The sequence below is a fragment of the Quercus suber genome, unplaced genomic scaffold, assembly GCF_002906115.3.
Source record: "Quercus suber isolate HL8 unplaced genomic scaffold, Cork oak 2.0 scaffold_356, whole genome shotgun sequence".
NCBI lineage: Eukaryota > Viridiplantae > Streptophyta > Magnoliopsida > Fagales > Fagaceae > Quercus > Quercus suber.
This window is the reverse complement of record NW_027069808.1, coordinates 153,512-216,846: the sequence shown is the minus strand read 5'-3', so window position 1 is coordinate 216,846 and position 63,335 is coordinate 153,512. Positions and strand designations below refer to the sequence as shown.

At 35.5% G+C, this 63,335-nt stretch overlaps 1 protein-coding gene and 2 long non-coding RNA genes across 8 annotated transcripts; all 3 read left to right on the top strand.

The window, feature by feature from the left end:
• Window positions 1-28,870: 28,870 nt before the first annotated feature.
• LOC112012560 (zinc finger CCCH domain-containing protein ZFN-like) lies at window positions 28,871-45,660 on the top strand. 3 transcript variants are annotated; one of them, XM_024044936.2, is made up of 8 exons: window positions 29,165-29,279; window positions 30,000-30,082; window positions 31,611-31,768; window positions 32,537-32,599; window positions 40,441-40,560; window positions 40,882-41,169; window positions 43,681-44,010; window positions 45,008-45,660. In XM_024044936.2, exons 3-8 carry the CDS (start codon window positions 31,616-31,618, stop codon window positions 45,287-45,289), a joined length of 1,236 nt encoding a protein of 411 aa, XP_023900704.1. In that variant the 5' UTR covers window positions 29,165-29,279; window positions 30,000-30,082; window positions 31,611-31,615; the 3' UTR covers window positions 45,290-45,660. The 3 variants fall into 3 exon arrangements, with proteins under 3 accessions (XP_023900703.1, XP_023900704.1, XP_023900705.1); XM_024044935.2 differs by lacking the exon at window positions 30,000-30,082 and having other exon boundaries at window positions 28,871-29,279; XM_024044937.2 differs by lacking the exons at window positions 29,165-29,279; window positions 30,000-30,082 and adding an exon at window positions 30,665-30,787.
• Window positions 41,176-42,690, top strand: LOC136061837 (uncharacterized). Its single transcript, XR_010623701.1, has 2 exons — window positions 41,176-42,151; window positions 42,287-42,690. It is a non-coding gene; the product is annotated as an uncharacterized LOC136061837 (long non-coding RNA).
• Window positions 45,661-49,227: 3,567 nt separating the features above from the next.
• Window positions 49,228-52,886, top strand: LOC112012571 (uncharacterized). Of its 4 annotated transcripts, none has more exons than XR_010623695.1 (7): window positions 49,228-49,686; window positions 50,399-50,470; window positions 50,922-51,056; window positions 51,188-51,309; window positions 52,283-52,327; window positions 52,471-52,564; window positions 52,732-52,886. It is a non-coding gene; the product is annotated as an uncharacterized LOC112012571 (long non-coding RNA). The 4 variants fall into 4 exon arrangements; XR_010623694.1 differs by having other exon boundaries at window positions 52,278-52,327; XR_002882997.2 differs by lacking the exons at window positions 52,283-52,327; window positions 52,471-52,564; window positions 52,732-52,886 and adding an exon at window positions 51,396-51,780 and having other exon boundaries at window positions 49,241-49,686; window positions 50,947-51,056.
• Window positions 52,887-63,335: the final 10,449 nt, after the last annotated feature.

The window sequence follows — 63,335 nt, the reverse complement described above, 5'->3', positions numbered from 1 at the left end:
CACTCTTGTGCCCGTGTAGGATTGTTCCTAGATGCATATACGTTCTATGCATTGGTTGAGTGATGAACACTCTTGTGCCCGTGTAGAATTGTTCCTAGATGCATATACGTTCTATGCATTGGTTGAGCGATGAACACTCTTGTGCCCTAGTAGGATTGTTCCTAGATGCAAATTCCTCAAGTATTTTGCATTGGTTGAGTGTTGGATGTGCAAATGGTACTCTTCATATGAGCTTATCATCTTGCATATCCGGATGTTCATTCCTTGTGTGAATGAGCATAGTAATTGCTTGTGTATAGTGATTACTCGTTTGATCTTGCCATGATTTAGTGTTTCTATTTCATTCTGCTTGATCATGTGCTTATTGCTCCATATGCTTTTCAAGTTTTCTGCATACAATGATAATATTTTGTTGTTGTGTTTCAGGAGTTACTTGTTCATATGTTTCAAGAGCTTATCAGAATCTAGAATTAGGTGTGAGTGAGTTTTGTCTGTGTTCCCAAACTCACGTTTAAGTCTAGAGTCTGTTTTAGGGTTTTGTCACGGAATAGCCAAAGGGGGAGATTGTAAAGTTGTGATTTACAACTATGTGTTTTGTTGGCTTTTATTCCGTGCCAAATTTGATTGTAATTACTATCAATTGTTTATACCCTGTATTTGTTGTGGGAATTGTTGTAAGGGGTGTGTGATAGAGGGTGTGTGAAGACTCAAGCAATTTGGAAGCTGATGGAATCTCGCGGGTATCTCGTGACTAAGCTTCCCGCGAAGTGAAGCATGTGTCCTGCAATGCTGGAATGCGAAGAGTCATGACAGATGGAGACAGCTGTCTCTCGCGAGTATCTCGCGGGTAAGGCCTTCCCGCGAGACACCCGCGAGACATGCTGTTCTGCCAACCTGTACTGATTGACTCACACATTTTGTACCTATCCTATATAAACCCCCATTACCCACAAATGTTGAGGAATGCTTCAGAGAGAAAACCCTATCCAAACACATTTGTAATTAGAGATTGTCATCCCCACCTTTTTCTATACACTTGCTTGTGGTATCTCCTCAACCCTTCCCTCTCCATTTCCACACCATTGAGAGGTTGATAGCCCAAACACTTACCACACCTTTTGAGAGTGTTGTGTGACATTTTGGTGCTGCTGGGAAGCATTGGAAGAAGCCTGGAATGGCAAATGCAACATGGAGCTTGTTGCGGGATCCGGAGAACTAAGACAAGACACGGTTCCGAGAAGCCTTGTTGGAGTAGGAGCTTGGAGGGCTTAGGTACATCGGGTAGATTAGGCTTGGAGGGTCTCTTGCTTACTCATGTATCCCAACTGATTATCTAGTGGATCGATTTCCGCTTGGAGGGCGGCGGAGAGGTTTTTCGCCGAGTTCTTCGGTTTCCTCTTCGAAAACACGTCTTGGTGTTTTCTGTGTTTGCATCTCTCTTCCCTACTCTTTTATATTCCATTACACTGCTGTGTTGTTTAGTTTATGGATTAAAGTAGCTATATTGTTCATCCGCTCGCTTTTACACTATTCCGCACTTTATATTAAAGTTGTGTAAAATCTATCGAGCCGTAATTTTAATCGGGGGTCTAAATAGCTCTTGTGTTTTTCAACACGTTTTCGAGCTTTCAAATTCAGAAACAGAATGAAGTATATAGCTAAAGCATTGCTTTTTAGTTATGAGGGATATAACATTTTTTGTTTCTTAGAATATATTGAATTCCTTGGCAGAAAGATTTGCTTGTGTGGCCCCTTACCCATGATTCGTTGCCTAAAAGAATTCTATGTATCATGGTAAGTTTTTTATGAACGTAGGTGCACTATATTTTTCTTAACAATGATTTATGAACAATATGTGTCATGTTAAGTTTATGTTGCAAGATACTTTTCAAAATATGCAAATTGATTATTTTTGAAGTACTATTAAGTGCTCATGTCTCTTAACAAATACTTTTGAAGTAGACATCATATTCAAGGGGAGTCACTGTCCAATGTAGAAACGAAAGGAGAGCTAGGCCTTCCATTGTGCATTTGAGCAATGGAAAAGGCAAGTTCTTCAAGGTGTTGTTTTGAAATAGTAGAACTACTAAATGAATAGATAAGAAATAACTAAATGAAAGGAGTTGCAAAAATTGGATTGTCTTATAACCTCAGTTATTTCTTTGAGATTTGATAGAAGTTTGCGTGCCGAATGCTATGTATATGCTCTAACTTGATTTCAATATTATAAAACTAGGAATGCTATATATATGCTTTGTCTTTTATTTGAGAATGGAAATTGATTTGACATAAATAGCTCTAATAATCTAATACAAGAAACTTAGCTTTTGACGTAACTATTTCTTAGATTGTGAAAGTTAGTTGGATGTGTGGATTTAGATGGATGTGTTTGGCAAATTGTCACTTAAATATATAATTTATATATAAAAAAAAAATCATAATACCAATTATTCTTTAATTTTATGCAGGCTTTAAGGTTAACTAAATATGCAGTGGGAAAATCTGGTGTGAAGTTCATGAGAAATGCAAGGACATTCAGTGGCCATTTGCCAATTATTTCACTATAAGGGACATTTGGATCCTCTGGAAAGGGGTGCACTTAATAAGGCTGTGTAGGACACTGCCCAAGAAAATGTCTCTACTATTGTTTTGAGATTTGTTATTGCATTTACATAGCTGCCAAATATGTGTTGATGGACTTAATGGTTGTGTCTTTAATTTATTTTACAAGAGATTTAAAATATGGATTAATAACAATTTACCGAATTCAATGTTTTATGTTGATTAAATATATGATGTACTCTTCTACGTAATGCAGATGTGTTGTATTATGTTTTCTACTCTTTTGAGTCATTGCAAAAGATTTTGACATTGGTAATTATATTCTATTTATTTATTATGAAAATAAGGTTGTGATCATTATTGCGATTTGTTTATTCACAGTATATATGTAACTAAGAAAATAATTTCATTGTCAATGGACCTATGGTAGTGGTATTAATCTTTTCGACATGTATGTATTTTTATGGAGCTGATATACAAGATTTCTTTATCCCTTATTTGTCTTTAATATTATTGATTGGGCACAAGCACATTGTGTACTAGGTTTGACAATGTTTAATATTTGAATTAGTGAATTTTATGTTATGCTTGGGCCTTCTTTGTTTAGTTGTATTATTTGATTAGTGAGTCTTGAGACATTTTGATTTAGTGCAACAATTGATAATTGCAGTATTTTTTTTTTTTTAATAAATCTCATGCATTGCACAGGTTAATGACTAGTATACACTATAAAACGGAATTCTTTGACTTTTTATTGACTTCTCTAGAGCTTGCCATATAAGCTTTGGAGGTCTCACAATTTTTCACATCATTTTTTAAAACATAATTATTTAACTTTTTTTTTAACTACATAAGCATAACACACATTCCCTAAAAAAATTTCTCAAAAAAAAAAAAAAAAAAAAAACTACATAACACACGAAATCTTTGAAAAACAAAAACCCGACTAGCTAGGCTTCTCCTCTCGAGCGATGGTTTCAGCCATTCATACTTTCTCTTTCTTTAGCACTCCTCCAATTGCTACATCTGAGAAATCAAATCAAGGTTAGGCTTTTTCTATTTGCTATTTTTTTTTTTTTTTTATTCCTAGGGTTTAGTTTGATAAACCTTAGCAATTTACGTATCTGTGTAACTGGCAATACATATTTATATATGGTGCAAGTGTTGAATAATATTAGATTGGAAATTGAATTCGGTTGGACATGCTTCAATGATATCGTACAGTTCTAAATCTTGCAATCAAGTTTCGATGTTTGTTTACCATGTGCTATATGTTACCTGATTGTATTAATATTGTTATATGATGAAAATTTATGCGATTATAAATCAATTATTCATTTTTTTTAATCATTTATTTTTGCCCTTTGTTATAGATTCAGTTTTGCAAAGTACTATGGATTTCACCAGTCTCTTTTACTATGGATATTCGGCAGCATGGAAGAGGTTTGATATTGTGGGTTTTCAAAGATAGAAGTTCAATAGTTGTTTTGGGCATATGGGGACAACCAAAGCTGCAATGGACATTAATTACGAATCAATCTTATGAGGTGATGTTAACAATTATAACATACTGTGAATCTTGGTACAACTACGCCTCCATGGCAACTTAATAACTTATAATTTTTGTTAATTTGTTAATAATTTTTAATTGGAATTTTGCTTTAATGTAGTGACTATGACTCTCTTGCTTATTTATAAAACTATTTTTGTTTTTGCAATCAAAATCTACAAGTACTTTGATGGATTTGAGGATTACATCTATTGGTAGAAACTTTCAACACCTTCAAAACCCAAATGTGAGATTGTAGCTGCCTCACCCAATGGTTCTTCTTTGGCCACTTTTTTTCATCTAATTCGTTTTACCAGGATTGCTTTTGTTCTGTTAAATTTTCTGTTTTGTTGGATTTAATTTGTGGATTTTTTATATTTGGTGCATAATAAATAAATAAATAAAAGATGCAGTTAGTTTGATTCTACCTTGATTTGGTTCATTTAGGGCAACTGTGGAGGAATTTTGATTACGGGTTTCAAATCCCTTTGGTTTAGAGTCAATAATCTAAAGGCTCCAATTAATTTGACCACCTACTTGAAGGTCCTCCAAACATGGGCTGTTTAGAGGCATCTAAAAAAACCTTTATAATCCATTGTAATTACTATGCTTCAAATCAGGTTATAAGAGCCTAAGAAAATTTAATGTTGTCAATTCTTTCTGAGAGAGTCTTCCCTCTCCCAAGAAAAAGAAAAAGACTTTAGATGGTTTCTAAGATGCAAAAGAGTTTGTGTCACTGATGTGGTTTATTAAACAAGATAATTGATTTTAATTCTAGATTTGTAAATAAGTTGAATGTCTTGGAATGCTTTTCAAGGACGATCATCCCTAAGGCTCCAACCCCACATTTGCAACCAAATAGTCATTTTCCCATTTTTGTAAGATGGATATATTTTTCTCCTAATGAATTTGTCGACGGAAATTTCGAATCCATCTCATTTATTAAATCATCCAAAAAATATGATTTCCAAAAATCCATTATTATTTTTAGAGTTCTTATGGAATTTATATTTATTTTCTCCTTATTCTTTTCATTGAGATGGATTTTCCAAAGCCTAGCTTATGATCAATGTGAAGAACTTCATTTTGAGATTAATGTCATAATATCAGAATGAGTAATTTCATGAGATCATAATCTTTATCCTGCACTTTGAAGCAATTTTTTCAAAAGAATAATTTCATTATTGAGTTGGAAATTTTTACTAATTGTTTGGATATTATATATGACAAATGAAGCGCATTTATTTTTGGTGAAAAGTCAAAGCCACAGCCTATGTCTTCAAAAATAGCCTCACGGATTAATAATTCACTTCATCTGTATTGATATTATTCTTAGTTGAGAAAGAAAAGAAAAAGTTACCCAACATATATAGGTAATCATGTTAAATTTAATTTTACGGGAGGTGCTACTTGATGTAGGACAACCTAGGCTTCCCACCTAGATTAGTCCTACCGAAGAACCTTAGGCTTCCCACCTAAGGTGTTTGGAATCACCACCAAACAAATCAATGCAAACAATCTCAATAATAATAATAATAGTCTGTAAAATACAAAAGGAACCGTCTGGAGTTTTATATACAACTTCCAAGAATCATAATGATAAAGATAAACTCTCCTAAACAAATCCTAAACAATCTTAAATACTAATACGATAATCCTAACAATCTCAAATACTAATACGGTAATCCTAACAATCTCAAATACTAATCCAATACTAAAGATAAACCCAAATAAAGATAACACAAATGATAAAGATAATCTCCACAAATGTGTCATCATTTGGTGTCCGCACCAACTCCCCTGGGGTGGGAGAAACTCGACCCTATAGAGTAAAGCTCATAAAGATCAAGTGACATCAGAATAAACTCCATCAAGCCATAAGCTCACTGAGTCAGCATGGCGCCTTTGTCGACGCTCATATGCGCAGGTGATAGGAGGTAGAGATAAGGTGGTAGCAAGTGTATCCAAGTAAGCCTCCAAAAGAGCGAGATCAAGTTGCTGCAACTCCTTTCTGGTGATACATGTACAATCAGAATCAGGTTGTCCTCGCCAACAAACCAAGAAGCATCGAACTGTTCCATCCCTCGTGAAAAGAGACTACTCATCCAAAATAACATCAATAATATCTTTATGTGCCTTTTGGAAACAAGATGGTGTAGGGCTAGGGACAGGGTTAGCCAAAGAAGAAGAGGGAGGATCATCAAAAGGGTCATAGGGAATAACTGTTAGACCTTTAAAAGCAATTAAATTAGCAATATTAAAAGTAGAACTAATACCATAATCTGAAGGTATATCAATCACATAAGCATTAGGTCCAAGTTTCTTTAATACCTTGAATGGGCCAGCACTGCGAGCCTGTAGTTTCTTAACGGTTCCTGAAGGATACCGTTCAGGCCTGATACAAATCATAACATAATCTCCTACATCAATGTCTAAATGACGTCGATGTAAATTAGCCTGAGTCTTATACTTAAGATTACTAGCATGAATTCGTTTGTTGATCTCTTTATACAGCTCATGCATGTGACTAGCAAACTCTACTGTAGACACAAAAACCTTATCATGTGAGACATTGGGAGAAGGTCTAAAGGTCTCCTAGGTGTATAACCAATAACAACTTCAAATAGGCTCATACCTATGGACCTATGACTGAGTTATTGTATGCAAATTGGGCTACAAGGAGTATAGATTCCCAAGTTTTACCATTCTCACCTATGAGATACCTCAAAAGATTTCCTAGACTCCTATTGACAACCTCAGTTTGACCATCAGTTTAAGGATGGTATGCTGTGGAGAATTTCAACTTTGTTCCCATCATGTGCCAAAGGGTCTTCCAAAAATAGCTCATGAATTTAACATCCCTATCTGACATAATTGTTTTAGGTAACCCATACAACTTAACAATCTTATCAAAGAAAATATTGGCTACCTTGGATGCATTAGAAGTCTTAGAGCAGGGAAGAAAGTGAGCCATCTTAGAGAACCAATCTACCACTACAAGGATGGAATCAAACTTCCTAAGGGTATAGGGGAGACCTAGTATAAAGTCCATGCTAATATCTTCCCAAGGACGATGTGGAACTGGTAGAGGAGTGTAAAGGCCAATATTTTGCTTGCAATGCTTAGCCAGTTGACATTAACGACATTGACTAATTATCTTAGCAACATCTCTCTTAAGACTTGGCCAATAGAACTGCCTCTCTACCTCTTCAATTGTCTTATCATGTCCAAAATGTCCTGAAAGTCCTCCCACATGCACTTCCCAAACCAAAAATTCTCTAACTGATGTGCAGGGAATACAAAGCTTATTGGCTTTAAACAAGTAGCCATCTCGAAGGATAAAATCATCAACAACCTGAAGATGCTCAATCCTAAGTGTAGTGTACACTTCTCCAAAATCTGGGCAAGATCCATACTCCTCTTGCAACTTCTCAAACCCTTTGACTTTTGTGCTCATCACAGAAAGTAAGGTGACTCGGCGACTCAAAGCGTCAACTACCTTATTCTCAACACCAGATTTATGTCTCAAAACAAAAGAGAATCTTTGCAAAAACTCAACCCAAGGGACATGTCGAGCATTTAATTTCTTTTGGGAATTGATGTGGCAGAGAGCATCATGATCAGAATAAATGACAAACTCATGGGGTGTCAAATAATGGCTCCAATATCTAAAAGCTTGTACCACAACATAGAGTTCTTTGTCATATGTTGAATACTTCTTCTTAGCCTCATTTAATTTCTCACTAAAGTAAGCTATAGGGTGACAATCTTGGCTAAGAACTCCTCCTATGCCTACACTAGACGCATTACATTCCACTTCAAAGACCTTATCAAAATATGGTAGGCGCATCATCGGTGCTTCTGTCATCTTCTTCTTGATTTCTTGAAATGCTTTACTAGCAGCATTTGACCATTGGAATTTGCCTTGCTTCATACAATCAGTGATTGGTGCCATGGTTGTACTAAATCTACATATGAAGCGGCGATAGAAAGTTGCAAGCCCATGAAAACTACGAACCTCATGAATATTCTTGGGTTCGGGCCAATCCACTATGGCCTTGACCTTTTGTGGGTCAGCAAAAACTCCTTTGGATGAGACCACAAAACCTAAGAAAATGACACTATTAGTGAAGAAAGAGCATTTCTTTAGGTTGGCATACAAGTTTTCTCTCCTTAAAGTGCAACAAACTTGTTTAAGATGGTCCAAATGTTGCTTCTTTGATTTACTATAAATGAGCATGTCATCAAAGTACACTACCACAAATTTTCCCATGAAAGGCCTTATTACTTGTGTCATCATTCTCATAAAAGTACTAGGAGCATTTGATAAACCAAAGGGCATTACAAGCCACTAATATAAACCATCATTTGTCTTAAAAGAAATCTTCCATTCATCACCTAGGCGAATCCTAATATGATTTTATCCACTTTTCAAATCAATCTTCGAAAATATTGTGGTTCCTGACATCATATCAAACATATCATCTAAACTAGGGATAGGAAAATGATACTTCACAATAATCTTACTGATTGCGCTATTATCCAGGCACATTCTCCAGGATCCATCTTTCTTTAGGGTCAAGAGTGCAAGGACTAAACATTGGCTTAAGCTTTCACACATAAATCCTTTGTGCAAGAGCTCATCCACTTGTCTAGCCATCTCATCATGTTGAGGAGGGCTCATTCTATAGTGGGGAAAATTTAGGAGTGCTGCTCCCGGGATAAGATCTATGGCGTGTTGAATATCACGCAGAGAAGGCAACTGATTTGGGAACTCCTTAGGGAAAACATCTTGGAACTCTCGAAGCACTGGCCGTACTTATTTTCTTGGTTCTTCAAAGCTATCTAATGCACTTCCTTAACAACCAAAGCAAAGATGATGGAGTCTTGATTGATAGCTCTTTCAAGTTCTTTTGGACTGATGAGGTTCATACTTTGCTTTTTGGGCTCTTCTCTAGCCTTACTTGCACTAACAAACTTAGTTTTGGCTGGATTAAGCTTAATCCTTTTTCCATTGTGCATGAAAGAACAAGAGTTCGAGCAACCATAAAGAGTGACATCTAAATCATAGAGCCATGGCCGCCCCAAGATTATGTGTCCTTCATCCATTAGAATCACATCACATGAAATTTGAGCCTTGTATGAGAGGATATGAATAGGAACAAGACACCTATCTTTGATGGTGATAGATGAATCATCTACCCAAAAAACCTTATAAGGCTTAGGATGGGCAACTATCTTCAAATCTAGGAGGGAGACAAGTTTAGAAGAAACTGCATTAATGCAACTTCCACTATCAATGATAACCTTGCAATTTGTGGTTCCACACTTGACAAAGGTTTGGAAGATAGTATTTCTTTTCCAATCATCACTTTCTTTGGACTGTGCTAAAGTACACCTAACAACACTCATTACAAAAGTATCAAGACTACCCTCACTGAGACTATCAAAAGATGGTAGAGCTCTAATGCAAGCTAATTGGGTGGAATCATCCTCTTCTATTTCTACAATGTCTTCAATGTTAGGCTCTTCTATGTGTAAGGGCCTATTGTTGGGATAAGGCCTATTTTAGGTACCTTGAAGGTATCTACCTTGGGGACCATCAAAATTGTTGTGAGGCCACATGCGATTGTCAAATCTCCTTCCACTTTAGGGCCTAGGGATCAGCTTTAAATCTTGCACTAAGATATAAGCATCATCAAGAGTTGAGATCTGTCAGGCCACTAATTCCCTTTGAAGATCATAATTGAGACCTTTCCTAAATCTACTTAATGTAACTAGCTCATCTTTAGTTGCATTGCTACGTATCCTGTACTTTTCAAATTGTTCAACGTACTTAGTAGAAGACCTATTGTCTTGTCTCAAATCATGCCATTGATCCAACAAGTTGCCTTGATGAGAGACTGGGAAGTACTTTTCATTGAGCTTGGCCTTTATTTCTTCCCAAAGAGTTATGGGTGGTTGGCGGGTCTTACGAAGGTTGTTAACAACACTATTCCAATGGAGTTTTGCTCTTCCTACAAGTTTCATTTTGGCAAACCCAACTTTTTTATCCTCAGACAATTCATACCACTCAAAAAAATGCTCCATCTCTCGCACCCAATCATTGTAGACCTGAGTGTTCCTAACACCATCGAAGGTAGGGGCCTCTACTTTGATATGCTTTGTTGAGTTGTCTTCATTGTCTCTATGGTCTTGCCTAGGATGAGGGCCATGTCTATTATTATTTCTTCCATTATGTGCATTATCCTCGTCATACATAGCCTCTAAGTGGCCTAGACGGGCAATAAGCTCTACAATGGCTTGTCTTAATTCATCTTGGGGAGGAGGACCCATGTTCAGGCAGGATTGGGGACTAGAGTGGGATTCAGAATTAGACTCTAATTTGGAATTAGAATGTTCTTTAGAACTAGTTACTAGACGACCACTACGCAAATGCATGCAAAGAGATCAACAAACTAATTCTAGCAAGTGAATAGTAAGGATAATACTCAAGTTAAATTATATGTGAAAAGAAGTCATGAATTCCACAGGTTGTTGCATTCAAGCAGTACTAGCTTCAACAAGAATTAAATTAAAAGGGCCTAATTGTGACAATGTGATTATGCTAGTTCAACTACTAATATTGAGAATTAATTACTTTAAAGGATTTTTTTTTTTGTGTTTTATTTTCTTTTTTCTAAAAAAAAAAAAAAAAAAAAACCGATTTTATTTTCCGATTTTCTTTTAAAACCAGCAACTAAAACAACAAAGTCATGTGGAAGTTTAAGCAAAACAAAGGATAAAAGCAGTAGCATGTGACTGAGATAAAGTTGAGGCACATAGTAGACATATTGATATTAGATTTGAAAGTGCATTTCAATTCATTGAGATAGGAAAGTCCACACCTTGGATGGGCTGACTTAACAACCTGGGCCTCAGAGGACAGTGGGTCACACTAATAACAATGGTGAAAGTGGGCTTGTGGTTCCTCACAGGTAGTGGAAGTGGAGCCTTCTTGAGAATTCTGCCCACTTCGTAGACCTAACTTAACCCTTTTTTTTTCTTTTTTTCTTTTGAAATACAGTAAAGAAAGACCAAAATATAAAACTAAAACCTGCTAGTGCCAAATAATAACACGTTAAACTAAAACATTACACACGGAAGCTAAAGAAACGAGAAACAGAGGAAAACTAAAAAGAGAAGGGATCGGAGCTCGCAAGAGTCAATGGCAAAGAGGCGGCGTGGCTCATCAACGTTCACTATCGGTGGTGTGCAATGGTGGAGATCAGAGCTGGTGAGTCAAATCGTGGGAGTGATGGTGATGGCATGTCAATGGCGGCTGTTGGTGATGATTTCAGCGGCAGGTTGTGCGATGGTGTCATTCTGTTGGTGGGATCGGCGGTTTGGTGTTGGATTTCAACTTTCTTTTGTCTCTGTCTCTTATCTGGTGGATTGAAGTTGTGAATCTTAAAAAAAAAAAAAAAAAAATTCCTTGTGGTGGTCCTAGATTTGAGCATGAATGGGGGTCATAGGCTTAGAGGGAGTATAAGGTTTCTCTGTTGGCTTTGGGATGAAGAATTCATGTGGCCAAAGGGGGTATATGGTACAGATTGGTTCAGGTTCTGGTTTGTAGATCTCATGAGGTAGGAAATTGGGTTGCTTTGGTTTGTAAATCTCGTGGGGAAAGTATTTAAGTAATGGCATGTCTTGCGATTGATTTGTTTTCTGATGGTGCGTATGGATATGGGTTGTCAATCATGAATTTGGGTTGCTAAAAGGGTGATCGGGTTGGGCTCTGATACCAAGTTGATGTAGGACAACCTAGGCTTCCCACCTAGATTAGTCCTACCGGGAACCTTAGGCTTCCCACCTAAAGTGTTTGGAATCACCACCAAACAAATCAATGCAAATAATCTCAATAATAATAATAATAATAATAATAATAATAATAGTCTGTAAAATACAAAAGAAACCATCTGGAGCTTTATATACAACTTCCAGGAATCATAATGATAAAGATAAACTCTCCTAAACAAATCCTAAACAATCTCAAATACTAATACAATAATCGTAACAATCTCAAATACTAATCCAATACTAAAGATAAACTCAAATAAAGATAACATAAATGATAAAGATAATCTCCACAGATGTGTCATCATGTGGTATCTGCACCATTACTATATATTGCTGAAACAGATTTGCATTTGATTTTATTTTTTTATTTTTTTCAACTGTAGTTATTTTGATCAATGTTGAATACTTGCTTGAATTCCAAATGTATTAGGATTATGATTGTCTCAAGTGAGGAGAGACATTTTTCAAAATTTTCATTCAACCACCCCCTTGTTGGTGCATTTTCACATTTTGAATTTATATTGATCTAATTGTTATTCCTATCTTGCATGCTTTCTTTGCAGCATAATTGTTAATCATGATAAGTTTGCATATGTAATATGTGGTCTTATTAATAGTTAAATATGTATATGGGGAAGTATATATCTTAACTTCTTTTTGTAATCTTTACTAAAAACAATTCATGGTAGTGCATTTTTGTTTTTTTTTTTTTTATAATTAATTTAGAACAATTATTGGTATTGCATAATTATTTAACTATTCATGCATCATACAGATTAGCAACTAATACATATATATAGCCTTCTCTGGTTCACTATCAAAATCAAAAGCATGCAGCAACCGCCATCGCTATCGATGTTATGTCTAACTCCTGTGAAGCAACACAAGGAGCCGTTGATAAAAAGAAAGAAGAAGGCCTTGATAATAAGCAAGAAGAAGAACGACAATGACATTGACGAGGAGGAATCTCGGAAACATTTATTAGCTTTCAAAGTATGGAGGGTTATTTGCTTGTCTGGCACCACCGATCTAGTGAATAATATTAGCGGATTTGTTCTTGAGTTCTAGATCAATTTAGCTGATTTATGTGTCAACACACACTCAACTCAAGGTTGGTGCTAACGAGGTGATTGACAAGATCATGTTTCTTTTTAAGTGTTTTTCTGGCATAGAGTTAATGGAAAACCCCCAGATAAAAGTTTTCTCCATTCACTTTTTATCATATTCAACAAATTCGTCTTCAACCTCAAAAATTGATTGTTCATGCAACCAAGAATTCTGATAAGCGCGTCTTTAAAGCAGAACAAGTTGTGAATTGCAAATCACTTCAGATCTACTGTCTTGGCTTGGGCTTATGAAAGAGATTTGGTTAAATTTCTTTAGAGCATTTGCATCGGTCAAATGCAAAATAGAAAAGTATTCAATTTTACATGTTCAAGTGTGCATTTTGCTCCAGCTTAAAAGGTCAACTTATTTTACTTTTCAACTTATTTTTGCTACTATTCATAGGTCTCACTGCACTTTTTGGTACTATTCATAGGTTCTATTATACTATTTCAATTAACTTTTACATTTATTTACAGTACTTTCAACAAAAAGTTTTCAGTTTCAACAAAATAAGCGAATCCCAAACAAACTCTTAAGTCTCAAAATCACCCATATCAGTCAAGTTAAAGATGTGTAAATTTGCAAAATTTCTAAAATAACTATGTAAATTTACACTAACATTATTCATTTTACATTTATTTTTTTATTCTTTCTTTACTTGTTCCAAGGGTGAAGGAAGAAAGTGAATATTCTATGGATGACGGAAGAAAGTGAATAGTGGTTGTTATATGTGAAGAAAAATAAATAATTTAAAAAAATCAAGAAAGATTGATATTTTAATGAAATATAGTATATAATAAATAATCTAATGTAAATGTTTTTGAAAAGTGGTTGTATAAGATAGTACACATAGGCTCTTTTGCTAAAATAAATATGAATTTTTGCACGAAGTAATGTGAATGCTCACTAACGGTCCGTTTGGATTGAGAAGGGGGCAAAGAGAATATAGTAGAATTTGGTCAAAATTAGCTTATTTTCAACCAACTCAACTCTACTTTACTCTCTTCCACTCCCCTTCCCTCTCCACTCAATCCAAACGAGCCATAAGTCTTGATATGGCTTTAATTGCCACAACCCACTACCAACCCCAGCCATGACTAAATACAAAAGGAAAAGGATCTCCTAGCTGCTCGCCCCAAAAAAATAAAAAATAAAATAAAATAAAAACACACACACACACAACCTTAGAGAGGTAGCCTCAACAAGTCAACTCTCGTGAGAGAGAGTTAAAGGTGTAATTGGGGTTTAGGTTTCTTAAAAGTGTTCTTGTACTTGCGCAGTTCATGGATGTAGGCAAACAATTTGCCGTAAATTTTTATGTTCTTGTTATATATTTTAGGCTTTTATTGTTATTGGTTTAAGTCTTGGGTGCTATTTGTACTATAAAGTATTTATAGGGAACCTAGCTAACCCTATTCTATTCTTGTAAGTCCTTATTTACATATAGACTGTTTGTCCTGCTTTACAACATGTTTAGGCCCAAACCCCACGTTTTTTGTTGTTAATGTTTGTTTAAAATATTATTTTGGTCCTCAAATTTTATCAAAAATTTATTTTTCATCTTTAAACTTAAAGAAGTTATTTTAATTTTTTTTTTCATCTCTAAACTATTAAAAATGTTCCACTTTCCGCCCTTAAAGAAATTTATATATATATATATATATATATATATATAATCTTCTATAAACTATTAAAAAAATTTATTTTTCCATCTTTATTCTTGTTTCTAAACTATTGAAAATAACTTCTTTTTTTTTATAAATTTTAGAGATGAAAGAAGAACCTTTTACCAAAAAATTATTTTCATCTTTAAACTTAAAGAAGTTTTTTTTTCACCCCCTAAACTATTAAAAATGTTCCACTTTCCACCCTTAAACTTTAAAATATATTTTTTTTTTCATCTATAAACTATTAAAAAAAAAGTAAATTTTCCATCTTTATTCTTGTTTCTAAACTATTGAAAATAACTTTTTACAAATTTTAGAGACGAAAGAAGAACCTTTAAAAGTTTGGGAGACAAAAAAAAAAAAAATACTTTTGATAAAGTTTAAGGCCTAAAATAATATTTTACCATAAATGCTTTTAATTAAAATCTAGTTTATTTTTATAATAAAGCAATCTACCATTCTTTTTAACAAATTAGAATTAAGGTTCGGTATTTTTATTTTAAGGCTTGTCCTCCGTGATTTTCTTTTTTTTAGTGTTGACTCTAAACAAGTGTAGGTACTCCTTCCTTTAACTCATGCTGTTTAATTTTTCATTGCTTTGTTCTCATTTGTCCAACGTCAATATTCTTATTCTCCTCTCTCGTTTTCATTTTTTTCTATCAATTTTTTTTCCTTGGGTAAAAGGGGAATCGTGAAGATGTCATTTGAATAATGCGAATCTAGAAGATGTATATTTGGTGTTGAGCTTTCTAAATAGAATAATATAAAGATAATCTAATTGACATTTTTATAAGTAACCAAGACCATAAAATGATATGATATGATACTTTAGAAAAGTATAGATTTTTTAAGTAACCCACACACACTCTAGGTGAATAGAAGATATATAATACACAAAGCTCCTACGGACGACCTTATTTGTTACTCCTAAGATCTTTTTATTTTATTTTATTTTTTACGGATACTCATAAAATCTTTTCTTTCTACATAAACAAGCATCATTATTATTATGTTATAATAATTTTTATGTAAGGATTGCACGTGTTAACATTGAGTAGTGGTATTCATCTTTTGCTAAAAATTGTTAGGGTAAAAAGAGTAATACATGATATTTGATGAGTAGCGCATAAATGGTCGTCTGTCACTTGCAAACTGTCCATAATAATGACGAGTAAGAGTATGGATGAGCATAAGTGCATTAACTCTAGACAGCATCCAATGACTAAATGATAAATAAGAACGGAACCGTTATCTCCGGCCAATAATGTGCAGTTAAAGGTCCATTACAAATAGCAAACGTTGAGATTCCATCATTAAGCATTAAATCCTCCAGCTGCAGTGTAACGTTACACTAAGCATTAACTCAGCATAAGGCTATATAAAGCCACAAAAGACAAGTAAGAGGGATATATACACACACAAAATTGCTCTATAGATTACAGATTTCTAAAGAGTGTAAGCTAACTTAAGCATCGGAGGGTTTTTGGTAGGCCTCAAACCGGTACCATTATTCATTTGGTGTTTTCTCTTACACGGGATCTCAGGTCATCTATCATATTGACGAGGCGAAATTGCGCTTCATCAGTTTCGCACTGTCTGTGGGAAATTAACCATAAGCTGTTGAATTCTCTACTAACTAAGTTCCTTAGAACCGATGGACTTAACCACAACTACACCGCCGGACCCGATGGTAATGGCTTAACAAATTCAAGCACTGACAGCTAATGTGCAAGAATTGATGAAACAAAATGAAGAGTTGGAGCAAAAGGCACGTCCCAAGGGCACGAGTATGTTGCAGTCTTGACGTAACCACAATGACAATGATGATGAAGCCCAGAGCCCAGGGAATAGCGGAAGGGAAACTTCAGAACACACTGCGCAATCAACTTGCGATAGTGATTAAATGATGAAGAACATGAGGAAGGAGTTAGATGAAGTCAAAAACACCATGAAGGGTAAGACAGTAGTAAACCTTGATGGCATGATCAAAATGACAGACTCACCCTTCACTATTAGCGTTTTAGAGTGCCCCTTACCTCCCAAATTTCGTCTCCCTCAGCTGGAAGTTTACAATGGCACTAAGGATCCCCTGGGCCACATAGAGACATTCAAAACAATTCTAAGCCTCCAGCAGACCCCAAATGAAGTCATTTACAGGACATTCTGGCAATCCTTAAGAGAGCAGTAAGGTGTGGTTCAGTAAACTGCTAATGGTGTCTATTGCAAATTTTGACCAGTTGAGTGACTCATTTGTCTGTCATTTCATTGGGGGCCAACGCCATTAGAGGCCCACCTTCTATCTGTTAACTGTGAAGCAGCAGGAAGGAGAAACCTTAAGAGAGTATGTGAAACATTTCAACAAAGTAGTTCTAGAAATTGATGAAGCAAGTGATTAGGTGGTAATGACAACCTTCCAAGCAAGGTTGAACAATCCTGACCTTATCTTCTATCTAGGGAAGACTCCTCCAACTGCAATGACAAAGCTATTGTTCAAAGCGCAAAAATACGTGAATGGGGAAGATGCACTAACTGCAAAGGGACTGAAGAGTAAGCGAAAGAAGGAAGAAAGCGTTGAGTCCCGGGGTAATAAAAGGGATCGCAAAGATAATCTCACAAAAGCCAAGGCTAGCAAAAGTGGTCTAGAGACATCATCAAAGAAAAAGCTGAATTTCACACCTTTGCTGATGCCTATGGACAAAATCCTCATGCAAATAAAGGACGACCCAACACTAAATGGCCTAAACCATTAAGCTTGTCCTCAAAACAAAGAGATACAAAGAAATACTACCGCTTCCACAAGGACCATGGTCATTATACTGACGAGTGCCGAGATTTGAGAAAGCAGATAGAGGAGTTGATCCAAAGGGGAAAACTTCAAAAGTTTGTCAAGAAAGATTATCAGGCCCGCCAACGGATAGAAAAGAAGACCACCAATGACCATAAGGAAGAAGACTGGGACAATCCCAAGCAAATCATGTGAGAAATAAGGACAATCATCGGAGGGCCAATTGTTGGGGGATCATACAAGTCCTTAAGAAAGGCAGTCCAAAGGCAAGTAAATAGTGTTCATATCAAACACCTAATAGCAAAACATCATTGTACCAAGAATGACGACATTGTTTTTTCCGAGCGAGATGTAAAGGGGATCAAGTAGCCACATGATAACCCCCTTGTCATTATGCCAACCATTAGTACAACACTCAAAGAGTGTTGGTGGATAGAAAACTTGGCAAATGTAATGTACATGACGGCTTTCCAATAGATGAAGTTGGATCCAAAACGCCTCAGACCCTTTAGATCCCCATTGGTCAATTTTAGTGGAGACCATGTTTATCCAAAAGGCATCATTTCATTGCAAATTACAGCAAGGACTTACCCTGCTCAGGTGAAAAGGGTGGTAGAGTTTCTGGTTGTTGATTGCCCTTCATCTTATAATGTGATTCTTGGACGACCAACCCTTAACCGCCTTAAGGCTGCAACTTCTACATACTGCTTGAAAGTAAAATTCCTGACCCCACTCGGGATTAGAGAAATATGTGATGACCAACTTCTAGCCAAGGAATGTTACCAAGCATTCTTAGCGTCTAGAGAAAATCACACCTGGATGGTAAAGGAGGAACCACCCAAGCCCATGGAGGAAGTGAAAAACATAAAGCTGGTGGAAGGAGACCCATCCAAAACCATCAAGGTAGGAAAGGAGCTCTAGCAGTCCTTAAATGATGAGCTGGTGAAGTTCTTGAAAGAGAACCCGAACATCTTTGCATAGAACCATGAAGATATGTCAGGGATTGACAAACAAGTAATAGAGCACAGTCTTAATGTCAACCCAACAAAAAAAACCCATCCAACAGAAGAGACGAGTACCACCCCAGAACAAAACAAAGCAGTTATGGAAGCGGTGGAAAAGTTCTTAGCTGCTAGATTCATTTGAGAGGTTTATTACCCCGAGTGGCTTGCCAATGTTGTCATGGTAAAAAAGTCCAACAAAAAGTGGAGAATGTGTGTGGACTTCACAAACTTAAATAATGCAAGCCCCAAAGATAGTTTTCCCCTTCCCAGAATTGACCAGCTTGTTGATTCGACAGCTGGTCATGAACTACTAACATTCATGGATGCTTTTTCAGGTTATAACCAAATCCTAATGAAAAAGGAAGATCAAGAGAAAACTACGTTCGTCACTGGCCAGGGCGTGTACTGTTATAAAGTTATATTGTTCGGACTGAAGAATGTAGGTGCCACATACCAAAGATTAGTGAACCAGATGTTCAGCAGACAAATAGGCAGGAATATGGAGGTCTATGCGGATAACATGCTCGTAAAAAGCAAGGAAGCCAAAACCCACCTAGAGGACCTCCAAGAGACGTTTGATACTTTGAAAAGGTATAGAATGAAGCTCAACATTGCGAAGTGTGTTTTCTGGTTCTTATTAGGAAAATTCCTAAGCTTCATGGTATCTCAGTGAGGAATTAAGGCAAATCCAGATAAGGTTAGAGCCATACTTGACATGACTTCACCAAAGACAGTCAAGGAGGTTCAAAGGCTGACAGGGCGAGTGGCAACACTAAACAGGTTTGTATCGAAGGCCACTGATTAGTGTCTTCCCTTCTTTAAAACTCTTAAATAGGCCTTCCATTAGACGGACGAATGTGAGGTAGCCTTTTAGAGCCTCAAGTAGTACCTAGCCAAGCCTCTATTGCTGAGTCCATCAGTAGAAGGAGAAGAGCTATTTTTGTATCTAATTGTGTCACAAACAGCCGCCAACTTGGCATTGATCCGTGAACAATCCAAGGTACAACGACCCATGTACTACACAAGTCAGGCTTCTCAGGGAGCCGAAGCAAAGTACCTACGAATAGAGAAGATGGCATTCTTGTTAATCATGGCTTCAAGGAAGCTTCGTCCATACTTCCAAGTTCATACCATGATGGTAACAATGGACTAGCCGATCTGGAAAGTAGTGAGCAAACCAGATGCTGTAAGGCGCATGATCCAATGGGCTGTCGAGCTAAGCTAATTTGATATTAAGTACAGGCCAAGAACAGCAATCAAAGCTCAAGCTTTGGTAGATTTTATTGCAGAATTTACTTTTCCAGATGCAGATCAATAAGCAGAGTATTGGACGATCTGTACAGATGGCTCGTCTATTACAGTGCTCAGAGGCATCAGTATCATTGTGACATCACTTGAAAAGGACGTCCTTAGGTATGGAGTTCAACTCCAATTTCCAGCAACAAATAACGAAGCAGAGTATGAAGCAGCCTGAGAATTGCAAAAGCTTTGTGGATTAGGAATTTGAAATTGAGGACTGATTCTAAGCTAGTTATTAGGCAAATAACCAACGAATATGAAGCAAAGGAAGAGAGAATGAAGAAGTACCTCAAGCTAACAACTCAACTTATTGACGAATTTGATGACGTCAAGTTCGAACAAATCCCAAGGAAGAATAACTCAGCTGCTGACAAGGTCGCTAGACTGGCTTCAACTGAAGATGCCTCAACGACAACAGAGTTGCTCATGGCAGTCTAGACAAGCCCTAGTATCAATAGGTTATAGACCCTTTCAATCCAATAACCTAGCACTTGGATGGACCATATCCTTTCTTATATCAAAGAAGGCCAACTCCCATCTAACCCGTTAGAAGCAAAGAAGGTTAAAGTCAGGGCAGGCAGATTCACGGTCATGAATGGTGAACTTTACAGAAGGGGATTTTCATTGCCATACTTGAAATGCCTGACTCTTGAGGAAGCAACATATGTGTTGCGAGAAATCCATGAAGGCGTATGTGGAAACCATTCAGGACCTCATTCCTTGGTTAATTAATTCAATTACACAAGTTGATTAATAAATTTTGTCAAATTACATGCAAATCATGGAGGCACCAATAAATTATCAAATAAACTAAGTGCAGTAGAAAATAAATTAACATGGTGATTTGTTAACGAATGAGGAAAGCCTCTCGTAAGGCAAAAACTATACTAGATGATTTTCTTGTCACCACTCTCAAGAATCCATTAACTAAGAACAAGCAGTTACAAGTTGATTAATTAATTCAATGAAGGCATATGTGGAAACCATTCAGGACCTCGTTCCTTGGTTAATTAATTCAATTACACAAGTTGATTAATTATGTCAAATTACATGCAAATCATGGAGGCACCAACAAATTATCAAATAAACTAAGTGCGGCAGAAAATAAATTAACACGATGATTTGTTGACAAATGAGGAAAATCTCTCGTAAGGCAAAAATTGTACCAGATGATTTTCTTGTCACCACTCTCAAGAATCCACTAACTAAGAACAAGCGGTTACAAGTATAAGAAATCTTACCACTACCCTATACTATTCTAAAATACCAACCTATAGTTGAATCTTTACTCTAATCCCTAATTGGATTTGATCTTGTAGAGACTTCTTCCTTTGCAAGGATCCTAGTACATGTCTAACTCCTAGTAATTGATTAATTGTTGTTGGATGCAAAGTTTTTCACTTTAAAGCAGGTTGAAGATTTGGAAGCGCTTAGTTACAAAACCCATGCCGCACAAAAACACAGTGGCTTCTCATAGAGTGTATGAGTTCTCTAATTGAGTCTCTATGTCTTTGGTGACTTTAAAATAAGGCTTTTATATGGTTTAGAGGTTTAGAGAATGAAGCCCTAGCAATCCAAATCATCATGGGCCGAAATTCAGATATGAGAATTCTAAAATTGCAAAGCTCAATAGATTAAGAGGTGTCAATCTTGTGTCGAGAATCCTTCATTAAGTCTCGATAGATGCTAGTGTCGAGTTTCACTGAATTAGCTTTTCTTCATTTGTTTCATGGTTCAATTTTCATGACTTTAATAATACCACTTGTAAAGTAAACTTTGCATACTTTTTAATGCAATGAACTCAACTTAGACCTATTCAATTACAGATAAAGTGCATTTTGTCAACAAAAAAAAAATGCCAATACATAGAAAAATATGACCCTAACATTTTTTCCCCCTTTAGAACCATAATAAATCTATAATATATTAGAAGAAAAGATTAAAAAAATGTCTATTTGAAAAAAAAAAAAAAAAAGGTTAACAATTAAGAAAACTGACTTTACTTTATGTTTCAAAAAAAAATGAAAAAGGAAAAAAGAAAACTGACTTTACTTTATGCATTTTGATTTTTACGTCAAAAAAATATGAAATTCTTTAAAAAGAACTAAGAGAGGAAAGGAGCATGGAAAAAGAATTTGAACTCGCCAGTACCGTTTATTACAAAAAAAGAAAAAGGAAAAAAGGAAGTGGTCCCTCATGTAATATACAATTTCCAAGATGATTTTGTTTCTTGGAATAAACGTAATTGTATGGTACATATTGAACGAGTCATTGTACTTTCAAAGTTTCAAGTTTCAAACGCAAACATGACTTAGAAAATTTGACAACCTTGGAAAGTTACACTGTGCTTTCTCAGTAACTAGATTTGGCTGCTAACTTACTAGACATGGTTTGCCTTTGCCATATAATATTATTGCCCCACTTCAGTTGTACGGTGCACCTTACAATTTTTTCGAAACAAATCTCCTTTTCTGCTTCCTCCTGTACCATATATAAGATTTGATTTTATAGGTTTTTTTTTTCTTTAAAATAATCCGAATTAAACTAACAGAAACATAAGTTTTTAGTTAATACAGTATATATTTTTTAATATTATTATCAAATCCAGGAAAAAAATGTGTAAAGATTTTCACATACTGAAGTGGCAAAATGGAGTTTTTAGTGCTTTCCAACTACGTGTAGCAGCAAATATATATATATATATATATATATATATCTAAACACTAAAAAAACTCAGCATCAATGTCAATATTTCGTCACTGCACTATTTTAACATTTGAGAGGTGCGTGAGAATTGAGAAAGGGAAAGAATAAAATATAAAAAGTAGAGCTGTAGTCGTCTATTGTGAACTTCTTGGAAGGTGTATATTATTATATAAATATAATTATATTCTTAATTAATATTTATTTATAACCCTCAAAAAGTTAAATCATTTTAGATTTACATCATTATTAGTTTTTTTTTTTTTAACTTTCTCTCTTTTTTTATTGTTTGTGTGTTAAAATTCTTAGTATTCTTAAAAAAAAAAAAAAAACCACATATTTTGTTTTATTTATTTAGTAACCAATCTTTAAGTTTTTTTTTTTATAAATTGCAATAGCAACATTGTGATGGTAATTAGAGTATTGAGTTTGTTGTTTGTGCATAAAAAAACATAGATAGCTAAACTAGAAAAAGTTGAATTTTTTGGGTTAGTTTATCTAAACATTTGAGGAGACTGATACATCCGTATTGGTAGTCCTCAGAAAGCTATTTTATTTATTTTAACTGTTTTAACACCACACTATACAATTAACCCAATATTAATGATTCTATATTTTTTTTACCACTTTGTTTAAATATTCTCATTATTCTTCTTTAGTGAAAATATATTTTTGGTTCCTATATTTTGGGCTAATTCTTATTTTAGTCCCTATTTTAATTTTGCTACTATTTCGGCCCTACAAACGAAAAATCATTTCTATTTTGGTCTTTGTCGTCAACCCACTAACAAAAAACTCTCACATGGCAGACGAAGTGCATAAGTGGCATGTTAGATGCTAATGTGGCCAATAAAATAATATTTTAAAAAAATTATTTGGCTTTAAAAAAATGACAAGTTCAACTCCACATAAGTTTCTAAATTTAATAAAAAATAATTTATCAATTTTAATCAAATAAAAAAGATAAAAACCAAGAAACACATTAATTGAGATCTGTGTTCATCTTGATCATGAACACATAAGAATGACAAGCCCAAAATATTCAATCACAAGAACAAAAGAATAGAAACCCATAATATTCCAAAATTTGTACCCAAATTCTTCCACAAAAATCAATTATACATTCGACTCAAATTATTATCCTAATACAATATTTCCCATAACATAAATTTCCAACCAAATACACAGAATTTCAATCAAACAAACTCCTTTATCAATTTCCTAGCAACCAGCAAAGCCTTATCATCAAATCCACAAAAATCATAAGCTAAAAACTTCCAAATCAACCTTAGACCCTCCAATAGACAACAAGATCTAAATGAACCTAGATCAAAGTGAGTGTAGATCCAAAACCATCTCTTTTCCAAATACCCATCAAAATTCTCAAGATGGTAGAATCGAAGAAAGGTAGAGATGTGGCTTTGTCATGGTGGCAGTGTTGTGGTTGAACCAATGGCAAACCCATAACCCAAATCACCCAAACAACTGCCTATCAAAGGTGGGATCGAGCCTGAGAGAGGAATAGAGCGAGGGTGAGGTAGAGAGAGGAATAGAGCGAGGGTGAGGTAGAGAGAGGTTTGAGAGCCACTACCTGAGGCTTTGCCGTGGGGATCGACCACCACCACTACCACCGATCTAGGTTTCACAACAACAGAGCACAACCACCGATCTGGGCCTCACAACAACACAATACAACCATCGATTTAGGCTTCACAACAAGACAGCCGCACCATTCTAGACCTTGTCTTCGACCTCAACAAACTCCTCCACATCACTCCAGACCTCATCACTGAAGTTCTCAAGTCCCAACCTGACCTAAATCTCACCTTCAAGATCTTCCACTAGACCTCCAAATAAAAAGGCTTCCACCACACTTTTACTTCCTACAATGCCTTCATCTATTGCCTCAACCACTCTAACCATTTTTGCTCCGCCGATCAACTGTCTGAACTCATGATCTCCCAAAACAAACCCCCTATCGAAAAATAGTTCAAAATCCTTATCTGATTTCACTCCGACACCAATCGAGCTCTTCAGCTTTTCTACTTTTATCAGAAGATGAAGAAATTCAATGTCAAGCCTAAGGTTTTAATGAAAACAAATTTTTTTAATTTAATAATTTTAATTTATTAGATTGTAGGTTTATTTTTTATTTTTCTTATGTGGCTTTTTTATTTATTAATATGCTTATGTGTTTTTAAATGGCAAATTATTTTTAAAAAATTTTATTTTAATAACCACATCAGCTTAATGTTTGCCACATATGCATTCTGTCTATCATGTAGAAGTTTTCTGCTAGTAGGTTGACAACAATGATCAAAATGGGAATCGGGCCAAAATGTGGATATCAAAAGTATATTTTCACATTTTTTAAAATTTTTTATTCTTACTTTATTCTTTGTTTCTTTATCTCTCTCCATTTTTTGTCTTTTTACCACTCACAACTACCAAATAAGCAATAGTTTTTTTTTTTTTTTCTTCTCTTTGGAGCTACAATGATCTTGAAAAAGATAACAGTTTACTGTTCACCATTTGCAAAAAAATTTAGATATACCACCGTTATTGTAGCTTGTTTTTTAGTATTTGTTGTGCTAAAATTGCATTTTAGCAATTTTAGTACCACCATTGTTGGTGCTCTAAGTTTTTTGTTTTTTTGGTTTTTTTTTTAATTGTGAAGAATTGGTCGATGTAGAGATCTATTGTGATATTGTAGATCTGGTAAACTAGTGGGACCTTCCATATCTTGAATCCAATTCACCAAAATGAAGTCAATATCTATCAACTATTAGATTAAATCAAAGGAGTAATTTTCATTATAAGCACATAGGTCGAAAGATAGTGACTTTCTAAATCTGCCTATTAGTTTCATTAGAGTGCAAGAGGTTCTGTAGCCACCCATTTCGGATAACCTTTTTATTTTGCTTGATCTTTTTTTCTTTTTCTTTTTCTTTTTTCTCTATTTTTTTTTTCTTTCCATTTCTCAGCTACATTAATTATAAGTCAATAAATTGGCACTTAACTTTTGCATTCTCTTTGATTTTCTCAATCTAAAGCCTAAAACCTATCTCCAACAAATAGAGAAATGGTATTATTTTTTTTTATTTTTTTTTATATATACAAGATAGAATTTCTACTCTAACCTAATTTAAGTGTATATATATGTAAAGTTCCATCCTAGAGACTTGAACCCTGGCCCTTACTTCCCACACCACACAAACACTTATACTTGTTGAGTGACCACCGCACCAAGGGTGTGTGGTGGTGATAGAGACATGGTATTAAAATTTGAATTCATGAACATAATTTACACCAAATTCCAAATACCCACGAGTGGTTTTACAAAACAGCTTCATAATCAAGGGTCCACAAATATGAGATAACAAACAAAATGCATATTATCATATAGTTATCTATCTTTCTTTCTTTTTTTTTTAATTTTTTATTTTATGGACAAGGTTTTCTCCCAAATGCCAAGAACTTTGTCCAATGAAGACATCTTCTCTCATTGTAATTATCAAATTATTAAAAGGAAAAAAAAAAAAAAAAAAAAAAAAACCTCCAAAGGTTTGGAGGAATCTTCTCAAATCCTCCACGTAGAGATTCATATGATCATTTATGTGAATTATATAAACAAATCACATGACTCGTTTAAAAAGTCACGTGACTAAAAAATTGTCATTTAAACAAACCTGTTGTGGGTTGTAGGAATTTTTAATTTTCCTCCTAACTGGTTTAGAAATAAACCTTTTCTTTTATTTATATATATATATATATATTTCAAATATTCTTGTTCAACATCACATAATACTATTTCAAAGTTAAGTTGAGAAAAGAGTAATTATTACAAAATTAAATATTTTCTTTTAAAAGTTTTAAAAAAGCTTCGTCTTCCTCCACTCCATTTTACCATAAGTTATGAACACTAAATTGTTTTTCCATTTTACCAATATTAAACAAAATTTTTAAAATAAAAGATAAAGACACGTAAAGGAACATAAATGATTTTAATGACAGACAAAAACATGTGAAGTGAGGTAAATTATATATTTTTTACATAACAAAAAAAATTATAAAAATTATACATATTTTTTGAGAATCAAAAATCAATATATCATTGAAGAAAGTGCAAAATCCACACATATCTCTTGTGGAACATTCGCTATCCAAACAAATAGTTTTTTGGAGCATAAGAGCATCAGCATCACCATGGCAAAAAAAAAACAAAAAAAAAAAATCCTATTTTCACACACCAAAACTTACTTTTACTACTTTAATGAAGCATTTGACAATACATTCTACCTCACATGTTCTAATTTCATATTCTATTTATTTATTCATTTCTCTCTCTCTCTCTGAAAGTCACCACTATGAAACTACCCACCACCACTAAAACCAATCACAACCACCACCATAACCACCACTAGAGGACCACCAGAGGGGAAAAAAAAATAGAACCATTTGAAACTCACCACTACTCACCACCACTAGAACTAATCACAGTCACCACCTTTTGAAACTCAAAAAAAAAAAAAAAAAAAAAAAAAAAAAAAAAAAAACCAAAACAAAACAAAACAAACCTAGAACCCATCTAAAACTCACCACCACTAGACGAAAAACCTATATGAAACCCATCAAAAAGACTGAAACCCATCTGGTCACCCAAGGACGAAGCCAAGAGTTAGAGTTAGGGGGGGGGGGGGGAGGGGCTCTACTATGCTACTTTTGTGCAATGGCTCTACTGCTATTTAACCACGTTGTTGAAGTTTTTATTTATTTATTTATTTTTAGCGTGTGTATGCTACTGGATAATGACAAAAGTTTTTGGGTGAAACTAATTTAATGGACTTAATTTATTTTAGCTTAGCTATTAGTAATTTTTGTTGTTGGGCTAATTTTTGGGGGCTTGTATATTTTGTTTTAGATTTTAGATCTATAAATTTATTTATGACCTTTAAAATGAGGAAACTGCTAGAGTTATATATATATATATATATTTTTTTTAACAAATAGAAGATGTGGTGAGTGATTATTGATAAGTAAAAAAGTTATGTAAATGGTGGGTCGAGATGTGAACCAATAAAATTTGCTATCTTAATAGTTTGTAAAAAAGTGTGTGGCTATAATATTACTCTTAAAGGAATCAATGATATTATTAAGGGGGATAAATCAATGGCATTATTAAGGGGAACAAAGTGTAATTTTATAGGACAAAATTTGCTAAAATTAGTACGACATATATACTAATATTTTTTAAAAAAAATTTGGTGGTGGGGGGGGATTGTCCTCCAAAGCCAATAAGTGGCTCCATCCTTAGGTTCACCTAACCCATCCCATTTGAAACCCATCTGCAACTCACCACCACTGCAGCCAAAATCATCCCACAACTCAAATTGCAATGGCGAGCCAACATGCAGAGGCACAATGGGCGTGGCGGCATGTGAAGGCATGATGGGTGGTGGCAACAGGTGGTTGAAGGTTGGCTTGAGAGAGAGAGAGAGAGAGAGAGAGAGAGAGAGAGAGAGAGAGAGAGGATTAAAAAAAAATTTTGTTTCAGCATTTGGGTCCATACCGTTCTATTAGTAGAATAGTATGGCAAAAAAATGCTAAAACCTTTTGGTATTTGAAACACGTCATGTAACTTTTTTTTTTTTTTTTTGAAGGTAACACTTTATGTAACTTGTTTTTTTGGTGTGCCAAATACTAAACACCTTATGTTAAAGCTTTAATGCATGCTCTTCTAGCATGAAGTGTATTAATTTGAGATAAAAGGATTATGTATGTTTTTTTAACAATAGGAATAAGATCATTTTTTTAGCTTAACAACTTATTTTTTCTAAAATAAAAAGAGCCAATGAAAATAAGGTTATCCCATGCTACACTATATTATGTCTAGAGAATAGTTCAATTTTCTAACAATTATGATATCCTCTAAAAATTTTAGGAAAAGAATATTTGATTAAAAAATTAATTATATAATGAAAAAAGGATAGAGACAAAGAGGGAACAGTAGTTACTGGAATGTATAAAAAAACTACCTGGAAATAGTAAAAGAAGTTATGTTAAGCGGTCCGAATTTCTGGTATCCGGTTCCTCTTCACCCCCACTCGAACAATTTCAAACTCTCTACACTTACTTTCTGCATCGACCACGTGTCACGATCAGTATTTTCCAAATCCAAAGTCAAGCTAAAGAAAAATTAAGAAAACCACAATAATCAGGACCAATAGCTTAAAGTCACAGATTCCACCACGTGTCAAAAATATAAAGCGAGTGAAGATAGTAAGCACATTCTCGCGCGTGGAAAAGAGTATGCATCCGTTTTATTATTATTATTTGGCGAAACGCGGGTGAAAAAGCAAAGCAAGCAAAAGGCAAAGGCAAAGGCAAAGGGAAACGAAAGCAAAGCCTCTCATGTTTTTGTGGAGAGGAGAAGAGAACGCTTTTCTTTCTACCTCTCTCTAAAAACTCTCTCTCTCTCTCTTTGTTTCTCTGTCTGCCTTTGAAAACAAAAATAGAAGGTTATTGTGATTAGTGTTTCTGTTTGATCGGTTGGGAGATTGGTGGTGGTGGTGGTGGTGGTGGTGGTGAGTGGTTGTTTTTGAAAAGGGAATGGGAGTTCCGGCGTGATGGAGAGATGGAATTCGAGGCCGGAATTCCGATGTCCCGAGCTGCTGCTGCTGCTGCGGCTGCCGCGGCTGCTGCTGCTGCCGCGGCTGCCGCCGCTGTCTCTGTGACCGAACCTCCCTCGCTCTCACCCAACCCAGGTCTGTATGTATACACGCACACGCACTTATTAGTTACTATTAGTTATTGCATACACTTTTTTTTGTTTTTGTTGTGTTTTATGTTTCCTCTGTTTTCTGTTTTCTGTTGTTGTTGTCTGAAAAATGCAAATTCATTTGCGTTTTCGAAATGCTTATTACAAAAGTTTGTTTGGCTGTCAGGACTCATACGTGAATTGTCGGTTTTGCCCTCAATGATTTCTGCTTCGATTAATGTTCATTATTTCTCTCTCTTTTTTGTCAATTCATTATTTAAGCAATTCATTTCAATTAATTTTTTTTTCTTTGCTTTTATTTTTTTTTTCACATTATGGCTGGGATTCAATTTTGGTTTCTGTCTTCGTTTCCCCTTCCTTTTATTTATGTTTGGTCGTGCTTTATTATTTTTATATTTATTTAAATGCAATTGGTTGCCTTTTTCTAATTTATTTTTTCTGATTCGGGTACAAAAGAAATGCAATTTTATAGTGTGAATATTTTATGGGTTTGATTCATGTTTTGAAGTGAAAATGTCCTCTCCTCTCTGTCACCTTTGTGATTTATATAAAAACTTAAAATTTTCTAAACATGTTGTTTTGTACATCACAAATTAGCGTATTTTTGTACAAGGATTATAGATTGTGTTTTCTTTTGGACTTATTTTCAATTTTTTTTTTCGTTTTATTTAAATACAATTGGGTTCAAATTCTTTTTTTTTTTCAGGGAAGTTTACTAATTCGGGTACACAAAGAAATGCGATTGTATAGTGTTAATTGTTGATGGGTTTGATTCCTGTTGTAAAGCGGGTAACATGTCCTCTCTGTCCCCTTTGTGATTAACAGCAAGCTTAAATTTCTGATGATTGGATTTATACCTTTCAAAATTGAGTAATTTTGAGGTTCATCATTCTTTTTGTATTTGAATTCTGTGCACAAAGAAATGTAATTTTCTATTTTAATTTGTTGATGGGCTTGATTCATGTTGTAAGGTGTATTAAAATGTCCTCTCCACCCCTTTCAAGATTCAAACGTAAAATTTCTTGTAATTTGTACTATATTTTTCAAATTTGAGTATTTTTGTGTGAGGATTATAGATTAAGTTAGCAGACCATGGTTGAAGAGACTAATTTCAGTGAATTCTGAGGTTTTGCATCTTTTTGATTCCTTTAATGGTCTTCCTTTTTTTTTTGGGAGGGAGGGGGGTGGGGATAAATTTGGGATTGATCAGTATTGGGATTTCTTCTAACTTAAAAGTGTCCTTTGATGTAAAAAATCATGTACAATTACCAGAAATTTATTATTTTCTTGTTCATGCAGTTGCAATAGAAATCAAGGATAAGCAGTGTGTAAATTGTTTTTATTTTAAAATTGGTTTTGCTTTCTTTGTCGTATTAGTATTGTTTTTTCAGTTGTTGATCAATAAGGTTTTTTGTACCATTTTAAATGTTCAAGTGGTCTAAGTTGGTCATTTCTCCCACAAACACCTGCCCTTTTAAATTTGAGCTTGAAATGGTAAGAAGATTTTCTTAATTATATATTTTACTAAGGATTTAGTTATCTTGCTTGTCACTTAATTCAGTAAAAACATTAAAAAAAAAAAAAAAGCTTCCATTTCACTTAATTTAAGTAACATTCAAGTTTATTGTGAAATCTTACACTATAGCTTTATTAAATGCGAGTCCCAGGAAACAGAGACTTGGAACTTTGAATATTTTAATTTACATTGTTGGTGTGATAAGAAAATGACAAGTTGATGTTAGTTAAGCCCAATGGTTGTGCATTTGCCTTTGTTTAGTTGTAATTGTTGAAGCCTTTTGTTGTAATAGATAAGATTGTTTCCTTTGTCATCATTTTCTTTACAATTGAATGAAGCATCTATTTGATCTGGTAGTGTTCTGTATACTCTTTTTCTTTTTTCCCTCTCTCTGTCTCTCTCATATTAAATAATCTCTTCTTTCTATAGCCAAGTGGTACTTCTTCCCTTTTTTACAAGGGGCACATAGAGATTTAATCCATATAGCAGGAGGGATGGGTATGAAAATGGAAAAGATGGGAACAGGATATTTGTCTTTATTTGTTTTTATTTTTCTTGGGAGTGGATTCAAATGGGAAAGGTAGAAAAGAAGACTTCTTAACTACTTTTCCGGCTAATATTCTTCTAATTTAGGGGGGGTCCTGATGGGGAAGGTAGTCAAAAATGCAAAATAAAGGATTGGAGATTGCAAGAATTTGATTTTGGATGAAAGAATGCTCTTAAATAAGTTTTCACTACCTTTTTGTTTGAGGAATTTTCAAAAGATATGTGTACGGACTTATTCAGCTAATGTTATTTCAGATGCAATGTGGCAAATGAACTTGAGATCAAGTGAAACAATGGAATCTGGGCCATATCCTGAGCGTCCCGGAGAGCCAGATTGTTCTTATTACATAAGGACTGGCCTCTGTAGATTTGGGGCAACATGTAGATTTAATCATCCTCCTAACAGGAAGCTGGTATGAGCTTTTGCATAATTTTACAAATTCTTATCAACTCAAATTTATCTGAGTGAGAGAATATTGATGCGATGTTATGAGATTAGATGAATTGATTTTGAAGCCTTTTTTAGCTGTCATCTTTGATTTATTAAGCTAGTTGAAGTGCATAGAGCCGTAGACATAGAAACCATTGCATTCTTTGTTCTATTGTTTTTTATCTATTATTATTGGTGAGGTTCCACATCATTAAATTTTTTTTCTCTATTATTATCTTTTTTCTAAACCATGGGCTTTCCTCTTAAGTTGACTCGACTCAAGTAAAATTAGCTTTATAATTCTCTCTTGCCTGGCTCTAAATTTTGATAGGACAGTCTATACTCTCAGTAACCTTTTTTTTAGTTTCTTTTTTTCATTATTGATTGGAAGTATTGTTTGATTAGATTTCTATCATGTACAAATCTGGAGGGGTAGGAATGGAACAAACATAATTTTATATGCATATGCATGTCATCCTTCCTACAAATACTCAAACCAGGGTGATTAGATGCTGACTTTGAGCCTTAAGCACACATTTCTTTATATGTTGAAGCATACAAAAAAACACTCAGTATCCTCTGGACTTTAGTATACTTCATATTCTTTCCTGTTCAGCTAGTATAATAAATGTAGAGTTATATGTTGTTGAATCAATCCCTTGAAAAGTATTTGAGTCTTATGTTCTAATATTTACCTAGACATAATTTTCGTATATGGGAACTTAACTTACTATATTCTGTTTTATACTAGGCTATTGCCACTGCACGGATGAAGGGGGAGTTCCCAGAAAGAATAGGACAACCAGAATGTCAGGCATGTATTCCCATATAATTGGCATTATTGCTTGTTTTAAATGTGTGCACTACATATTACCACTGGCATGAAATAACCCACTTCCTCTTAACATTAACTTTCAAATTTGGCCTGGCTGTATATTTGAGCAATACATTCTTGGCAAGAAACATTAGAAATTTGATAGAGGTTAACCTTGTTAAAATTTTTGAGCATTAACCCTCTGGATTGGGCTGGCTCCTCTACTTCTGTAATTAGAAACTGTGCTACTGTACATTTCATTTCTTAGCAATTTTCCAAGCTGGGGTATAGACATTTGTCATGCCCAGCTTGTTCAATAAATTCTATAAGTTTTCCTTAGTTTTTAGGAAAAATAAAATACATCCAAATTGGCTATAAATTTTATTCATTTGTCGAATGTCCAGTAAAAATGATACTATTTTCAATATTCTCTGTCTGCTCTTGAAATGCTCGGCTGTTTGCACTATACATAGAAGCTTGAGTATCACAAAATCATTCTCATAGGATTTTCATGGCTCATGAATTACTCATCTATTTGATGGTCCCCTAAATTTCATCTATTTTGAGAACACCTATTCAAATTGTCCCCTAAATCCAATTTTTGTTAGAGAAGCCTTCGATGTTAATGTTGAGAAAGTCTCACAACGATTCAATTTGTGCTTGATTGTTGGTATATGTACTTACTAGCTTAAGTTTTAGAGCCCAATTTTTTTGTTCTTGGACTCCACATGCCATGCTTTTGTGCCTTTGTTTTAGTTTCTGTTGGTTCATCAGGCCTGTTTGTCTCGATTCTGAAATATATTGACCCTACATATGAGAGAGGGTGTCAAATAAATCTCACATTGCTTGTGTAAGTGCTTGACTATGCGTATATGTTCTTGTTGGGCCTCTCTACATATTAGCTTAAGCTTTTAGTTTAGTTGCTTTAACAATTAAGACAAGTGGTAGAGGATGCTCTTTGGCAGCAAGTGGTAGAGGTGAAATATGGATGTGTATGGGGTGGTTGGTGTACAGGTTCAGTTGCTGGTCCTTATGGTGTTAGTCTGTGGAAATATATCAGTTGGGGATGGACTTCTTTGGCACATTATATTGTGTATGAAATAGGTGATGGGTCAAGAGTGAAGTTTTGGTGAGACCGATGGTGTGGGAAGACACCTCTTGCTGCCAGCTATCTTGAATTATTTAGATTTTGTCATGATAAGGAGGCAAGTGCGGCTGAGCTTATGAAGTTTACAAATGGAGTTCTTCTTTGGGATGTAAGTTTCTTTAGAGCTTCATGTATACCATATATGGAATTTCTGTAAAGGGAATTGGGGAGGATAAAATGAGCTGGAAACCAGATAGAACTAAGGGCCTTATGGTTAATGCTTATTATTGTCTGCTAGTGGGCTCTAATGGTTTATGTTTTCCTTGGACAAGCATATGGAAGAAGAAGATCCCCTCTTGAGTGGCTTTCTTTGTTTGGACTGCAGCTTGGGGGAAATGTATGACAATTGATAATTTAAGAAAAAGGAAGGTTTGGATATTGGATTGGTGTTATATGTGCAAGTGTAATAGTGAATCAGTTGACCATCTTTTCCTTCGTTGTCTGGTTGCCATGGACTTGTGGTCTATGGTTTTGGGCTTATTTGGAGTAAGTTGGGTTATGCCAAAGTCAGTTTTGGGGCTCCTAGCTTGTTGGCAAGGGCAGTTTGGTCATCATCGAAACGATCATATATGGATAATTGTTCCCTATTGTCTCATGTGGTGTCTTTGGAGGGAAAGAAGTAGTAGGTGCTTTGAAGATAATGAGAGATCTATTTCAGACCTCAAGTTATTTTTCTTTAGTACCTTAGTAGATTGGCTATCTGCTTTGCGAAACCAATCTTACTCTTCCTTTCTTGATTTTCTATATTTTTGTAATTTTTATACGTGATTATTTGATCTCATCGCTATACACTTTCTGTGTACTAGGGTGTCCCTTTTTTGATATCGATAAATCTTATTACTTATCAAAAAAAAAAAGAAAAAAAAAAAGAAGGTTTAACAGACAAATGTATATATGGAAACTCACACACACACACACAGAATCACCCTTTCTGAGTTTGGCGCTCTCAAACAAATGGACCATACATACTAGCATTCCCCAATATGTGTAAAACAAGAATATGAAAAATACTGGTAAGACAGAATGGTGATATTGTTTATTGTAGAGTTATGACAAAAGGAGCTGGACGTTAAGGTGCATAAGTTTATTAATAGTTTCTGTTCATATTGTTAATATATAGGATTGAGGTGTACACCATATATGAAACAAAGGACATGTTTGTAATTTCTAGAAATACAAGGGATATTCTTGTATTTTCGATGAAATTCAGGGGAGTTGAAGTATTTTACACAATAAACTTTTCCACCAATCAATGCCTCTGAAGACAAGTAGCGAGTAACCTATTAGATTCTATTTCGTTTTGAGGGTTCTAATAGCCTGTTAATTATTAATATCTCATTCTCTTTTTATGATTTTAGAAACCCAGTTCTTTTCATGCACTCTTATCATACAGTTGAGAACTGGAAGATGCTTCCATGCCATTAATTACCTGAATCATCTGGTTTACAAGATACTTGGATCAGCTTCAAATCAAGCAGTAATATATTTAGATTCAAAGGTCAACAGTACATGAAACTACATAATTTACCTGAGCATGCGGAGATTTTAGAGAGTTGGGTTAGCATGGAGCATTTTAGCTGACATTGGAATTGGAAAACTAATTAAGATTGAAGAGTTGATGTAGCTTAACAAGTGCCTACATAATTACCTTGTCATTCAAAGGCGCTATTGATTGTCCAAGTTACTTGTATGCTACTTCCAACATGACTAACATGAAGCTGGTTCTAAGTTATTCACACCCCATCTCATTGAGTTCCAGAAAGGGGAAAAAAGAATTAGGAAAATGGATATCTAATGCCTAGCTAGTGTTGCTTTGGAAGAATCTTCTCAATGGAATTTAAAGTTTATAGTTCCTTCGATATGACTACAGTCCATATATCTCATATTTGGATCATTTTTATTCCTTCTCGTATAGATATACCAGTATTGTTGTTGTCAATACATCAAGTTACATTCTTGCTGAGCTGATTCTATAGCATAAATTTTTTTAGATTTTGACTTTTAGACAAGACCACCTTTTTATCACACATCATATGTGTAAAAATATAGATAAGTGGTTGATTGGAAATTTAGAGAATCAAATTGTCATAGTAATTACAATAATTTCTGCCAAGTTACGCATTTTATCTATCTCTGTAATTTGATTGTGTATTTATGACTATTATAGTTAATATCAGCTAATTATTTTATAACAGATGAAACATGATAAAATTGGGAATTTTTAGTGGAATATTCATAAGGAATGGATAGGTTTTAATTATAAGAATTCATTGTTCTGATTGTAAATTTTATGAAGTCTTATGTTTTGGTTTTGTTAAATATTTTATGCAAACTTTATTTTCATGTACTTGTTTAGAAATGCTTGGTAAGTTTCAAGTTTGAGAAATTCTTCTATTGCAAACTTTAATTAGATTTTTTGAATACGTTTAAAAGGACTTGGTTTCCTCTTTTTCTACTATTCTTCTTTTTACCCTAGTGCAAAAGATGATGTATTGTTTTGAAATATCTACCATGAATTCATGAATAAAAAATCCGGGTCCCAAATATTAGTGTAGCACGTATTTTCAAAAGAAAAAAATAAAAGTAAACTTGAGATCATCCCTAGAAGGAAATGAGATTGAGACTTTTGTTGGGATATCTAGAGAATGGAGGTGTTGGTTGAGGTTGAGAACTGAGTTTGGTTGGGATATCCTTCCTTTTGCTGGGTTGCTAAAGAAGAAAATGCTGCAGCCCATGTTCTTGCTAAATGGTCCTTGAAAAGTGACTCTATATTTTGATTTGGGTAGCTGCCCTCCCTATTTGGGTGATGTCCATAGGGAGGAAGCTTGCAGGCCCCCTTCTTTGTAACTTTTATCTTGAATAAAATACTTCTTTATTGCCAAAAGTCTTATAACTCAACTAGTACCTCCTGGTGTCTCTAACATAAATGTTTAAGGTTCAAATCTGTCCACCCCAAATTAGCGTACTATCAAAAATAAAATCTTTTTCTATTCATAAAAATAAAATAAAAAAAGAAGAAGAAGAGAGAGAGATTGGTTGATAGGAGAGATTTTCGAGCAATTGGAGAGGGAGAGTAATCTTGATTCTTGACTATAATAGTGTTACAAAGGAAATCAAAATTTAGTACATTTGTAGAGTAGTGATAAGATTGCTTACCAACTACCTCTCCTAGACCTTATCAAAATGGGAGCCGTGTGTATTGGGTAAGACTTTTTTTTTTTTTTTTCCGTAGTGTAGTGTTATAGAGATATGGTTTAAGATGAATCCAATTAAATTCCATTAAGTTGCAATGGAGCACAAATGGAGGATCCTAGCATTAGTTTGGTTGGAAAAATGAGGTTGTTTTCCTCCAGCATCAAATTTCAAGGGTGAATAGTTGAGTTATTGGTCAAACATGATGGCTTCAAAGACTAAGCTATGCAGCAGGGGCAGTGGTTGCCGGTTGGGCAGGAAATTCTTATTTTTTTGTGGACTTCAGGGGAGGGGAGGCTTGGTTAACCCTGTAAACATTATGGATTGAACTCCAATATCCTTACCTCTCGAGGGAGGAGAAATATTTCTGGACTACAAAATTATTGTGGTCATAATAATGTCTATTCAGTGACATCTTCTGGAACTTCAATATTATATTCAACTGTATTATATATTAATTTGCTGAAATATTTCCAAAGCATACCTTTATTCATTAACACTGAGTTGTGTTTAAGGCTTGTTGGTGCTTATTCATCACAAAATATAATTTTAATTTTTTATAACGTCTTTAAATGCCCTTGCTCGCGCGCGCGCACACACGTATATATATTATATATCAAATACTTGTGCTGAATTCATAGGCTGTGAATATGTATATATTTTTTTCTTTCCTACCCGAAGTAGATCGATTGTAATAATTTTCTTAGCTTGAGCTATGAAATCTTTAAATTGGGAGGACCATGGCTCCCCTGGTCTAAGTGGCTCTGCTGCTGATGCAGGGTAGCTCTCTCACTATTAATAACACCCCCTTTCCCCCGTGCTGGTAGGTGAAAATTGAAAACAAGGACTCAATTGTAATTCTCTGTTATGAGCCAAGAGACTTTACTAATAGAAAGTATTTATTAGGGGAAAGAAGAGAGAGATAACAATATGCTTTAGTAGAAAGTATTTTTGTAGAGGTAGTTGACCTGTAAAGCAATAACTGATGTGAGACAATAATTATGAATCAATGTGCTTTTCTAATATTGAATCATACCCTCAAATTATGTTTTTTAACAACTAGATGCATTTGCCAACACCCAAAAAATTCCAATATTTGAGTGACAGATTGAAGATGTGAGAGTAACTCTGGAAGCTTACAACATTGTGTCAGAGCAAAGGTTTTTCAGAGCTTGTGATTGGCTAGAGGTTCAGTTCTAGTTATGGTTTTGTGTAACTCAAATCATTTTCAAAACAAAATATCATTCATGTGAGCAAGGCCCGAATTACACATACAGAAATGTGTATATATGTATGTATGCTTGCGTATAATATTTCATCAATTTTTTTAGAGATTACCCACTGATTTTGACATGAATTTGTGAACGTGATCATTGTCATGTCAATATGGAAAGATGGTGGCAATAAGGTGGGAATTGGGGCTTTAAATTGATTTTTTTTTTTTTTTTTAAAACATATCTGTTTTGAATTTCAAAGACCATCAAATTGATGAACAATTATATTTAATATTGAAATGTGATTGCTAGTCAGACTAGTGCATACTAGTTTCTTGTTTTTATAAGCAACACACCAGTACATACCCTATATAAGTAAAAGTGGATTATTTTAAGGCACACTGCATGCTTTCTATAAACATAATGGATTTGTTACTCTTATAGATGGCATGCTTGTAATAACTGGTTATTTCTTCATAACTTTGTCTTTTGTTGCTGAAGAGAATTTATTTTTATTTTTATAATATGTTAAAAACATAATACTGCTTTGGGTGTTCTTAAGGGAATTCAATTAGGATCTTGATCGAAAAATGCAGAAACTAGAGTTGATAAGGATTTAGGATTCAGTTATGTAAAGATGGGTGAGAGCAGAAGTGGATTCTTGTTGATGCGAGATCTTGGATGAGGTGTTTAGGCAAGGGTGTGTTTGGATGAGGCTAGGAAAGCAAGTGTATGGAGGATTTGATAGTGGTTGTGGAAGGAGAAATATTCTAGCTTTGAGATCGTGCAACAAGGGTTATGGTAAAGACTATGGAATTGGAATAGAGAATGAGGTTGTATGAAGAAATGGATGAGTGAATGGAATGGTTTGACTTCTTTGAGAGAGTCATCTTCTCCAAGTGAGACCTCTTGAAAGGGAGTCTCTTCCTCCAAGTTATGACAGTCAAGTCTAAGAAACACAATATGGCAATTTCATTCCATAAATGGAAGTGTGATTACAACCATCTATTTATAGGACCTTAACAACCCTCATCTCATTGGTCTGCTTGCCTCCATAGGATTGGTTCTCCTGTGCTTATAGCAATTCAACATGTGATTAATATGATTAACATGCTAGGATTTGACTAACTAACTCAACTAACAGCTCTATTTTATCCAAAAACTAACTCCTTTATTTATTTGACTTAATAAATGAGATAATCCCTCCTCTAGGCTTCTAACTCAAGTTGCCGGCTGTCAATGAGTGCTTTTGCTCTTCAAGGAGCTGTCATAAAAGGATGGAGGCAAAGGGCTAAGGATGGTTTGATCAGCACTTTAGGTCAAAACCTAAGTGCTGATTGAGAATGATTAAGTGCCAAATTGAGAATGATTAAGAGCCATTTGGCAGTAATTTACCAGACCGAAGTACAGTTCGGCTTTCTTGGTCAGGAACTCTATTTTCGAGTCCCGCCTTTGTTCCTTGAGTTAGTATGAGTTCTGGGTTCAGTTCCTTTCAATATTGTACAAGAACTTCCTGGTTGTTGAGTTGATTGGTTAATGTTATTTTACAACTGGAAACTCAAGTTGATGTGATATATTTCTGATTCCGTAGTTGTTGTGCTTCTGTGCTTCACGGGTTCATTATTTGGACTGTTTAGTCCATTAGTGTGGTTGTAATTACTAATCCAACTGCACAGATATTGAATTTCTTGATTATTTTTTATTGACAAATTTACTCATATTGGTTAGTTTGTGATTATATTAATCTGCATCGATAAGTTGCCTTTGATGAAGACCTGCTTAATATAATATTTTTTTTCCTCCATTTTGTATATCATTTTCTGGAAAGACATGATGAACTTGTGTTTAATGCCTTCTGGAAGGTTTAAAAAGATAAGTAGTTTGCCTACTAGATGTTGGACATTTAGTGAGATTATATGTTAAGGCTAATTGAAATCTATAATTTTAATGGCTGAAACGTATACAATAAAGAATTCTCTTACCTTGTATATTTCTCTTCCCCTATTTGGCCCATTACTTCATTTGAAATTATATGTGGATTGTTTTTTATTGGTGATCATCTTATAGACAATCAGCTTGCTTTATGTCAATAATCAGTTTCATATAGGAAACCAGTTGTACTCCAAATCTCAGTTTGGTCAGATAGTTGATGCTTCATGCTATTTCTTTAAGTTTTGTTTGCAATATTTGCCTTTCCATCTGAGTTTTGTGGCTCTAAAATGGATTAGATATTCAATTTCTATTGTATGGTTTCACCAACTGATATTCTGCTTTGATTTGTTCTACAGTACTACCTGAAGACAGGAACTTGCAAGTTTGGAGCCACATGCAAGTTTCATCATCCTAGAGACAAGGCTGGGATTGCTGGAAGGGTTGCCTTAAATATTTTAGGCTATCCACTTCGCCCGGTAAATAAGATAGTTTCCTTTTACTCATATAAGAATGACTCGTAAGTCAGTTCTGGCACATTGTTGTATGTTAAGTAGTTTCTGGCACGTTCATGCATCCATCTGTGTTAGGTCCACATCAGCTGCATGACCTATTCCTTACTTGAGAATTTTGATTGAATTTTTTCCACGTATTTGGGCCTTTCATGTCCACCACTATAGCCTGCAAGTATCTGTCACATGTTCGAAATGGGCATGGATCTTTTCTAGTTGTATCTTCTCTTCTTAGAATGGATGGAATTTATGTTCTTATTTTTTTCTTTTGTATTTTTGCTGCTGCAGAATGAGGCTGAATGTGCCTATTATTTAAGAACTGGCCAATGCAAATTTGGAAACACCTGTAAATTCCATCACCCTCAACCAACTAATATGATGGTTTCATTGAATGGTTCAACTGTTTATCCAACTGTCCAGTCTCCAACTACTGGTCAGCAGTCATATGCAGGAGGAATTACAAATTGGTCAAGAGCATCTTTTATTCCCAGTCCACGCTGGCAAGGACCTTCGAGTTATGCACCTTTGCTTCTACATCAAGGAATGGTGTCAGTTCCTGGATGGAATGCATATGGCGTAAGCTTTTCATCATTTTCTTACAAAATGATATGATGCAAATATTGTATGCTTTTTTGCATTTAGGCTTTGTTAGGTAACCTAAGTTTGAGTATCAGGAAAAAAAAGGAAGGGGAGGGGAGGCAGGGGCAGCTCTACATTGATGCCAAGGACCATCCTGACCTGGGAAAAAATAATTATTATATATAAATTTTAAAAATTTTATGATTTAATTTACCTCTATAAAAATTTGTGACCACCCTAAATTTTTCTAGGCCCAACATAAATAAACTTTCGATAAAGTTTGGCTACAAACTTTATTGTAGATTAAGGGTACAACTCCACTTAATATTTTTTTTTTATTAAATGTGAATTTTGACAAATCCACCGTTGGAATACATTTTCTTTTTATATTCTCCATGCTTTCAAAATATCAATAAAATCAAAGATCAATAACTCTGTTATCAATCAAATGTTTAAATTTTGAGTTTTTTTAGTCTAAAATTCTACATAAAAAATAAGTTTATTGATTGAATAGTAAATAACATTCAATTGACATAAAATTTGACATGTGTTTTAGAAACATAAAGAACATGCAATTCAATTATTGGATTTTCCAAATATGTAGCCATGTTAGTTTGTTTAGTGAGAGTTGTAGTCTTAAGTTACAACTAAGTTTGTAGTCAAATTTTGGTCCCTTGAACAATATATTAGGCTTTTACAAACAAAAAAGAAAAGCTTAAGAAAAATTTTATTGAACTAAAATTTTGAAAGAGATGTAGTTTATAGCATTGATATGAGACTTTCATGCAATAATTTCAAAATAAGAAAATTCGTAGAGGGAAATTGTAAGATTTTATGTATTTGCATTTTTTTTTGTCAATATATGAAATTCCCTTTTTATTTGATTTTATATAGTTTAAGTTTCATAATGACCACCCTAGGAAAAATTCTTGGAGCCACCAATGAGGGGAGGAGTGGGGGTGAGAAGGTCAGGGGGCAGGTAAATGATTCATATGATGGTCCTATTTGTAACTAGAATATTGAAGCTTAACCATTCTCTCTCACTCACTCTCACTTTCTCCTAACTTTGGAGGATAAGAAATCATGGGTGGAACTCAAGTTTTTTTGCATCCAGGTTGAGCCTTCATTTGAAGCCTAGTGAAAGTTGGTTGTGGATGATGACAAATGCAGTGGTTGATTGGTTTCCTGTTGTGAGGAGGTGCTGGTGGTGGTATTTGGGGGCACTGATAGTTGAGGTGGTGAGATGCTGCTTGTGACATGGGATTTTTGATAGTGAAATATTATATTGAGGCCTTGAGCTGTAGAGATTTTCCCTTGTCAATTATATTACTTTATTTTGAGGGAAATATTTCTCTTAAATTGGATTTTGGTAATAAGTTTTTGTCAACTTCACTCATACAAATTTGGGTATTAAATGCCTAGGTTTTGGATTTCTTCAATGTGGTTCTAATCAAAGGGAAGTGAGGGTTTTTTATTTTTTATTTTTTTATTAGTAAACCCAAAGGTTTTTGAGCTCAAGATTTCACCCGCTTTGAATTTTCTAATACATACAGCTATAAGTTTTAATCTAATAAGCTATGCATGCTGGATTCACAATCCTTACCTTGATCCACATGGCTACCTCTTCCCCTATACTATGAAGTCCAAATTGCAAATATTTTAATTTCTATCATTCGTCACTTTACTGTTCTTTTAAGATAAAATACAAGAGGCAATGAATAAATGGAAACCCTTATTTTCTAACCTTTTTTTTTTTTTTTTTTTTTTTTTGATTTGGGAATAAAAGATTGCTTTTTTTTTTTTTTTTTTTTTTTTTGAAAACCCTTATTTTCTAACTTTAAATAGCGATCAAATTGAACTTTCCCACCTTAAATTATAGGGTTATTTGTAATGTACTAAACTTTAAATTTTAGCAATTAACCCCTTAAAGTATATGATTAGAAAATTTTCTCAATTTCCGTCATATTTATCCTTAATTTGCACATGCTCATCACATGATCACATAAAGAATAAAGGTTGGCATACACTCCTACAAATCTGAATGAATAACCCAAAATTTATCAGAAGTTTTTGGTGGACACTTGTAATTTAACCAAAGACATTTTGTATAATCCTATATATGTGAGATTTTGATGTAACAGTACATAAGCACATGTATTCCTAAATTTTATGCACTCTTTTTTATTGGAATTGTTCCAATCACCAAAGGTGGTCATTTTGCCATTTAGTTGAACTCTTCGATCTATCTTATTTAGGGGTGTGATCTAGATGACATGCTGGTGGTCATTACAATAATGTGCTAATAGCTTCACAAGCCCATGAGAATCATTTACATTTCTACATTGTTCTGTAGATATTTAGTTATAAGCCTTTAGTATGAATTTCTTTTTCCTTTTATTTCTTTCATTATTTTTAGAATAAGTGTAAGTTGAGGTTATAAGTGTACCTATAAAAAAGAAAACGTTGAGGTCATAAGTTCTCTATGAAACTTGTAAGGTCTCTTTTCAGGGTCAGCTCGGATCAGTTTCGTCTTCAGAGACCCAGCAGCAAACAGTGGCAAACAGTCAGATTTATGGAACCTCACGCCAAGGTGAATCCACTAGTGCAGGATCTCAAGGGACATTTTCTCCATTTCGTTCAGGCTCTGTCCCTGTAGGGTTCTATGCTTTGCAGAGGGAGAATGTATTTCCTGAGAGACCTGGCCAACCTGAATGCCAGTTTTACATGAAAACTGGTGACTGTAAGTATGGTGCAGTTTGTCGGTTTCATCATCCTAGAGAGAGACTAATTCCTGCTCCAGATTGTGTCTTGAGTACCATAGGTCTTCCTTTACGTCCGGTGAGATATTATTTGTGTTCGCTTCTATCTTTCTATTTTGTACTATGCCAAATGTCTTTAGTCTTTCTTTTTTGCTACTTCTGATGCTTGCTTGAATAAATATTTAACAATAATTTGACTTTCATTTGGTCTTGCAAATTGCAATGGAATTAGCTTCTTGGTTGTTTTGTTATTTAAACTTTATTCAATTAGAATTCTATAACATCTCCCCTTTCTTTTCTTTGAATCAATAAAATCATATCTGAAGAACAACAAGCATAACAAGTTGCAGATAATTCAAACCCACACATAAGGCCATTACTAGTTAGGCAAATTGAATATGCTCTGTTTGAGGCTGGACTCCTGCCTTTGAATATTGGGTGATGGATGTGCTTTGTTGTGAAGTGCAGAAGCTTAATTGTAATGTAGATCAGATTTTGCACTACACCCATATGTAAAGCCTTATACCAGAATATATAACATTTCTAATTTCTTAAAAATACCATGTTTATAGCCCTGTAATATTTTGTAAACATTGCAAATTTATTAAATGTGAGAATAAATAAAATAAAGGTACAATTATTGGAATTCCTAATTGTCTCTAAATTTTCACACCTAAATTTATGATATCACCAGAGTTGGAGGTTCTGTGGCTTTCTTGATCCTTTATGGAAACCTTTAGAGGATATTTCTAATATATTTTAAAATAAGTTGTGAGTGCATGTATGAGTATTGAGTCCCATATGGGGGAAAAAGTAAAGAATGTGAATAGTTGATGTACATGGCTGGACTCATTGGCTTAAGCTTTTGGGTTGGAGTGGTGTATCTATGTGTATATCAATAGGCTATCTATTGGTGGACCCCTTAGTCTTCTCTTTCCACTAACAAATTAGTATAAGAATTGATGGTTTTACAATCTGTTTTTTCTTCTTTGATTTTGTTTCGGACATGTTTGCTTGTGTTGTAGTACAACTTTGATTTATTTAGTGCATATTTATTGGAGTCTTTCTTTTAACAGGGAGAACCTTTATGCATCTTCTATTCTCGCTATGGTATCTGCAAATTTGGTCCAAGTTGCAAGTTTGACCACCCCATGGGAATTTTTGCGTACAACATCTCTGCGTCATCTTCAGCTGATGCCCCTGTGCGACGTTTGTTGGGGTCATCATCAGGAACTGCTGCATTAAATTTGTCATCTGAAGGACTTGTTGATGCAGGCTCGGCAAAGCCCAGGCGACTTTCATTGTCAGAGAGTAGACAGATGCCTTCTGGTGATGATAACATTGACACCGAAGAGTGAAGACACAAGTCATTTACTTTTTACAGTCTTTTGGGGTTAAGCAAGAGTTATCTGTAAATTCATTTCCCATTGCTGGAGATGTACAGAATTCATGTCAAGTTAATTCTGTTCTGAAAATGCATTTCAGTTGAAAGACTTGACTCTCCTGAATTTCATATTGCTGCATTGTATAAAATCTGCAAATATTGTCACATATGGAAAATTCCAATGTGAACATTTCATCAGTCTGACATCCGATCTTTCTGATTTTAATGTTGTATTTTTTTCCCAGTACTTTATGTAAAGAATTTTTTTTTTTTGGGGCAAGTTTTGATAGCCAAAGTCTGGCTTTCCCCTGAATCTAATCACACAGGTTTGAAATGTTCTCCCCATGTCCCTGATTTTTTTCATATTTCTTGAATTTCTGCTGCCTGTTTTGCATGGATGTTTAACTTCATTACAATCATCATCAGCTTCCCATGTTTATCTGCTTAACACTACTGCTACTATTTTACCTGACTCTTGGAGGATTCCTTTAATATCAACTTTAGTTCCCGTTGAACACATATAATAATTACTCTTGTAGAACGGTTTCTTTTTCTCGAACTGTCTTAATTTTTTTTTTTTTTAAATATGTAGAATAATCTTTTTATGTTTTATCCCTTTCATTACATAGCTGGACAGGTTTCATCTTGCAGAAATCAATGTGTACCAGCTTTTGGATTGACCTACAGAAATTGGAGGCAGCTGAATGAAGTGGAATGACATTGTCTATGTCTTCACGATGACTACTATAAGCTGTACAAACCAGAGAGGTTGCCCTTCTGCTTTTTGATCGCTCTCCTGGGTTCAATTTTTAGCTAAACTAGGAGTTTGGTTCACTGGTATTTACTGCACAATGTCAAAGATTTAAATTCTTGACCTAGCAGGAGGCTCTTTGAAACAGAAATCATTCATACAGCTCACTCTTATAGCCACATCAGCCTAATACTAAATATCCTTGAAGAAATTGAAGCAGGTAGCAGTTGAACACCATAATTTGGTGTTTTCCTTAGTTTTGATTTAGAAATAATACAAAAATTTTGAAATTGTTGGAAATGTGGGTCGCATCAGCATTCTTTTGTAGCCTGGCCAATTTGTTTCCAAATGTTCTCTATGCAACTACATAGATTTATTTATTTCTTCGGAATACAAGTTTTGATTCTTGAGCTATTGAAGCCTTGAGATTACATCAAACTTTGTGGACAATCTGTTCTCTCTGATTTGTGCACATTATTTGTCTCTAGAAATTTTTTTTCTTTAGAGTTTAGTAGATTCATTACATCAATGTAGTTTGGTGTTTTTTTGCTGAAGGAATCGGGTGCGCTATCCTTAGATTTCTCTACGTCTATCTTCTCTGATTGAACGGACATCAATTCTTATTTATTAACCGAATTAAATGTTATGGAATAAAATAAAAATACAATTAATGTACATTAAGAAATAAAACAAAATCAAAATAAACTTTTATTGGTGTTTGCCTCATAAAAAAAAATGTGTGTGGAAGTAGTAAAATATAGAGTGCTTACTGCTAAGTATAGTAGAAAACAGTTTGGTAGGTGACACAACACGAGAAACCCATTGCCCATAGAGCGTTTGAAATGAAGGTTAGATTTGATAATATAAAGTGGAGGAACCTTGCACACAGTCCTGATGGGTATGGTTATGGTGGTGTGTGGGGTTGAACCTTTTTGACCTTGCATGCTTTACCTTTTTTTATTTTTTTTTTATTTTTTATTTTTATTTGTGGGCCTTTTGAAAGGAGCAAAAAAGAACGGTTGAGAGCCCTACATTTGGAGGATTCCCATTTGTTTAATTGCTTAAGCTCAACTTCGTAGACTTTCATAGCATAGGATATGCAGGTATGTGTTGTGTCCTACTCATGATTTTTTGGTGGTTTGTTTTGTTGTGGTGTGTAAATTGCTCAAGTGAATCTCTGTGTGCTAATCACACTACCTTTTTCTTGTATTTGCTTGACCACTTGGCACTGTTAAAACTTACATGATATGATCTTTTTTTGGCAAAGATACAAACAATGGAACGTGTGGAAAGTAGAAACGAAGTTTGATTTAGGGTTATGATATGGATTGTTTGTTTGGGTCGAAAATGTTATTGTTTGTTTGTTTGGGTCGAAAATGTTATTGTTTTGTGCATCTAATACTATATACTATTATTGAAACACATCAAATTTTGGTCGATTGATTGGTTTTATTCATGTTAAATCCATGTCTAAGTTAGCACCATGGGCAGGTCTATCATCTATGCAGGGACGGGGTCCATGCCCCCTAAAGTTGATATATATATATATATATATATATTTTTTTTTTTTTTTGAGAGAAAAGATATCAAACTATATTTAAATCAAAATAGCCATATCGGCTTAAAGTATAGGATAATTAATGAGGGATGAAACATTTTTCATCTATGTAACACAGTTTGGAATAAAAATTATTAACTAATCTAGCCAAACTATGAGTGACTTTATTGTCTTCTCTCTTAGTACGAGAGTAGAGCAATTTAGAAAAAACTAAAAAAGAACTAGTAAAGAGACCAACATCCTTAATCAGCAAATTGTGAGAAGCCAAACCTGAACTTCTGTTACCCAGTGCTTTCACCTCTATCTCGGAGTCACCTTCTACAATTGCTCGATCTACACCAACTTCCAAGCCAAACTTGAGAGCTCAAACTGTAGCCATCGCTTCAATCTTTGTTGCTTGGTATGCTTGGGGCAATTGTTGGGCTAAAAGCAGCAATCACCAGCCCCTAGTCATTGCGAATGATAAAACCAATTCCAAATTTGTTTACCTCAATGAATACAACACCATCATAGTTTATTTTGAAAGAATCCAAGGGGGGAGGTGACCAAGTAACACGGGAATGCCGTTGTAGTGTTCTTAGTGAAGGTGAGATGATTGCCTTGTATTCCTTGCGACGATCTTTTGATACTTGAGTGACACCAGGGACGAAACCAGGATTTGAACCTAGGGGGGGCGAAAGCATGAACCAAAAAAATTTCAAGTGACATGGTTTATTAAAAAAAAAAAAATTATGGTAGACAAAACAATTGCACTTTATTACCATAAATATTTAAGTCAAGAAGGAAATAATATGAACCAAAAAAGTTGAAAGTCACAATATGATATTCAAACCTTTTCGAAGAAGAGAGTAAAAAAAGAAGAGGACTTCGGATCTCCAAATTTTGGATAATTGAAATTAATATGTTGATTTTATCACATTGACCAACTCACCAATATGATAAACCCATACTTTTGGATGCAACTAAAAATCACACTAATGAAGTTTTCAAAACTTTGTTTGAGGATTCTACATCATCAATATTGGCTTCTAAAAGAATTTTGCATTTTATCTTTTGAAAAAAAATTTAAATATTGTAATTGACTTTCCCATAATTTATAAATCAATTAAAAAGTTATATAAATTATTGTCACCCCCATAAGGGAATTTATTTTTCTATGAGATTTTTTTGGTTATGAGTTATTGAATTATGATATTGGTGATTTGTGGATTTTTTGTTGTGTTGTATTTGGACTATGGAGGGGCCATGGATCCAAAGAAATGGTTAAGTGATTAGTTTCTTTTAGGCTATTTGGACCAATTCAAAAATTTGAGAGGGGCCAATTATAAACTCTAAAATATGGGGCATGAAAAAAAAAATGGAAAAAAAGCTAATTTGAAAAGAAGAAGAAGAGGGGCCCCCCCCTGGTCCCTTAGTAGATCCGTCCCTGAGTGACACTACAAAAAAGTGGACCTGTTTCGACCCTTGGTTTTTTGAGGGTTTATCAAAATTTATCCAAATAAACACTAAATGTAACATGCGGGTGACTCTTACTAGGCTTATTGAGAACCTTCAAAATAAGTCAACATAGAACCCTTGAAATAAGTGCTGAAAAAAATGGTGGGTGACTATTTATAAGCTTATTGAGAACCTTCAAAATAAGTCAACATATAACCTTTGAAATAAATAAGTGCTGCAAAAAATGGCAGACACACCAGCGTGAGTTTTCCCTCTAAAATTTTTAGATTTCCCAGTACCCCTCAGAAAAAGACTGTAAAACACAAACACTCACTAATTTATTTCTAAGAAAGACTGAAAAATTTTGAATGAAAATTTCACATTTTCTTTCTCAGAGAATTTAGGTCCTCCCTTTCTTATTCTCTTTTATTTATTTTTCCTTTGATTGCTCTTTCTCTCTCTCGCGCTCGCTCTCGAAGTAGATCGCATTTTCTCTATGTGTGAAGATGAATCACTAGAATGTGAGGAATCTTTGATCGGAGAAAGGAATATTCCAACTAGGACAGCAACACCGACGAGAACTGTCATAATCTCTCCGTTACCACCTCCTGCAAATCTTCCGATGGTACTTTCTTTTTTTGTAAAAATTAAGTTCGTATCTTGATCATACATAATGCAATCATAGTGATTGAATATTGTGCATTGCTTTGTGCCTCAGTCTTTGTTTTTATTGATTGACTATGGAAATTAGGGTTCAATTTTGGTGTGTGATTTACTGATTTAGGGTTCAATTTTGGTGTGTGATTTTAAACTTTGCTTTAGTAGCTGAGTATTTTTACAATTCAATATTTCAACTAGCTATAGATGGAGTACTGATGTTAGTTTTCCCTAAATCATTTCATATAGGTTAGTAAAACTTCAAAGTCTTTTTGCAATTTTTTATTATAAATAAGTCTTTTTGTAATTCTATATTCAATTAATTTAGAAGGCTAATGCGAAAGGAAATAATAAAATTGGCTTGGCCAAGCTAGGATTGATTTTGGTTTTAGATTTGTGATTAATCGGGCTCTCTTGTGGTTGAGATTCATTCAATAGATATAGCGTCCAAGGAAACTGCGAGAACTTGTTTCTTTTGGTTTATATTGTATTTATTCGTATTACATTGGTTGACTTCTTATGATATGATTGCCCTGCTCAAATGTTTATCATAAAATACTATAGTTGAAAGATAGTGGGTTTAATCTTTTCCCTTTATTTATGATTTCTTTTTGTTAACCCTTTTCCGAATCCATTTATTAGAACTTATATTAATCGTAAAACTTTCTATAATGTTACAGAAGTTTTAGCTCAAACAATTTCAATGGAACATTACCTATGCAGCTTGGAATGATGACCTCCTTACAACAGCTGTAAGTTATATATATATTTGTCAAACATTAAAACTCTGATAAAAGTTAAAAAAAATCTAGGGTCTGGTATACCTGTATGAAATACTGTTTATTTAGAATAGATTATATTTTCTCTGAACAATTTAGGCATGCTTTGGCCTCAGACTTCTTGACGATTTCTTTTTAGTAAGTGCAATTAAGATACAGCACTATACTATTGTCATTGGTTTGGACTTTGGAATACAAATTTTACCGGATTCCTAGCTTAAATGTTCAATTCTATTTAATTATTAGATTACATCTCCTCTATCCTAACAGTTGTAAATCCAGCGCATTGTAGAAGATGATCTATGAATCTCTCTCATACAACATGTGGATTCTACAAACATTATAGTCATATTGTGTTTCTCATTTTAATCCCAACTAGTAGCATTATATTTATGTTTCTCTATAAATCCCAACTGATGCACAGAACCATCCTTGCATTATGATTAAAGATCTTGCTATCACACATTGCCAAGGAGAGGGTTGGACGTTGGAGCATAATCTAGGACATCGGTTTCCAGCACAAATGCTAATGAAAACAGTAGTAATAAGGATTATGAAGGTGTGCAGTTTGTCATTGTTGACTTTTATTTCTGCTAGTTAACTCACATTATGATCTGCATTATGGTTGTTGTTGTTTACTTTGTATGGGTGTAATCTAGTTAATATGTATACTTTGCGTTTTATGGCCAGCCAGAGGTTATTCCATCTACAAAAAAGGCCTCCCTTTGAATGTCACACCTTCCCTACTAGAGAATGAGTTCAAGAAGTTTGGACCTTTTAAGAATGGTGGTATTCAAGTTAGAAGCCAAAAGGTATGTCATATGTTAATCAAGTTTATGTTGTTCATTGTTAGCTATTCCCTGAGCATATAATTATTCTCCATGCGTCAATACAACAGGGATTTTGTTTTGGCTTTGTGGAATTTGAGGTGGCAAGTGCTGTGCAAAGTGCAATCAAGGAATACATCTGTTTTATTCTGGGCTGATCTGTTTTCTATTTCTCTGTTATTCTTGATATGATTGAGCAGATGAATGGGCCATAACTTCTTTCATTGGTTGAATTTAGGACTTCTTAGATCCTGTTGGTGTAAATATGAGTTTATACTCATTTACATTCTAAATCTTAGGCTGTTTAATAATTTATGGGACTTTGTTTTGACTGGGAGATGCTGTTTATGTTTCTGAGTTTTTGGTTTAATTGAGCAAGTTCTTTGTAAGGTGCAATTCTGTTGTGCTGTTGTTCATCGATTTTGCCTTGGTGATATGTTCTTCCTTTTTCCTTTACCTTTTACCTCTCCTGTTATGTTTTAGATGATGGAGTAGATAGATGCACTATAACTTGTTTCATTAGTTGTTGTTGTTTACTTTGTATGGGTGTATTAATCTATTTAATATGTATACTTCGCGTTTTATGGCTGGCCAAAGGTTATTCCATCTACAAAAAAGGCCTCCCTTTGAATGTCACACCTTCCCTACTAGAGAATGAGTTCAAGAAGTTTAATACAATATTTTAATTTTCTGCCTCTTGATGTCAATTTTATTACAAATCATGCTTCAGAATTTTCTGCGTCTTGGTTCAAGCTTGCCAAACAGTGTAAGATAAGTTTTGGTGGTATTCCACTTGAATGGAACACATAATAGTCCTAATATCAGTTTTGTTTTCTGTTGTGGTATTAGGCAAGATAGTGTGTCCTTGGCCATTTCATTAATTTCAAAAATGTATATCAGATACTACTTAATTTCTCCATCATTTTCAAATTTATGTTTTCCTTTAATTTCAGTGCAGATGCCAAGTGTGTTGCTCATGGCAGCATTGCTCAATTTTCCTATAGTATGTGTCAATTCTCCGTGCTCCTTCTCCCTTCCTTATAAAATTAGAATTTTTTTTTCTAGGATTTATTGAATCAAAATCTAACTTAAGAAAATTCTTGGTTTCTCTGCATTTCTTTGATTTTTCTTTCACACATTTCTCAGAAAACTGAAAGTTTTATGGTGCAAGTCAAGTTGATTAAGTTCAAAATAGAGTGGGTAAGAGTGTGTACTTGTGTGTTAGACACCTATGGTCAAGGTAATAAATCATGATCTGAACTATGGTACTTAATTTGCTTTTTCAGAAATATGTTACATTTTGAAAATCACATGTCAATATGGACTTCATTGTATGAAAAATTTTCAATCAAACACCTCGACCATTTTACAAGTGCATGATTAATTGGTTTGTCTATTTCCTTGCAGTTCTTAATGCAAGGGAAAGTTGGTGGCTATGCATCAGTTTTTGAGAAGTACCAGGAGAAGGCAGAATCCTTTATGTGAGACCCTTTAAACATTAGTATATCAGGTTGTTTTGCATTGAAATATAATAATATTAAGATTAGGATTTTGATCATGCATGGTTCTTGTACTGATTCAAAAAAAAAAAAAAAAAAAAAAAAAATTTAAGTTAAAATACTAAGTTACTTTATGTTTAATGTGAAAATGTCTACATAAACTCCAAGAATGAATAATTTAGTAACTTGGAAAGCTAATTGAATTTTGTTTTGATATTTGTGTTTTGGTATAATATAGATTTTTTAATATGTGGTTCTTTAAAGTCTATGTGCATGGCTGTGGGTTTTTATTTATATTTTTTTTTAAAAAAAAAGGGAAAACCTTATTTTGAGGGTTGGGAGACCCTCAAAAAAAGGTTATTGTTCTTTTATCCCTTTTAATTTATTTTTCAGAGGTTGCCTAAATCCCCTTCCATAATTCCTTTTCGTGTACTGGGCTCTCATATTGGCTATCCAGCACTGATTCTTCCTTCAGAAATTTATACCCTGACTTACAAGAACATTGCCCATCCCGTGACATGGGCCAAAAGATAGTCCTATGTAGCCACATTGCCAAAGCAATTCTTTTGATTACTTCTGCTTCCTGGGGATCAAAAATCCCATCAACCATGTCACTATTACACTGCCTAGTCTCGGCATCTATCAGGTAGTCTACTGTGGCTTCCTCCATTGACTCCGCTAATGGAGAGGCAATGACAGTAGGGTGTTTAATTGGTAAACAATGATGTTGCTAAATCTTAATAAATTTTCCATCTCTAACATGCCAACAAGTTCCTTTTTTTCTGACATCCTTTTCTTGTGGAATGCTTTTCCAGGCATAGGGGCTTGAAGCAGAGCCTTTTGCCTCCTTGATAGAGCAATGAGGAAAAAATCTTGCTTTGAAAACTCAGTAGAAAAGGGTTTCTCTTTCATGCAACAGCCTTCATGCTTGTTTGGCCAATAGAGAATCATTGAAAAGAGTTAAGTCTTGAACCCCATTCCACCAACCGATTTGGAATTTGTCATCTCCTCCCAACATAACCAATGTATTTTCCTTCTATCACCTCGTTACCCTCACCAAAACTTTTTGATTAAGGCTTCAATTTCATGAAAATACCTATTGGGAATTTGAAGCATCCCATGGCGTAAGTGAGAATAGCTTGAATCACTACATTCATTAGAACTTCTCTCCCTACTTGAGATCTTGAGATAATATTTTTCCTTTGCACCATTGCAATTTTTTCCAAACACGCTCTTTGATATAATTGAAGCTGGCCTTCTTACCCCTCCCTATAAGTGATGGAAGACCTAGGTACTTCTCATAGAATTTGATTTCTTGACCCCCATCATTCCTTTAATGGTGAGTTTGGTGTCATTAGGAGTTGATTTATTGAAGAAAAGTGTTGGCTTATCTTTATTAATCTTCTGACTAGAGGATGCTTCATAATCAGAAAGGATTTTTAAGACCTTGCCACACTCATCTGAATTTGCCCTACAAAAAAGAAGATTGTCATCTGCAAAAAACAAATGAGTTAATTTAGGCACTCTTTTACATAGGAAGAAGCCTCTAATTTCACCTGCCCCGGCCGCTTTCTTAATGAGACCATGTAACCCTTTAGTGCATAAAAAGAAAAAGGAAAGGAGATAATGGGTCCCTTTGCTGTATTCCTCTAGATATTTGAATCATACCCTTAGGTTCACCATTAACAAGTATAGAGCAGGAAACTGTTTTCAGACACACCATAATAAGATCAATTCACCTCGTGCAAAAACCCATTTTCCTCATCAAATTTTCTAAGAAAGTTGACTCCACACGATCATAGGCCTTACTGTGTGGGCGCAAGTGCTCATGACATGGTGTTATCCCCCATTGTGTTTTGAGTAGTACGTTTTGGCCTAGGATAGACCATGGTGGAGGGTGTAAAATTGAGTCGCCATCAAGTTTAGGTCTAGGAACCATAAATATAACGCCATTCATGGAGGGACTGATCTTTACCAGAGCACGTATTTGGAGTTTAGGTATAGGAATGGGAAGGTGTTAGGTACCCAACCTCACCCTACTTGTGGGTCAGCTTCCACTCATTGTATTCCAAATCTTAATTTCGTTAAAGACATTTAACATGTTATTATAACTCACACACACACACACACACACTAGCATGCATCTAAAGCAATCAACATGGCATAACCATCCCAAACCTAATATTCATTTATCATGACACATAAGCATATATCTCTAAGGGTAGAAACATCATAAGGCAGGTCAAGATAAGCATATTAAAACATCAAAAGCATGAGATTCAATCAAGCATAGTATGTTCATCACCCCAATCACATTCATCAACTAAATGCATGTTCATGTGAATGCATGATTTGCCTTACTTACCTCACTGCACCACAACACCTATGCATCAATGCATGTTCATATTCATATGCATGTTCATGGTATTTAAGCAATCTAAAGCCTTAATAAACATCAAAGAGATAAAACAACAACGAAACGAAACAAAATAGAGAAGCAGAGACTCAAGGACATATAAAATAGGTTAAATAGAAGGTAAAACACTTGAATAAGAAAGAAGAAAAACAAACAGAAATGAAATTAGGTTTTTTGGGCAAGAGTATGCATGCATATACATAGGACATGCATACGCAGCCCAACTGTATGCGTTCGCATACTATGTGGATGCGTACACATGCAAGCGGCATGTGTGCACATCCACACCTAAGAATACTAACCAAAAATTACAAAAAAAAAAACACTTAAAACAAAAATCTAGCAACCTAACATGCTTTAAACACAAACACAAAGTAAACCTAGGCTAAACAAACATATTATAAACATATAACACATATAGAAACGTAAAGAAACAAGTAAGTGTGTGTGTGTGTGTGTGTGTGTGTGTGTGAGAGAGAGAGAGAGAGAGAGAGAGAGAGAGAGAGAGAGAGAGAGAGAGATAATTGTGTACATGTATAATTACGTTTACACACACCTATCCATGTGAGGAGAACTTAATTTTAGTAGCATAGATGAACATGCAAATACTGGATGCTATGAAAATTAAAAACAACAAAAATTAAGGAGAAAATGCTAGGAAAACATGAGAGGTTATGTAGGATGACTTGAGAGGTTATGTAGGATTAAATGGTCGCAGCCGAATCTGAATCCAGATGATTCGGATAGGATTAAATGGTCATTACCGAATCTGAATCCCGATGAGATTATACAGACATTGCCAATTCTATTTGTTCATAATTTTATTAATTAATAACTGTGGTTCGCAAGACACGTCTACATTAAGAAAAAAAGGCTCACATCCAGCTTTATAGTAGAGCTTTGGGCCCCAACAGATACCTCCTTTTTAAGGCATAGTTTACATTTAACAACTGTAGAAATAGAACTTGACGCTAATTATATTATTGATTTGCTTGCTAATTCTAGTTATTCTGTTTCTCCCCAGGTAGGTGATTGTAGGCAATTGATTTAGGGTTTAGGGCCTTTAGGCAATTGATTTCCAGCTTCTTCAAGTTTGGATCAAGCAATGCTTTTGTGAAACAAATTGATGTATAAACGCTTTAGTTAGATTGGGTGTGACTCAATATAGGGATTTTGTTTTCTATGATATTCCGCCTGTGGACATTCTAGTGATTTTAAAGGTCTGTACTTAATAGGCTTTGTCCTAAATCTTTCTTTGCTCTTTAGTTTAATGCAATCCTGATGTTTTTTGAAATTTAAAAATTTAAAAATTTAGGGGAAAAAAAAAAAAAAAGCTCAATGGGATGATACGAGATGCTTGCGCATGAGGACCTACATGATGTTGGAGGCTCGTGGACCTACATGCATGTATGCTGAGGCTCATGGGTTACATGTATGCTGGAGGCTCGTGGACTTACATGCATGCTGGTCACATAAATAATTACCATTTATATTACAAGCAAAAACAAGTTTTAAGGGTCATGGAAGCTAGCTGCACGTGGCAATGCACAATTTTAAACCAAATAGCACGTAGTCCCTGGGTACCCTACAAATATTGAAATGCCAAGACTAAGGGCTAAATGATGGAACCTTTGAGGAAGGAAAAGCTTGATGAGAGAATATGCATGTTTCTCTGTATATTGTATGTATGTGTGTAAACGTGCATATGCCTTTGAGAATAAGAGACTTGTATAGTGTGCACATGGGTGTTTATTTGGGCCTGCCTGCGAGCCCAAGTACTAATATCCTCACACTCGCTCATAGTGAATACGAAGGGGCTGTTTAGTTTTTTTTTTTTTTTTTTTTTCATCACTCATCATTTTTCACTCAATTTTCGTCACTCATCACTTAAAATACTCAAATTCCCTAAACCCCACCTGTTTGACACCATCACTTAGTTATGTTTTCAACCAAAAACTAAAAAAAACTGGGACCCACACACTGACCCAATGTCATAAAACTTTTCTCTCTCCTTTTTTTTTTTTTTTTTCCTTGAGCCTCATCTTTCTCTGCCTCTCCCCTTGCAGTTACTTGCTCCCCTGCATCTAAAACCCTTATACATTTTTCACAAACAGACTACAAGCTCAATATCTTCTTCATCCCAATTTGTTTCAACCACAACACCACAAGCCCTTTCTTGAGCTCCCTTCAAAATCTCTTCCTCTCTCATTATCAAGCTCTATATGTCTCCCATCTTTGAAACAAAATTCATCCATAGTTTAGGCTTGCCATCACCGGGCCACAAAATTGCATAATTGTTCCTAGAAAACATGAGGCGGCCTCAGTGTGTGGGTCCTAGATTTGCAGATTTGAGTTTGCTTTTTTTTTTTTTTTTCTTTTTTCTTTTTTTATATGATTGAGAAATCTAGGTTTTTTTAATTTTGTTTTGGATTTCATTTTCACTTCTATGGATTTTGGATTTTGGATTTCCTTAAGGAGATTATGGATTTTGATGTTAAATTGAAGGTTGATGTTCCATTTTCAAATGAAGGTATGATGTTGGTTTTGGATATGAAGCTATGTGAAAAAAAAAAATAAAAAAAATAAAAAAAAGAAAAAAAAGAAGAAAAAAAAGAAGAGGAAGATGAAGAAGACCAGACCAGACTAGACCCAGCATGAAAGGGAAAAGAAAAGAAGAAGAAGACCTAAACTCATCGAACCCAGTGAGAAAAATAAAAAAAAAGGGTCAAAAGTTGTGGCTGACCTCTGACTAGTGGGTCCTTCAGTGTGTGTTTAACTACCAAAATGCCATTGGAAATTGAGTTTTGGAAATTGAAAACACCTAAAATATGTTTTCAGTTTCTATAACTTATAACTCAAAAATCAGAGAATTTGTGATGGAAACAAAAACTAGAAACAAAAACCAAACAAACTTCTGAGCCATGGGTCCCACAATTTTTGAGTTATGGGTAATGGAAACAGAGTTATGAGCGATAGAAACAACAAATCTCTATTTGCTTTATGTCCGATTACATTAGATATTTATTTGCTTATGAAAGATATCAAATCTAACTCTCACTTTCACAAAACGTAAAGTATCATATTCACAAAACTTAAAGTAAGGTTTTTGTGGGTTTGTCTCAGGTTTTTGTTTTGTGCGTCTTCAGGTTACTAAGGCAACAAAACAAAAGTTTTTAAGGCTATTTGGCACTGTCAACAACATTACATAAGTGACAGTTAAGCTCCATCGCAACTGATATATATATATAGTCGCTACGAACGCTCTCCGTACTCCTGTAGTACTCCATTCCCCTTTTCCCTTCCCCGGAGCTTAGTCTCCCCTTTCATTCCTTCTTCGCCATAGCCTCTCCTTTTCCCAGGCTTCCCCTCGCCATAACCCCTTTATCCACATTCCTATCCCTCTCTTTATACCCATCAGCACAACCTTTTTCTTCCATGGAGATCTCAGAGCTCGTTTCTCGTACAGAGAAATGCTCATGCCAGGACATCAGACTTGAGCTCCCTCCAAACCAAAAAACCAATACACAAACCGAGCTTCTCCTTCTAGCTAAACTCCTTACCACCAAAAACACCAGCCTTAATATGGTAAAAGAAATCACTCAAAAAGCTTGGAAGCCAGCGTTTCCTATGGATGTCAAAAAACTAAGCCAGAACATCTTCATGTTCTCCTTCATTCACGAAGCTGATCTACACAAGGTCTACAATAAAAGACCTTGGTCCATCAGAGGTGGGCACCTCATCCTAAAACATTGGAGTTCCGACTTGACATGGCAGGAAGTAGACTTCTCTTCATCTGCCTTTTGGATCCAGATCCATGGTCTCCCCAATCTATGGAGAACGGAAGAAAATATAAAGAAGATAGGATCCAAAGCGGGACCCGTTATCGACGTCGATCTTACTGGTGACCCTGGTGGCGTTTGGAGGAAGTTTATTAGAGTTAGAGTTGAGGTCAATATTGCCAATCCCCTTCTCCCTGGGATCTTCCTACCCAGACCAAACAAAAGTGACTTATGGATAGGTCTAAAATATGAAAAGATCGCTGACATCTGTTACCGCTGCGGTGTCATCGGTCATGTCCAAGATTCATGTACTGCCGAATCGTTCCAGCTCTGTAATTCCTCAGGTAAGTGTTTCAATGCAGCAGGTCCGTGGTTAAGAGCAGAATGTGACGGCACCCCTCCAGGTGCCTTCCAAGAAAACAACCATACGCCTGTTACCACAAAGTCACCTGGCACCCAGCCCATCTCCGTCGTGACGGAGATTACCGCCAGANGTGCGATGGAGTTGATCAAAGTCTTTCTGCCAGCCCAAGACAGACATTTGCTTCTCCACCCCATAAGCTTAGCTTCTAGCTTATCCTGAAGGAAGGCAAAATCCTTGGAAGGGGCTCTTGAGAGGAACATAGGGGCACCGAGGTAGACAGCATCGCTTTTCAGATTCTTGACTTGCAGGATACCTTTGATGGTTCTTCTAGTATGGTATTGGGTGTGCTTAGAGAAGAACACTCCAGACTTGTTCCTATTTATAGCTTGCCCAGACCAGCTACAATATTTGTCTAGTACTTTGACCAGATTAGCTGCGTCTTTTCTAGAAGCTTTGGTGAAAAGCACAATATCATCCGCATACATGACGTGGGTGATAATTGGGCCAGAGATGCTGGTTTTGATGCCACTAATGTTTTTCAACCTGAGCTCATGATCAAGCATCCTGGATAAAATTTCCTGCCCGATAATGAAGAGATAGGAAGACAGCGGGTCCCCTTGCCTTAGGCCTCTACTAGGCTTGAACTGTTCAGTTTTGCCTCCGTTGACTAAAACCTCAAAAGAAACAGAGGAGATGCAAGATATGATCCAATCTGTGAAAGTATTATTGAAGCCAAGGTGTAGGAGAATGGTTTGGATGAACTTCCAGTTTACTCTGTCATAAGCTTTTTGGAGATCAAGCTTGATGGCCATAAGCCCGGGATTAGTTTTCCGGGTTTTGAAGCTGTGCACCACTTCTTGGACAATGATTTGATTTTCGGCGATCCATCTATTAGGGATGAAGGCCGATTGAGTTGGAGAGATGAATTTGTCGAGTAGAGGTCTGAGCTTGGAGACAAGAAGTTTTGAGATGATCTTGTAGACGACGTTACACAAACTAATGGGCCTGAAATGATTCACAGAAGTGGGGTTAGAAACCTTAGGGATAAGGACAATTAACGAACTATTTACCTCTTTGGGCATGGAACCTCTAACAAAAAAGGAAGACACTGCCTTGACAATATCATTGCCTACAGTAGGCCACATTTTCTTGTAGAACAGAGCTGGGAAGCCGTCAGGGCCAGGGGCTTTCAAGTCATGCATTTGGAATAGGGTAAATTTTATCTCTTCTGGGGATGGGATTTGTTTTAGGAGCTCGTTTTCCTCTTCTGTGATGCAGGGTAGGACCAAATGCTCAAGGTGCTCGGGGAAGCAAGTTTGTTCCTCTCTAAACAGATTAATGAAATTTGCTCGAATATGTTCTCGGATCAGCTTTTGGTCATGGATCCAAGACCCGTCATCCGATTTGATAGCGTCAATGCTATTACCCTTCCTCCGGATAATAGTGGACAAATGGAAGAATTTAGAGTTTTTGTCCCCGAATTTGAGCCAGAGTTCCCTGGATTTTTGACGCCACAGAATTTCACTCCTAATAAGCCATTCGGAGAGCTCGGATTGAAGGGCTTGCTCCCTGAGTTCGTTTTCCTGGGATGAAGACATTGCTTGAACATGTTTGATCTTTTGAATGAGAGTGTTGATTCTGTCCTGACAGCGGCCGAAAACTTGCTTGTTCCATTGCCGGAGGGCATCTCTAGTTGAGGCTTGTCTTTTATAGAGTTTTACGAACTCTGAGCCAGTTGCTTCTATGTTCCAGGCTTTGTCAATAACAGCCTGACAGCTTTCATCTCTCAACCAGATGGCTTCAAAACGGAATGGCCTGTGGGTGAAGCTTTCCTCCGGATTGGTGTCGAGGAGGATAGGGGTATGATCAGAGTTGATGGCTCCAAGGTGTGTAATGGTGGCTTTTGGGTATGCCAACCTCCAAGAGATGTTGGCCACACCCCTATCTAACCTCCTTTTGATTGTAGCACTACCCCATCTTCCTTTGGCCCAAGTGAATTTGTTACCCGAGAAACCCAAGTCCACCGCATTGAACTCGAATAAAAGCTCTTTTAAATAATTTGCTACGGAGGAACTACCCCTTCTGCTTCCAAATTGCTCATCATCGTTGATGATGAAGTTGAAATCACCCATACATGCCCACGGACCTTGATGTGCTTCTAACAGAGCAAATAGATTCCCCCAAGCTTCCTTTTTCTTGGTGTAATACGGAGGGCCATAGAAACCAACTAGTAACCAGTCGATGACTGAATCAAAAACCTTAACTGCGATCAAGTTGTTGTTGAAATCAACTTCCTTTATGTGGATGCCATTTTTCCACATCATGCATAATCCGCCTGAAGAGCCAATAGACTCAACCACTATCTTATTGTCAAAATTTAAAAAACATTTAACATATTCCATGCGATCCTCGTCAGCTTTAGTTTCAGAAAGAAAAATCAAATTTGGCCTACCGCCTTTTATTTGAGCCGCAAGGGCTCGAACTGTCGAGGCATTGCAAATGCCCCGACAGTTCCAACCAAGGATTCTCATGGGGAGGGTGGGGGCATGATAAGGCCCGCCTCCTCGGCCATAGTGACAGTGTTGGAAACATTACCAGAATCAGAGCTAGCAGAGGTATAGTTGGAAAAAGAGTTACCATAATGTCCAGGTGTTACCTCTTCGTTGACAATGAATTGCTCAAGCCTTGAGCGAGGAATGAAGGTGACAGTGTTGGGATCAAAGTAGATTGGCTCAGGCCCTTCCACAGCTTTCCTAAGTCTTTTGGAGAAGTGCTCGAGCTCCGGAACAGAGTTCTTTCTTTTTTGATTACAGGAAAGGGTTGGTGGTGTCAGATGATTTGGGAGAGGGATGATGTGTTGGGAATAAAGGTTGCTTTTGGAAAATGGGGGATTGGGGTTTACTGAAAGGGCCGGGTTAATTGATACGGGGTTTGGGATGTATCTGTCTGGGCTTGGTGGTCTATGTGGGTCAAGAGAAGGATAAGTTGGGCTTGGTGTGAGGCCCACAGGAGAGAGTGGGGGGTCCAGGTTTTTGTGAGTACGTGGTGGGCTAACTTCAGAAGTGGAAATGAGAGGGGTAAGATTGATTTTCACTGGGGTTAGAAGGATAAGGTTGTGGGTAGCTGAGTTGTCCTGCGTAGCTGGCACATGAAAGGACGAAGTGTGTACCTCAGGTATTGCCAGTACAGGATTCGTCACTGCTTCACTGATTTCATTCACCGTAGTGTCCTTTTCCATTATCGTGGTGTGTTGGTGGCCAGGCTGGTGACTAGGGACACTGAGGATGGACCACGTGGAGGGGGGACCAATGCTGTGGTCCTGATTGTGGGGAGGTTGCGGCTTGGTGTAGCTAGCTGGGGTAATCTCCGTCACGACGGAGATGGGCTGGGTGCCAGGTGACTTTGTGGTAACAGGCGTATGGTTGTTTTCTTGGAAGGCACCTGGAGGGGTGCCGTCACATTCTGCTCTTAACCACGGACCTGCTGCATTGAAACACTTACCTGAGGAATTACAGAGCTGGAACGATTCGGCAGTACATGAATCTTGGACATGACCGATGACACCGCAGCGGTAACAGATGTCAGCGATCTTTTCATATTTTAGACCTATCCATAAGTCACTTTTGTTTGGTCTGGGTAGGAAGATCCCAGGGAGAAGGGGATTGGCAATATTGACCTCAACTCTAACTCTAATAAACTTCCTCCAAACGCCACCAGGGTCACCAGTAAGATCGACGTCGATAACGGGTCCCGCTTTGGATCCTATCTTCTTTATATTTTCTTCCGTTCTCCATAGATTGGGGAGACCATGGATCTGGATCCAAAAGGCAGATGAAGAGAAGTCTACTTCCTGCCATGTCAAGTCGGAACTCCAATGTTTTAGGATGAGGTGCCCACCTCTGATGGACCAAGGTCTTTTATTGTAGACCTTGTGTAGATCAGCTTCGTGAATG

What these genes read in the sequence shown, in the direction of transcription:
- LOC112012560 (XM_024044935.2), top strand. Translation starts at nt 29,150, where the DNA reads ATGGAATTCGAGGCCGGAATTCCGATGTCCCGAGCTGCTGCTGCTGCT. An exon ending in CTCGCTCTCACCCAACCCAG is followed by an intron (nt 29,280 to 31,610) that starts GTCTGTATGTAT and finishes ATGTTATTTCAG; the next exon opens with ATGCAATGTGGCAAATGAAC. An exon ending in TAGGTCTTCCTTTACGTCCG is followed by an intron (nt 44,011 to 45,007) that starts GTGAGATATTAT and finishes TTCTTTTAACAG; the next exon opens with GGAGAACCTTTATGCATCTT.